This window comes from Podarcis cretensis (genome assembly GCF_951804945.1).
Source record: "Podarcis cretensis genome assembly, chromosome: 3".
Taxonomy (NCBI): Eukaryota; Metazoa; Chordata; class Lepidosauria; order Squamata; family Lacertidae; genus Podarcis; species Podarcis cretensis.
In genome coordinates this window covers 107810332-107882420 of record NC_137172.1, presented here as the reverse complement: position 1 = coordinate 107882420, position 72089 = coordinate 107810332, and the positions used below count along the sequence as shown (strand labels likewise).

Sequence of the window (72089 nt, the reverse complement as noted above, 5' to 3'; positions counted from 1 at the left end):
TTAGGTTTCCCCATTAAATAAATACAACTCTCCGTTCTTCTTTCCAGGAGACGGATTAGAATGTTCAGTCAGCCTTGAGTACAAATACCTGAGTGATCTCATGTGCTTTAGGAAACTTTTCATGTACCGTGGTACCTCGGGTTAAGAACTTAATTCATTCTGGAGGTCCATTCTTAACCTGAAATTGTTCTTAACCTGAAGCACCACTTTAGCTAATGGGGCCTCCTGCTGCCGCTGCGCCGCCGGAGCACAATTTCTGTTCTCATCCTGAAGCAAAGTTCTTAACCTGAAGCACTATTTCTGGGTTAGCGGAGTCTGTAACCTGAAGCATCTGTAACCCGAGGTACCACTGTATGCCTGATTTTGGACAGTTTTAATATCTTGGCCACTGTAATAAATTGTCCCTGCAAAAGTCTGCCACTCATAAACAGTCTGGAGATGATGATGATGATGATGATGATAATGATTGCTGTGGAAATAGTATTCTGCATGATCCTTCCTTCACACTAGTGAGGGGTGGGGGAAGGGTGATTAAAAGTGGGATCTGCAACACAATAACAGAAGTTCTCGATTTCAGGGATGCAGGCAGTCATCTATCCATTATCTCCTCTGGAATACTCTGATCTTAGGGGATCAAAAGATTTGTTGTGTATTCTTTCCCAACCGACGCTTGGTGTTCTGTGGCTCCTGGAGGCCACTGAGAACATGCAGTTGCCATCAATGAGTTGTTGGGGTCTTTCCTTTTTTTGGTCCCTTTGTGGTTTCTTTGCATATTTCAGAGTTCAGTTGGGCATGCTGATAGTGTCCCTCCAGCTTCCTCATGGTCAGATTTTGGATCCAGTTCTGTTGTCATGCCATGCCTGGGGCGGAACAACAAGTCCTTACTTATGCTAGCCTGCCCACGGATGTCCATTCATTGGTAACCTCAAGACTGGTCACCGCAGTGCACTCCCCCCCCCCCCCCATAATTTTTATTACGTTTTCTGTTTTACATTTTAGAGTATTCATTCAAACAACCTTAAAATATTAATGACTTCCCTTCTTCTCTTTCCATGGTTCATTTTGCAAAACATAAATCCCTACATATTTTATATAAACTAAACTATTCAGTATTCCATTATTACATCCATCAAAACTGATTTACACTGTTGAAATTATCTTAATGCTGCCCACATTTTCAAATAAAAACAATTTCCCTCCATATACTCAATAAAGATTTTCCAATCTTCTTTAAACGTATGTTCTACTTGTTCTCTTATTCTAAACCAGGTTTCCTAAACCTCGGCCCTACAGATGTTTTTGGCCTACAACTCCCATGATCCCTAGCTAGCAGGACCAGTGGTCAGGGGTGATGGGAATTGTAGTAGTAGTAGTAATAATAATAATAATAATGATAATAATTTATTATTTATACCCTGCCCATCTGGCTGGGTTTTCCCAGCCACTCTGGGCGGCTTAAACAAAGTATTAAAATACAGTGGTCTGTTAAACATTAAAAGCTTCCCTAAACAGGGCTGCCTTCAGATGTCTTCTAAAAGTCTGGTAGTTGTTGTTCTCTTTGACATCTGGTGGGAGGGCATTCCACAGGGCAGCTGCCACTACTGAGAAGGCCCTCTGCCTGGTTCCCTGTAACTTGGCTTCTCGCAGTGAGGGAACCACCAGAAGGCCCTCGGTGCTGGACCTCAGTGTCCAGGCAGAATGATGAGGGTGGAGACGCTCCTTCAGATACACCGGACCAAGGCCATTTAGGGCTTTAAAGGTCAGCACCAACACTTTGAATTGTGCTTGGAAACTTACTGGGAGCCAAAATATCTGGAGGGCCAAGGTTGAGGAAGCCTGTTCTATATGTTAAGTCCACAAGCTGTGCATATTCCATTAGTTTAAGTTGTCATTCTTCTTTAGTTCTATTTCCATTTTTTAGCTAAAAAAACACGGGCCGCAGTGGTAGCATACATAAATAACCTTTTTTGACACCTGGGAATTTCCATCTGAATTATGCCCAACAAAAAGGACTCTGGTGTGTGTGTGTTTTTTTTGGGGGGGGGGGGAAGCACTTTAAAACATTTTTCCCCAATTCATTATGGATTATTTCCCAATACTCTTTTACCCTTTTACAGGTACACCACATATGATAAAACGTACCCTCAGTCTCATTGCCCCGCAGTGCACTTTATATGAGATTACAGGTTTCCCATCCCTGGGCTAATATCAAGGAAATACACATGGCAGACAGTGAACTCTTTATTGTCAGAGCTGGCTCTTATAGTTGTGTCTACGGCTCCAAATACCTACAAACACCTTCCGATGTCTGCATGGTATGGACCAGTTGCAGCAACTGGGGACCACTCTCCCTCCACCAGTTTATGTGCAGGCTGCACACATGTAGCCGAAGACTATGTCTGCATGAAAGCTTCCTCTGCTCATCTTTTTGCAATCCTCTCCTGGTTCTGGGAATCAGTGATGCCAGAGAGATGTCAGGAGTGTAGATAATTAAAAAGGAGGATTTATTGCGAAAACAGATAGCTCAGCATGGCTCTAACAAAGCCGCCGGCATCATTACTCAAGATGACCCTTCTGAAGACTCCTTCCAGTGTCAAGAGAAGATATTGATCTTACAACCTTTACATCTCTTGTTTTGCTTCCTATCTAGCAGCTCTCCCATTCACCGACTCTTCAGACTTTTTTTTTAAAAAATAATCTTTATTGATTTAAATTAAAAAGATAAATACCTAACAAGGTTTAGTACAAGAACAGAAAAAGGAAAAAGAAGAAGAGTTTGGATTTGATATCCCGCTTTATCACTACCCGAAGAAGTCTCAAAGCGGCTAACATTCTCCTTTCCCTTCCTCCCCCACAACAAACACTCTGTGAGGTGAGTGGGGCTGAGAGACTTCAGAGAAGTGTGACTTGCCCAAGGTCACCCAGCAGCTGCATGTGGAGGAGTGGAGATGCGAACCCGGTTCACCAGATTACTAGTCTACCACTCTTAACCACTACACCACACTGGCTATATAAGGCATTATACATTTCTTCTACGTAAATACAATAACATATTAACACTTAAATTCATACAAACTCACAAAAAGAACAGAAAAGGTCTCTAGAAATAAACTAAAAAAGACTTCCAAATATTCTCATTTACCATATCTATTCTTTCCTTTGTACTGTCTCGTATTACGCTAGTTTATCTTCATTCGTCCACACAGAATGTCATTTACACTTTTTATTTTGCAAGAATCACTCTAATTCTGCCAGACTCTTTGGACTTAGTGGATCAGCTCCAACCTCTTCCCATTCTGAGAGGCTATCTCTGAGACTGTACCTTTTTGTGCTTCCTGTGAGCTTTGGCTGTGTTTTAGCCTGCTCTTTGCCTCTGCCTTATCAATCTGCCCATCAAGGTCAGGAAGAGCCGAAGTCTAGAGCTGCCGGCTCTCCCCTGCCTGACTAACATCTAAGCCTCTGTATTCCTGGCTGCTTTCTGCAGTTGGCTGCAAACCTTCGCTTGGAGCTGGCTCATTCCTGACAAGAGGGAGAGGAAGCACCTGGCCCTACGCTTGCCTGACTTGCCTTTTCTCCAGTCCTCCACCATCCAACTCTGAAACTTCCCCTGACTCCAACTCTTGTCTCCCAGCTGATACAGGTCACCACAAATCACTGGCCCCCGATTTTGGCCAATATACTGAAAAATCGCACGGTGCTAAAACAGACTGTGAAATTTGAGATATTACCATGCAGAAATGACAAAAATAGGGGTGGGAGTGGGGAGGGAGGCAAGGGATGAGACTGCATACCCCCTGGGTGTGCTCCCAGATCCCTAATCCCTGAACCACTGCTGTAGAAAGGAGCTACAGTACTATGAAGATAATGGAATCTGTATGCTGAGATGGCTAGACAGAATTAAAGAAGAAAATGAGGGGAAAAATATTGGAGAATGGAAATATTTTGTGGAATATTTGAAAAAAATATCATGGTTACATGGGCGTAGCCCCCCCCCCCCCGCTACGCCCATGCATGATTATGTTAAAATGTATGCAGGACTTGAAGTACAGCAACAGATTGGAATTGGTGGTTTAATAAGTTAGAATTAAGGTATATACAGTGGTACCTCGGGTAAAGAATATTGGTAAAACCTATTGGTGTTTCGCAACTTTCCGACTAGTTGCAGGACTTTAGCCAGACCTAGCAGAGTACACGCAGAATCCATGGAAGCAATTGGCGACTTGGATGCAGACAGGATAGATGAAGCAGGAACCAGGAACTTGTTGTTAGGTTTATTATATACAGTGGACTATTTACAGGAACAGAACACGGGTCTTTTGCTAGCTCTCTCTGACACGACTCACAACTCCTACACTGACACACAGAACTCTGAACCTCTGAACACTGAACTCCAGAACTAACACATTCCAGTTAGTAGGCCATTAATTCACTCCTTTGAGAGAGCTTGACCAATCAGGGAGCTGTCTCCATGTCTCTGTTATCACCAGGCAGACTTACTCCTTCACATGACCTTCTGGCTGTCTGCCAAACCTTAATTGACTATGTGTGAGTAGCTGCACGTACACAGTTATCCAACAAAGAACCTAATTCGTTCTGGAGGACCGTTCTTAACCTGAAACTGTTCTTAACCTGAGGTACCACTTTAGCTAATAGGGCCTCCTGGTGCTGCTGCGCTGCCAGAGCACGATTTCTGTTCTCATCCTGAAGCAAAGTTATTAACCCGAGGTACTATTTCTGGGTTAGCGGAGTCTGTAACCTGAAGCGTCTGTAACCTGAAGCATCTGTAACACGAGGTACCACTGTAATGGGTAAAGTATAAGTAATATAGCAGCTTTACACGGTAAGAAAAGAACACCATAGAAGGGTGGATATGAGAGATTTGTTCTAAGTGTTGCTTAAAAAAATTTGTAAAATCTGAAAATTCAATAAAAAGGTTATACGAGAAGAAGATGTTACCGGAAAAATCCGAGGGCTCCCTTGGACAAAACAAAGACACCAACCAGGATAACTTGGAGCAAAACAGCAGCCTGTAGGCTTGGCCTTTATTGAACTGTTGCAACAGGGTATTCCCCTCACGTGCAGGAGAGAGGAAAGACCCAGAAGAATAGTGTGCAAGGTCTTAAAAAACTTTTGAAATTCCCCTCCTCTAGGTCTAGCCCACCCCCAGAAACATCATGCATACATTACAGAAAGGAGGGGTTGAGGGAGGCATACATTACAGAAAGGAGGGGCTGATGGTAACCTGAGTGTCTTGTCACCTGGCTGGTTCCTCCTTTCCCCCTCCCCACAGTTTCCTGCCCCCTGAGGGAAGATCTGATCATTGTCCTTTGTTTCAGTCCATGTTGAATCCACTCCCATATGCAGGTTCTTTGTGATCTTGATTGTCTTCTGTCTGGGATCATCAGGGTTGGTATGGGCAGGGCTCCTGTGTATGTGCTGAGATAGTGAAGGGATTATGGCTGACCAGGACTAAGTCACCCCCCTTTGTTAGTTCTTGTCATATGGAGTAAAATAAAAATGGAACAGTGCAAATCCAATGTATGGTTGATTTTCTATGAATTTATAACAGAAATGTGGCGCATGTAGTGTAATGTGGCGCATGTAGTGTGTGAGTGTGAAGTTTATACAAACAGAATGATTGGGGTGGGGGGGTTCCTGCTACAAAGAAAAAGAAAAGAAAGGAACGATAGCAGCATCCTCTTCTGTGACAAGGGATTCTGCTTCAAAATTATAATGGTCCTTCCTCTCTGTGGGCAGTGTGTGACATAGACCCCCCCAGCTCCTTCACTCAATGACATACATTGGTGGCATATGTACATACAGCAGGGTACTCAACATACTAGGCTGTCTTACTGCTTATGCAATTCGATGTTTCTCACTCATTTTCACTTTCCAGCCTCACACAAAAGCCTCATCAAGAAGCAGCATCATTTATAAAGCAGATGGCCGAAACACTCCAATCTGCAAATTAGCTTTCAGAGAACGAAAGGGAAAAAACACTAACAAACAAAGGGCCCTTTTTTTTTTCCTCCTAGGGCTGCCGGGTTTTCTGCTGCCGCTTGGAGAGATCGATTGCAGCTTTGCTTCCTGTGTGCATGATGCTTGTGGAATAAATCTGCTCTTTCTAGTAGAAAGCTATCACTCTGGAATGGAGAAAGCAGTGCTCAGAATGTAACCCTGCTCTTAAAAAGACCTGACTGAAAAAACATAGGCTATCTGCTCCTTCCCCCTCAAATTATACACAGTTTTGGTTCATTTTCCTCAGCAAAGTGTCACCAGGATTTCTCTCTATCTCTCTCTGGACTCTATGTTATTTAATGACTTTACTAATAATCCCAGGCATATTTACTTGGGAGTAACTGTCACTGGAGTCAAAATGATTTGCTCCTGAAAGTCTAGGGTCAAGTGGTAGGAGTCTTCCTCTAGTTGTGTTTTCCAAAGGTTGTAAGTTTGATACTACAGTGGTACCTCGGGTTACAGACGCTTCAGGTTATGCTTTTTGGGTTGCGCACCGTGCCGAACCCGGAAGTACTGGAATGGGTTATTTCCAGGTTTCGGCTCTTGCGCATGCACAGAAGAACCAAATCGCACTTTGCGCATGCGCAGTAGCACCAAATCGCGCTTTGTGCATGCGCAGTAGCGCCAAATCATGACCTGCGCATGCGCAGACGTAGCGCTGCGGGTTGTGAACGTGCCTCCCGCATGGATCACATTCCTAACCCAAGCGTCCACTGTATTACCTGAGGGCAGTCAGCCCCAAATGAGGTAAGTAATAGTCCAGGCATGATAAATAATCAGAAGACATTCCCAAAAGACATTCAAAATACAGAGAAGTGAGATTTTTTTGGAGGAAAACAAGGAATGCAGTTAAGCAATGAAGCAAACCATTTAGACTGCGGAAGCTGCCTTACCGAGCCCACAACCTCCTCATATTGAGGTTTTATTACAGGAAATGGCCGCCAAAGACTCGATGACAATGTTGATTTGACAACAAGCTGCATTGATTTCTCGCCTCTGCTTAGACCTGTAGGAATCTATTGACTATAAAATTTCACTTCAAGTGACTGAGGCGTCTGTCAATGAAAAGCAAGCATGCTTTGGTGAAATCGTATGAGAGACTGAGGCTGAAAGTTTGGCGTGACACATACAATTTAAAACAAGCAGTTTGCTTCCAGGAGGAAAATAAAGACCTGGCTTTTAATTTTTGGCTGGGGTGGGGAGATGGAGTCTGTCCTGCATTAGATCACTGCAGCTTGAGGCAAATATATTAGACTTCTGAACAGCACCACAAATTAAGAAATGTTTGTTTTCAGCCACATTAGCCGCAGATCCACAGATCATTTCATGCTGATTTACTTGGGTTTAGCCGCATTCCTAAATCTCATTTCCTGGGAGTAAGCCCCGCTCTCCAGAGGAGTACAAGTGCTCATTGTTTTTGCTGCGGCAGATTTAAGAGTCTTGCCATACCTTGGATGGTTAAACTATGGAACTCATTGCCATAGGAGGCAGCGACGGCCCCCAACTAAAAGAGGGATAGACAAATCCACACAGTTCTCAATGGCTCCTCGCCATAATGTTTAGGCTGTGGCGCCACGTTCAGAGGCAGTAATGTTTCAGAATACCAGCTGCTGAAAATCACTGGAGGGGAAAGTGCTCTTTGTGTTCGAATTCTGCTTGCAGGTTTTCCACAGCCATCTGGTTGGCCATTGTGAGAACAGGATGCTGGACTAGGTAGGCCATTGGCCTGATCCACGAGGTTTTTCTTAAGCTCTTACATTAACAAATTTATCAAGGTGCAACCTTTCATGAACTACAGAAATTGATGCGGTAATAAATGTGTTTGTTTTCAAGGTGCTACATAAGACACTGTTGTTTTAATGAAAACAGTGAGCTGCCCTGTCCTACCCCCTCAACCCTCTGTTTTGGAGGGACATGTGCCATACCCTCCAACATTTCTCTGATGAAAATAGGGATATCCTGTTCAACAGCAGCAACAACAACAATTTTATTATTCATACCCTGTCCATCTGACTGGGTTGCCCCAGATACTCTGGATGGCTTGCAACATATGTAAAAACATAATAAAACATTAAACATTAAACAAAAACTCATAAGTACATTGCATATAAATCTCTTCCCCTCTTTCTGCCCACGTTCATCTCTCCCTCTGTGTCACAGACCACAAATACACAAACCACACATTCATATATACCCAGCTCTTTCTCTCACAAACACAGACCTGCTTCTCTCTCACATACCAGAGAGAGAGAGAGAGATCGAGATCACAGAGATAGATCTCCTTCTCTCCTCCATCTCTCCCTCTTTCTCACAAATGGGTTCCCCTAGGAATTTTTTTTTTACGGAGCAGAGGGCAAAGTAAACTACTGAAAGTGCTAACTGGGAAGAATTGTGACTGTACATTTTGCCCTCATGTCTCAGGTTCAAAAAATGCTGGGAATGTGCTTTCCGCCCTAATGAAAGATGGGAATCAGGAGATTATGGTTCTGCCCAGGGCACCAAGAAAGGCTTCTGTGGACACCAGGTAGGTGACCCCTAGCCAGGGCCGGATTTAGGTTTGATGAGGCCCAAAATATTGAAGGTACCAGGGCACTTTATATGTCCAGCTGTCCTTTGTCAACAGCAAATTGTCACTGGTTTTGGTGTTGAATATATGCTATATGGTAATTTATGGACATAATAGGTATCTAAAGCCATTTGCCCATGCAGAATGTAGGCAACCTATATATAGAAATGAGCAAACCAGTGGTATTTTAGGGAGCAGGCTAGCAGGCGGGGCCCATTACTTACATCATAGGAGCCCACACAACACAAAACACTGTTGCTGTATGTAGGCTTTATTTTATTTGTTTTTTATCTTATATTTTGGAAATGTACATCCAGGTTTTTTTCCTTAATATTTTTGCCCCCTCCCCCAAGTGTGGGGTCCTAAGCTATAGCTTGTTTAGCTTACAGTCATACCTCAGGTTACAGACGCTGCAGGTTGTGTGTCTTCGGGTTACAGACCCGCTGAAACCCGGAAGTACCGGAACGTGTTACTTCTGGGTTTCAACGCTCACGCATGCGTAGAAACAGTAAATCACACTTTGTGCATGCGCAGAAGCGCCAAATTGCGACCTGAGCATGTGCAGACGTGGCGGTGTGGGTTGCGAACATGCCTCCCGCACAGCTCACGTTCGCAACCCAAGCGTCCACTGTATATGTACCGGTAAATCAAGCAAAGCCTCTGGCTTAGAGATGGTAGAATATTAAGCAATTTGGAAATGCTAATAATAATAATAATAATAATAATAATAATAATAGGCCAAACTACGTGATTAACCTCAGGGGCTGGGGCAACCCAGTCAGATGGGTGGAGAATAATAATAATAATAATAATAATAATAATAATAATAATAATTAATTTATTGTCACACTAAGGGAGGGTTTTTTGGGGGGCGGGGAGGCAGGAAGTGAGAACTTTTCCAAATGTATGTTAATGTCTTCTAGGGTAGCCAGATGCAAAAGTTGAGCGGGTGCTCCTGCACCTTTGTTAGTTGTGTAGAACAAGGCATTTCATCAGACAAAGCAGACAATTTTCTCTGTCACACTACTATTAAAGGTACAGGAGCTCCCCCCCTTCCTTTGCATCTGGTGACCCCAGAAAGTGACCCCAGAAAGAAACTTTTTAGAAAAACAACAGCAGCCCACCACGACATTCTTTGCATTTTTCTGAGCCAGGCACATAATATGCCTCCAGAATAGAAAGGCACTCCATTATTCATTTGTGTTTCTTTGCCCTGCTTCTCCCAGAGCCCCAAGATGACTTGCAGGTTATGTAACAGTCTTTCCTTCTGTGTCATGCAAAAACATCGAGGTCGAGGGAACTCGGAAAGGACAGGTGGCAACACAGCCCGTGGAGTCTCTCGTTCAGTGAACGGTATTTTGTAATATATTTATTTACAAAAAACTTTCTATATGGCCTTTTCCAGCCCCAACGAGGACCTGCGAAACAATTTGCGCAAGAGAACAAAACCAAAGAACGTTCCGTTAAGTAACAAAAAATAAAAATAAGAACCTTAAAATCAAAGGAGAAATCAATAAAAGGAAAGAAGCTGAGGCAAAACTTCAACAATAGATGGGGAAACCACTAAGGTCACAGCTGTACCATACATTTAAAACACTCTTACACTGTGAACAACCCTGAGATCGTATGACGAAGGGCGGTATATAAATCTTAATCACAACAAAACATTAAAACTTTCACCTTAAGAATCTTGGAAACTGTAGTCATTTAAGGGTACAGAGAGTTGTTTTGAGACCCCCTTACAGACCTACAATTCCCAGCACCATTAACAAACTATACTTCCCGGGATTCTTTGGGGAAAGCTGTAACTGTTAAAAGTAGCATAAGGGGGCTTTGAAACATATGACTTAAATGTGACCTGAGGCTGCAATCCTATGGTCCCTGGGGAAGAGTCCCAAGTGTCAAAGGATTTACAGTGGCACCTCGGGTTACATACGCTTCAGGATAACATATGCTTCAGGTTACAGACTCCGCTAACCCAGAAATAGTACCTCAGTGTGGCGATCACACAGGGCCCCCGGACATTTCACCGTCTATTGACCCTGTGCCACCACTGCCATAACTTTCTTCGCTGCCACCACCCGGCCTCTCATGGTGACACACGGAGTCCAGACAGTTGTTAACATAAACAAATACAGTGGTGCCTCGCAAGACGAAATCAATCCGTTCCGTGAGGCTCTTCGTATAGCGGTTTTTTCGTCTTGCGAAGCAAGCCCATTGACAGCTTTGCAGATTAGCGCTATTAGCGGTTTAGCGGCTTTTAGCGATCAGCTGTTAAGCGGCTTAGGGCTTAGGAAAAAGGGGGGGGGGAGGGAAAAAACCCCGCAGGAACTCGCAAGACATTTTCGTCTTGCGAAGCAAGCCCATAGGGAAATTCGTTTTGCAAAGCGCCTCCAAAACGGAAAACCCTTTCGTCTAGCGGGTTTTCCGTCTTGCGAGGCGTTCGTCTTGCAGGGCACCACTGTAATCAAGTTTATTTGTACATGCAGGAATAAGCGTATGGTTTCAGTTTATTTTTCTCTTGTCAGTTTCTTACACTTAGTTCCTAACAACTCCAAACTGATTATTCCAACTAACTATCTGACTCAGCCTAACAATTCCTCTCACTTTCTCACAATAAAACTCGACCAACCCACTGCCTATTCTGCCCTCTTCCTTCTTCAACACCCAAACCTCAACTCCCAACTGACAACCCTCAACTGTCAACTCCCAAACCTCAACTGTCTTTCAAAACCTCCCACTCTATCTTTTACCCCCCCCTTGCATTCTCACTGGCCAATCACATCACACCCATTTTAACCCTTTCCTTGACCCATCCTAGGAGGCAAACGCCAACTCAGGTTAAGAACTTTGCTTCAGGATGAGAACAGAAATTGTGCTCTGGTGGCGCGGCAGCAGTGGGAGGCCCCATTAGCTAAAGTGGTGCTTCAGGTTAAGAACAGTTTCAGGTTAAGAACAGACCTCCGGAACGAATTAAGTTCTTAACCCAAAGTACCACTGTATTCAGATCTCTCTTTCTGAGAGTAGAGAGATAGATGTTCACCCTTTGAAAAGGAGACTTGACATTCAATGGCTTCTCTGTGGTCCCTCCAGTCAGTGGCGGAGGTAGGGGCTTTGGCACCCGGAGCGGGGTTGGAGCTGGTATGTTGCCTGTGTGAGCGTCCCAATGGGGGTGCCACCCACGGCGATGTCGCCCCCCGTCAGGGATGGAATACGGAGCTGCCTGCCCTGTCCCCCCTTCCAGCACCACTGCCTCCAGTGTCAGAGCTCTGAAAATGGAGGTGGCAAACAGGAGGCATTCTGGAAGACCTGCACCCAAACCAATGAGGACATGCAACTTGGGTGGAATCTAAAAGGTAAAGGGACTCCTGACCATTAAGTCCAGTCACGGACAACTCTGGGGTTGCGGTGCTCATCTCGCTTCACTGGCCGAGGGAGCCAGTAGAAGACAGCTTCTGGGTCATGTGGCCAGCATAAGCTGCTTCTGGCAAACCAGAGCAGTGCATGGAAATGCCATTTACCTTCCCGCCGGAGTGGTACCTATTTATCTACTCGCACTTTGACGTGCTTTCGAACTGCTAGGCTAGCAGGAGCAGGGACCGAGCAATGGGAGCTCACCCCGTCACGGGGATTCGAATCGCCGACCTTCTGATCGGCAAGCCCAAGAGGCTCAGTGGTTTAGACCAGAGCGCCACCCGCGTCCACACATATTAAAAACGTTCTGAAAATGCTTTTAAAAAATAGTGTTTTAAAAAATACATTGAATTTCCCATAAGGCTCACCATCACCATCTAGTGTCACATTGTATACTGCACTTAAAGACTTTTAACACTTTTAAAAACATTTGATTTGCAGCTGTATAGCTGAGTCCTAATATTTTTAAAGTTCTTTACTGGTGAAAAACTGGGTTATGTCAACTGCTCATGTGCAAGTGATCCACGACCATGCGGGGCAACTCCGAAGGGTCTTCGCCCCCCCCCATAAAATATTTGAGGGGGGTGGGCCATCCAAAGTTGATGGGCATTGCCATTCAAATTATGTGTGTGCACCGTGTCATGTGATCGATTATGCAGGGTGGGGCTTACCTGGGCTCCCCCCAATATTTTATTCAAGTTGGCACCCCTGTCTACAACAAAGCTCCTTTCTAAGTAGCTGTCTAATCAAACTGACACAGAAGATCTGTGCCAGTATCAGAGAACTGGAGCAACTGTGCATTCCCGCCAACCACCGCCCTTTGCCATGGTTGCAAAAGAGGGTCCTGTCTTCCATTGCCACCGACCCAACCTGTCATGCTTCAGGAAATCGGCTTCCTTCCCACTTTGGCAGTAGAAAAGCAGAACAAAGGGAAAGGAGCCTTCTTACCAGTTAGAAACGTTAATAATCACAGAGAGAACAAAGAACACATCTCCTAGAAATGGCGGTGCTCCCAGTTAAGGATTACACCCCCTTATGTCCCTATTAATCTACATCACTTCTACGTCTTGTAATCTGAGCTTGTACCCTCTGCACTTTCTGTTCTGCCACTTTCGGAGCTCTCCGTGACTTTGGAGAAGGGGGGTGGGTGCTATCCAGAGACTGTGACTCTGTTAACCCTCTCTCTCCCAGTGTTTCTAGCTGTTCCCCATCCAGTATTTCCCAGCTCCTGCCTTCTGAATTATGCCCCTCTGCAAACCACTGTTCCAAATCTATACTGTCCTCCTGCTCCTGGGAAGATTCAGGATCCGGAGCAGGGGGAGGGGGAGGCTTCCACCATTTCTCCTCAAGACGTTCCCTTACACAACCTCTGTGATGGCGGAGCATTTGACAGGGCTTGACAAAAGTGGGGTCAATTTGGGAGTTCTTCCCAAATCAGAACTTCCTGACAGAGCAAAGTGATTGCTTGCCCATGCTGATGCCTTTTCAACATCTCCATGAACGTAGACAATGTGTTATTGAAGTGTGGCGTGTGAGAAGCTGAGGGCAGCATAATTTTCGCTCGGCTTCATTTCTCACCTGCTCCTCTGAGGAATTCCTTCCCTTCAAATTATCTGAGGGAGGAGGGGTGGGGTGTCGGGGAAGGAGGAATCGATGCTTTACAAGTAATGGGAGCCATTGATTCAGTTACATAATTTATATACTGAATCAGCAACAGCTAAACAAAACTCCGCGGCCACAAAAAAAGCACAGATGGAATTATAACTCAGAGCGAGAGGGGTTGCACAACTGCATGGAACAACAGATTGCCTGGAGAGCTCTAGGAATCCACACATCAATTAAAACGTCATGTTCTTCATATAGTCCACTCATTGGGCAATAGCATGAGGTAGATCCCAGACAGTGCCCCCCCCCAACCCCAGGCAACATGCCCTTCAGTTTCTGATATTGCCCTCCAGTGAAGCTGAGAGACAGACACTGGGCAGAACTAGCATGGGAGTTTTATTGAAATAAGAAGACCTACCAGTGTGGCAAGATAGGGAACAACATAAACATCTTCCTTCCAAGCTGCCATGATTTCCCAGACGATTTTCTTAAAGGTTTCATTTTCAGCATCATCAATAATTTTAAAAATCATTTCTTTTATATATATTCATTCATCCATTCATACTGAAGATGATAGAATTCTTCCTGTTTACGTCACAGTCACACTAATATATATAATAAATTATATGTATATAATAAATTGTCACTGTGACATAAACAGGAAGAATTCTATTATCTTCAGTATGAATGGTCTGCCAATATAGTTGGTTGGCATCTGTCTGTCTCGGGAGATGATGGAGGCGTATGCCTTTGGAGGTGAGGTTAAGCTGTTGGAATAGGGGTCAGCAAACTTTTTCAGCCGTGGGCCAGTCCACTGTCCCTCAGACCTTGTGGGGGGCTGGACTGTATTTTGAAGAAGAAAAAATGAACGAAATCCTATGCCCCACAAATAATCCAGAGGTGCCCCAAACACGGCTCCATGGGTGATTCTGAGTCAACTCCCTGGGACAGTTTATTGTTGTACATTGTTGCTAAATTTAGTGTTGTACATTGTTTTAATTGTCTGTTTTAACCATATCTGCACAGCAGTTTCTAATGTTGTGAGTGTCCTCTATTTAAGAGGCTTCTACTCTGCAGCCTCTTATAATTGTTTTAACTGCGAGTCTTTTAGTTCTTATGCTCTTACTGTTGTTTTAACTGCATGTCCTTGTTTGTTTTTAGTTCTTATCTGTTTTAATTATCAGTTTTTTATCCATCCGTTATCTGTGTTTAATCTTGTATTTTATCCAGATGTTTTATCCTATGCCTGTTTCCTTGTCCTCATTTGCTCTAACAATTATCGGTTAAAAAAAATCCTAACTGCTATTTTATCTATATGCTTTTTAAATCCTGGTCTGAGACCGTAATAAAGTTCATTCATTCAGAGATGTATTTTAAATAAAAGCACACATTCTACTCATGTAAAAACACCAGGCAGGCCCCACAAATAACCCAGAGATACATTTTAAATAAAAGCACACATTCTACTCATATAAAAACACGCTGATTACTGGACTGTCCGCGGGCTGGATTTAGAAGGTGATTGGGCTGGATCTTTCCCCTGGGCCTTAGTTTGCCTACCCATGTGTTGGAAGGTTGCAGTGCCTGTTGTGACTGTAGAAACCGATGTGGGAGAGACAAGTTTTGTTGCAGCTCGGGCAGATGAATGTGTGTGTCTGTACAGCTACAGGTGCACCATGGCATTTCTTCTTTGGTCACTGCTATGGATACTCTTGAGAGTCCCATGGACTGCAAGAAGATCAAACCTCTCCATTCTTAAGGATATCAGCTCTGAGTGCTCACTGGAAGGACAGATCGTGAAGCTGAGGCTCCAATACTTTGGCTACCTCATGAGAAGAGAAGACTCCCTGGAAAAGACCCTGATGTTGGGAAAGATGGAGGGCACAAGGAGAAGGGGACGACAGAGGATGAGATGGCTGGATAGTGTTCTCGAAGCTACCAGCATGAGTTTGACCCAACTGCGGGAGGCAGTGGAAGACAGGAGTGTCTGGCGTGCTCTGGTCCATGGGGTCATGAAGAGTCGGACATGACTAAACGACTAGACAACAACAACATGGATACACGACTTGACAGCCTGTTTCTAGGCAGTGGCGGAGCAAGCTGATTGGGCACCTGGGGCGGTGCGTGTGCCCTGTACCCAGGGGTGGGGCCAGCAGCCTGAGGGGTTGGGTGAGCTGGGGCAGGAGTCTCCCTGGCTCCTCCCACTCAGCCACCCTACAGCTGAGGGGGAGGCAGCGGGCAGACGGTTTGGGGCAGGGCAGAGCCTGTGGGTGCCCAAGCCACTGCGTCACTCCCAGGCCCCGTGGTGAGTGCTGCCTGGCATTTTGTCACTCCCCTCAGTGGTGACACCTGGGGTGACCTGCCCTCACCGCCCCCTTCCTCCGCCCTTGTTTCCAGGCACTGCAGTCGTCTGCAAAAACGGTTCTATTCAACCAGGCCTTTGGCTGGTTAACATTCTGTGACCTTTTAAATGTATTTGTGGGAAGGGGCTATTGATTTGTTTTTATTCTTGCTTTAGTTTCATTATGTATTCTTGTGTTTTCATTTTGTATTTTTATGTAGTGAGTCACCCTCTTATTTTCGGATGAAGGATGGTATACAATTGTTAATAATAATAATAATAATAATAATAATAATAATAAATTAATTTTAAAAAAGGATGTTCCTACATATCCTCAGTAAATTGTAACCAGATTTAACTCACATTTGTTTCTGGTGCAGGGAAACAATTTGCAGAGTTATACTAGAAGAAGCAGCTACATTTCACTGCTCAAAATATTAAAAACACATTGTTAGTTTAATGCTGTACCAAAAGCTACAGTCTCTCGGACGTATGAGGAGGTTCCTTTCACTCTAGGTACATTGCTGATTTTTACAAGCATTTCTCTCTGTTAGAGGATTATAACTCAACAGAGAGAGAAAATCAAAGTTTACAAATTGGCCAAGTTATTCACTATAATACTCCAATAATAATTTGGAAAGTGTGCATTGATCAGCTTTCACCAGACCATAAAAAGGAGACCATTTATCAGTACTGGAATAATACCCCATAAAAACAAAACCAAGTCCATGCATTCCATGCACCCTTTAGAGATATTCCTACAAAAGGATTGTTTCTGTAAAAGGAATATTGCAGGCGCATGCATTTGAGCAATGAAAAAGCTCAACGTGGTGATCTCAGAGATTTTATTGTAACCAAACTGTAATGGAAATGGGTCACATCCACACCGCAAACTAAAATGATTTATATACATGTGATTAAACTGATCACGACAAAGAACAGTCGTCTTCTGTAAGACAAGCTGATAAAAATTAAGCAAAGAACTAGAAAATCATGATGGCATTTGCTGTGATGGGTTCTGCAAGCAAAGATGAAATCATCGACCACAAATGTTGGTCATGGGGGACAACCACAAATTTATACACTAAGCCCCTGTCCTCCCCTCTGCCCGAGGGATGGGGTCTTCTCCCCACGGCTAGCTCAACCATTAGGCAAAGTGAGGTAACAGTTACTAAGGGGGCAAGAAACAGTGGTGAGGTGTTGGAGACCCTTGGATTTCTCATGGTGGCCTGAGGGAATACTTGTCATGGCAAGCTTGTGAAAAGTGTAAAATGATGATCATAACTACTTTTGAGAATGAACGTGAGCGGGGATGTGTGGTTTGCGTTTGTGAATCAGCACTGTGGTTATTTTATTGTTTACCAGAATGCTCTTAGTAGATTGGGATTGTTCTGCTCATCAATCACATTAATTAACGGACAGAATTTTAATCCGGTAAACTTCTGTCCAGTCGCTTGATAAGAGGAAAGAGGACCAGGGAAAGGACTGGCTATTCCAGAAGGAAGATTTATTGGAGATTTTGAAAAGAGAGAAGAGAATCTGAAGGACACTCCATATAAATATATATTCTCCCTCTCTGCCTTGTTGTAATTCTACTTTCTCTAAAGACACCAGTAAAACCCTCAGTGCTTACTGGAAGTATATATCAAAGTTATGTACTTGGGAAAGGACTGCTGAATGCCTTAAAAAAAAAAGCAGCAGTAAAGCTACTGAAAGCATCGACTTGATCCAGAGCTACATATATGCAAATAGGCTGCTTTCTTTGTTTCAATGAAGGGGGGAGCTTGCTTAAAACTTCCATAAGAGCTGCATGGGTGATCTGAGTGAGAGCTGGGAAGAGTAGCTTCTGGTCGCCTCCCTCCTCCATCAGTGGGTCCTGGAGGGCTTACTTGCTAGTGAGGAACACCTGGGTTCAGCTGCCCTTTAAATGATCCACAATGCCTGAGAAATTAAAATGGTGGTCATCTCCTAGAGGCCAAGGTCCCTTCGGCCCATCAATAAAATAATTAAGGGGGTTGGCCCACCCCCAAAGTTGATGGGCATTGCCATTCAAATAGTGTGCATGTGATCGATTTTGTGGGGCGGGGACTACAAGGGCCGCCTCAATATTTTATGCAACTTGGCACCCCTGAGGGTGACTCGATCCAGCCTCTTGTCATCGCTCAGAGTGCCAGACCAGAAAGAAGCAGCTGGGGGAGCTAGGAGAGGAGGCAGTGGTGGGCTCTGCTGGGGCCATCACTGGGCAGCGACAGCAGTCCCGATTGCTACCACAATTAAAATCAAGAGGGAAGGAGCTGCAGGTGAAGGAGGCCCACATACTCGTTGGGTTCTCTGAACTGCAATAGATATCAGCTTGATTTGCAGAGCAATTTTATGCGGGTTCAGACAGAGGTAAGCTGTCAGGATTCAGGGAATAGGCTTCCTCCCTCGTGGCAGCAGATAAGCAGAACAAAGGAAAAGGAGCCTTCTTACCAGTTAGAAACTTTAATAATCACAGCGAGAGAACAAATAACACCTCTCTTGGAAATGGCGGTGCTCCCAATTAAGGATTACACTCCCTTCCGTCCATATTAATCTAAGTCACTCCTACATCTTGAAACCCTCTGTGCTTTCTGTTCTGACACTTTCTGAGCCTTTCTTGACCTTGGGGAGAGCAGAGGAATGCTGTCCAGAGACGGTGAAACTGTTAACCATCTTTGTTCCAGTGTTTCTTCTTCTAGCTGTTCCCCATCCAGTATTTCCCAACGTCTGTCTTCTGAACTGTGCCCCTCTGCAAACCACTGTTCCAAATCTATACTGTCCTCCTCAACACAGTATAGGAGGAGGGGGAGGCTCCTACCATTCCTCTTCAGTGCAGCCCTCCTCAGCACGGCCCCTGACATAAGCCCACCAAGCTAGCAGAACTTGCTCCCAGGCAAGAGTATGTAAAGAACTGTGGCCCTAGCTTTCTGAACAGAGTGATACTGGGGTTCAAGTCAGTTTGGAAGCCCATCCATACTACAAAATTCTACATGATCGTGGTTGGTTGATAGTGAATTGGTTGGCCATTGTAAGGATGCTGGACCAGAGAGGCCTTGGGTCTGATCCAGCAGGACTCTTCTCACAGAGTTGTAGAGTTGGACGGGGGACCCCAAGGATCATCCAGTCCAACCCCCTGCAATGCAGGGATCACAGCTGACAGATGGCCACCCAAGCTCTGCTTAAAGGTAAAGGTAAAGGGACCCCTGACCATTAGGTCCAGTTGTGGCTGACTCTGGGGTTGTGGCGCTCATTCGCTTTATTGGCCGAAGGAGCCGGCATACAGCTTCCGGGTCATGTGGCCAACATGAGTAAGCCGCTTCTGGCGAACCAGAGCAGCACATGGAAATGCCGTTTACCTTCCCACTGGAGTGGTACCTATTTATCTACTTACACTTTGACGTGCTTTCGAACTGCTAGGTTGGCAGGAGCAGGGACCGAGCAACGGGAGCTCACCCTGTCGTGGGGATTCAAACTGCCAACCTTCTGATCAGCAAGCCCTAGGCTCTGTGGTTTAACGCACAGCGCCACCTACATCCTTAAAAACCACAAATTTAAATATTTCGTTGGGAGAACAAGATTCTCACATACAAATGGGCCTCCTCGCGTTCTCAAGGGAACGTACCTGGCACATGTTCAAATAGACTATGAATCATTGTGGTGTCGGGTGCCGAAGATCCACACTGTCACTGGAAACATGTTTTTGGGGTTAGCCCTGTTTTGGTCTGGCTTGAATTGAGCTCTGATAATGCTTCAGTTGGGAACGCGGGTGGCGCTGTGGGTAAAAGCCTCAGTGCCTAGGGCTTGCCGATTGAAAGGTTGGCGGTTCGAATCCCCGCGGCGGGGTGCGCTCCCGCTGCTCGGTCCCAGCGCCTGCCAACCTAGCAGTTCGAAAGCACCCCCGGGTGCAAGTAGATAAATAGGGACCGCTTACCAGCGGGAAGGTAACGGCGTTTCCGTGTGCGGCTCTGGCTCGCCAGAGCAGCAATGTCACGCTGGCCACGTGACCCGGAAGTGTCTCCGGACAGCGCTGGCCCCCGGCCTCTTGAGTGAGATGGGCGCACAACCCCAGAGTCTGTCAAGACTGGCCTGTACGGGCAGGGGTACCTTTACCTTTACCTTTAATGCTTCAGTTACTTGGTCACAGGAGAGATTCACATTTTATAGCGAATATTCAGCTGCTGGCCATTTCCCTTCTATCCCGGCTGCACTGATATGTTTAGAAGGCACTGGCTTTCTTGACGCAAATAGATCCTGACTTGTATATTGGATTGAGCCCTCACGGATGCTAAGAATACCAATTTCTTGCTAATCTTTTTAAACACCCCCCGGCCAGGAATGATCATGAAGCTGTCATTTATTTATTTTCCCGTTTGGAAATACTTCTCTTAACTGCTTTCTCAACCATCATTTCCAATGAAGATGAGTTATGCAATCAAATATACATTACTTGCAGATACCCAGTTACACTGCAGTTGCTACAGCAGGTTGAATCTGCGGGTTAAGTGGTTCAGCAACAGCATTTTGCAGCCAATGATGGATGACTGTAGCACTGTTCATTCTTTTAACAGGATTTCTTTCGCTGAAGCATTAGGGATTGATGTGTGTTATGGTGCTTGCAGTCTTTGCCTGCAATGCAGTGCCAGTTATCTGTTTTCACACACAGACACACACTTTTATGGAGGCAATTTACTCTTTATGCTGTTTTCCTTATTCAATAATTGATTTCCATAGAGGTTATAATCTGCAATTACTTCTGTTCCTGAGGAAATGGATTCTGACTGAGGTCCAATTTAAACTTGCCCAATTTCATTCATTTATACATTTATATATAAATGAATGAATGTATAAATAATAATAAAAATATTATTATTATTACTGTGAGAAGCGAGGTTACAGAGAACCAGGCAGAGGGCCTTCTTGGTAGTGGTGCCCTCCCTGTGGAACCCCCACTTTAGATGTCAAGGAATAAACAACTATCTGGCTTATAGAAAACATCTGAAGTCAGCCCTGTATCGGGAAGTTTTCAATGTTTGATGTTTTAGTATGTTCTGATAAATGCTGTGAGCTGCCCAGAGTGGCAGGGGAAACCCAGCCAGATGGGCAGGGTATAAATACTAAAATTGTATTATTCTTATTCTTATTCTTATTCTTATTCTTATTCTTATTCTTATTCTTATTATTTGGAGCTTGGTTACCATTTGGCAAGACCTCTGAAACTTTGGCAGCCAAATTACATGTAAATGTGTGCTGTGCCTAGTACCTTGTTTCCACAAACATCTTGTGCAACTATATGAACCAATCTTTCCAAAAGCCGAACTTGTTTTTCAAAGGTCAAGCGGGAATCGAGCCACCCGTTTTCCCCAGTTGTTTATTTTCTTAACATCTGACGGGAGAGCATTCCACAGGACGGGTGCCACTACCAAGAGGGCCCTCTGCCTGGTTCCCTGCAACCTCACTTCTCGCAGGGAGGGAACCACCAGAAGGCCCTCGGTGCTGGACCATAGCTGTCAACTTTTCCCTTTTCTTGCGAGGAATCCTATTCGGAATAAGGGAATTTCCCTTTAAAAAAGGGAAACGTTGACAGCTATGCGCTGGACCTCAGTGTCCGGGCTGAATGATGGGGGTGGAGACTCTCCTTCAGGTACTCTTGGCCGAGGCCATTTAGTAATAATAATAATAATAATAATAATAATGTTGTTGTTGTTGTTTAGTCGTTTCGTTTAGTCGTGTCCAACTCTTCGTGACCCCATGGACCAGAGCACGCCAGGCACTTCTGTCTTCCACTGCCTCCCGCAGTTTGGTCAAACTCATGCTGGTAGCTTCGAGAACACTATCCAACCATAAATTAATAATAATAATAATAATAATAATAATAATAATAATAATAATAATATGTTATTTATACCCCGCCCATCTGGCTGGGTTTCCCCAGTCACTCTGGGCGGCTTCCAACAGAATATTAAAATACCATAACCTATTAAACATTAAAAGCTTCCCTAAACAGGGCTGCCTTAGGGCTTTCAAGGTCATCACCAACACTTTGAATTGTGTTCAGAAACGTACTGGGAGTCAGCGTAGGTCTTTCAGACCCAGTCACTAATCTGGCAGCCGCATTCTGGATTAGTTGTGTTATGTACTGAAGTTCTCACCCTGGGCCAGCAGGGGGATACTGTAGATAGTTATGCAAATGAAGGATCGAAAGTGACGTTCAGTGATTGGATAGTTTTAGAAAGTTGTTACAGTAACAAAGTACTGGAGCTCTATATAAGCAGGCTGACTGAGGCCTTCAGTTCAGTTCTGTTCCAGCTTACAAATAAAGAGCTGCTTTGGAAGAATCGCTGTGTCGTCTGATATGTTCACCCACAACTTAACAAGTTGTAGTTTGCGAGTCACCTTTAAAGGCAGCCCCACACAGAACACATTGCAGTAGTCCAAGCGGGAGATAACCAGGGCATGCACAGGCTAACAGAACCTTGGAGATGGGAGTGCAGAAGAAACCTAATGAGAAGGGCGTTCAGGGAGTGTGCACAAAAAGGAGGTTTCAGCTCTGCTGCATTGACAGTTGTCTAGCTTACAGTATTCATTCAGCCATCAATACTGCAGAGGTGATATGAGGAGCCTCTGCAGAGACGTGAGCCGAATGCATGTAGACACCTATGAAAGTTTTTTAAAAAAATAAATAAAAGGAGTAGTCAAAAGGTGACGGTATGAAAGTTGGAAGGCGAGGAGGTGTCCTTGTGGCAAGGTGAAGAAGCAAGGTGAGGGAAAGTTTAAAGCATAGGCTTCAGCCTAGGCATCTGTTGGGAATTTTAATCTTGGTTTACTTCAGAAATATGCACAAAACTGGAAGACTTTGGGACGAAGGCAAGATGAAAAACCAATGGAGCAAAATTGCAAATAGTTGTCTGCCAAGACACCATTAGAAATGGATTGTTTAATACATGATGACCCTCCTGATTAAACAATAAGACGGGTTCTAAGATATGACTGTTCATTAATAGTATATTAACTCACTGAATATTATAGTAATAGTATAATAGTATATTAATAGTATATTATTAGTATATTAGTAATAATAGTATATTAACTCACTGGGAAAGAAAGGGATTGAAATTAGGATGTTTATACCCACAAAGGCTGCATAACAGAGCATCCATTTAAAGCACTCCCCAACCATAGAATCTTGGAAATTGTAGTTTATTCTCTGCAGAGCTAGAATTCCCAGCACCCCTGACAACAACAACAACAACAACAACAACAATAATAATAAATTTTATTTATATCCCGCCCTCCCCAGCCGAAGCCGGGCTCAGAGCAGCTAACAGCAATGAAACAGTACAAAAGTACAACACAAACAACACTCTAAAATCATTCATTATAAAATTAATTCAAGCCACTGAATTCTTTTTTTTTGGGGGGGGGGTGGTGGTGCTTCCAACATGTTTTAAATATGTGGTGTGTATGCAGGCAAAGCCTGTAGCAGACTTTATAATTTAGTTATGAGTCCTTCCAACATTTGTAGTCACTGGCTGGGGGTTGCGGGAAAGGCTAAAGGTGACCCTCTCATAAGGCAGGATGAGGTAGCTGACTTGGCAGCAGATTTTGAATGCCATTGCAGGCAGTAAATGGTCCGTTGGATGTGATTTATGGTTTTTTATATATCTCCATGGTGGGGCTGCTCTTCAGATATTCTTCTTAATGCCCAGACATTTATTGGGCCATCCCTAGGCAGGGATTATACCACTTTCTCAAAAACGTTTGCCTTAAATTTGGCTGTGTTACCGCAAAATATTGTTTATCTCTCAATTTACAGTTCAGCTAACTAAAACAAAATGGATCAAACATGTGCATATGCATTAATGGTCACAATGTTCAATCTCTTATTGAAATTGGTGCTTGGAGAGTAGTTCATGAATAAGTCATTAAGAATCATAAAAATGAAACTTAGGTAATAATGAATCTTAAGACTGCAAACCTGTACCACTTGCCTGGAAATAAGTGACACTGAGTTTAACGAGCTGTACTTCTAAATAGGCACTACCTCCTTCCCTGGAGGTGAAAAGCTAAAAAATAAATAAATCAAAAATCTGGAATTTGGAATGTGGAATGTGGAAGAAATTTCCATTCCAGCATTCTTTTTTTTTTCTGCCTCTGAGGTAGCTCCCACACCATCAGCTTCCCCCTGAAATTATTCATCTAAGCTCCACTCCACTAAGAGAGCAACTTTAATCTGTACTGATACCAGGTGGGATACACCATAAAACTGTTGTAGGGGGACAAGGACCATAATAGGGTCTGCAAGGCCCACCTGACCTACACCCAACATCATATATGCAAAGTGCCCTGTGTGGCTCTTTGCAAATTCTGATTGCTGATTTGCGGTGCTTGAGAAGAGCCGCATGTGGCGCTTTGAAGCCCCAATAGCCAAGCTGATTGTCGGGCCTTCAAAGCACCGTGCACAGTCTAATTTTAAACTTTGGGTGAAAATGGGTCTCCTGAATTCAAAAGTGATGCCAAGTGATGGACAGGCGAGTATCCCTCCAAATCTTTCAAACCTGGCCCACAGAAGTGGGGGGAGATAAGGAATTAATTTGTTGGCAGGACCCAACCCCCTGCCCTATTTCAGATGCATGCCCATAGGTAAAGGTAAAGGGACCCCTGACCATTAGGTCCAATTGTGGCCGACTCTGGGGTTGCGGCGCTCATCTCGCTTTATTGGACGAGGGAGCCGGCTAGGTCATGTGGCCAGCATGACTAAGCGAACCAGAGCAGTGCACAGAAACGCTGTTTACCTTCCCACCGGAGTGGTACCTATTTATCTACTTGCACTTTGAGGTGCTTTCGAACTGCTAGGTTGGCAGGAGCAGGGACCGAGCAACGGGAGCTCACCCATCTCGGTCAGCTATTTCAGATGCATTCCTTTAGCCTTGTTTAATTGGACACACTTGGTATATAGAGCTAAGATTCAGTGTTGATTATTTGCCATTGTGTTTCTTTAATAAGCCTCCTGGAATAGGTGTATCAACTGTGAGCTGAAAGTCGGCACAACAAACGATAGGCTTGTGATTTAGTGGCTCTGAGCCTGTTTTATTTTGGTGGAGACCGTCAAGTTTAACAAGTAGAAAATCTATTCACTCTTCCTGAGGCCAGGAAGGAAGAGTAATGACTCCTTTACTATCTCAGAATTTAATTGGTGCTTTTAAACTAAAGCTTAATTCAACTCTTTCTATTAAAGGATGAATAACCTATGCAATTAATGGCTGCCCGTTCAACAAGCTGATGGTTATTTTTTGGCTCCTTATTTATTGTGGGTGAGTGTTTAGCTACTGACAGACGGCCTCCGACAGCTTAATTTCAGGATGCGGGCCAATTTGAAGATAGCAGATGAGAAGAGTTTTGCCATAAATTACGGAAAGCAAAAAATATTTCCCCTCTTTCATGGAGTAGGGGGGGAAAGGAATTGCCTGTATATCACATTTCCTGCTGATGCAGCTTTTTAATGGCTTAAGTTATTGACCTCTGGGAGGTGGGGGTGTGTAATGGAAATGCTGACAGACTGTAAACCAAATGCGTACGGCTTTGGTGGTGGGGACTGTAATTAGGGATACATAAATATGCTTCAGCTATTACTTGGCAAGAGCAAGAGCAAACAAACTGCCATGACTGTGTGGCCAGGGAACTGTCTACTGAGGAAGAGTGACCGACCCTTGAATCCTGCACAATGCCCCTCCTTTAGTCCTTGAATATTCTCCAAAAACATTTTAAAATAAATTCACCATTATTACAGAACTAGTAAAGGTAAAGGTAAAGGGATCCCTGACCATTAGGTCCAGTCATGACCGACTCTGGGGTTGCAGCACTCATTGCGCTTTATTGGCCAAGGGAGCCGGCATACAGCTTCCAGGTCATGTGGCCAGCATGACTAAGCCGCTTCTGGCGAACCAGAGCAGAGCACGGAAACACTGTTTACCTTCCTGCCGGAGCGGTACCTATTTATCTATTTGCACTTTGACGTGCTTTCGAACTGCTAGGTTGGCAGGAGCCGGGACCAAGCAACGGGACCTCACCCCATTGCGGGGATTCAAACCGCTGACCTTCTGATCGGCAAGTCCTAGGCTCTGTGGTTTAACCCACAGCACCACCCGCCACGCTACAGAACTACATGTTACCAAAGAGGATGATGGTGGTAGCATCAACAGCAAACAGAGGTGGAGCAATACAAATCCCTGATCCGCCATGCTGGAGAGGCAAGGTAAAAAGGTAAAGGACTCCTGGATGGTTAAGTCCAGTACAAGGCAATTATGGGGTTGTGGCGCTCATCTCACTTCAGGCTAAGGGAGCCAGCGTTTGTCCACAGACAGCTTTCCGGGTCATGTGGCCAGTATGACTAAGCTGCTTCTGGTGCAACAGGACACCGTGATGGAAACCAGAGCACATGGAAATGCCATTTACCTTCCCGCCACAGCAGTACCAATTTATCTACTTGCAATGGTGTGCTTTCGAACTGCTAGGTTGCCAGGAGCTGGGACAGAGCAATAGGAACTCATCCCATTGTGGGGATTCAAATTGCTGACCTTTTGATCGGCAAGCCCAATAGGCTCAGTGGTTTAGACCACAGCACCACCCTTTGCTCAGTCTTGACTGACAGTGGGGAAGATTTGCTGTTGGCAGAGAAATCACGCCTGCAACGAGTGTCCCAATACACTCAAATGTTGGTAGGCAGAAACTACTTGCAGGGGCACCCCCACTAGCAAAATGGCTACTGCTGGTGGCATGCATGGGGGGGGGGGGATAAGAAAATGGCATGAAAAAGTCATGCACAGGATAAAACAGCCATCAATCCCAGCAGCTATTGGGAGTGTTTGGGAGCAGAAGAGATGGAGGAGCTTGAAAGTTGGAGGAGGAGGCCAGAGAGACTTGCAGAGGAGTTTGAAGACAACTTTGGCTGAAGCTATGGTTTTCCCAGTAGTGATGTATGGAAGTGAGAGCTGGACCATAAAGAAGGCTGATCGCCGAAGAATTGATGCTTTTGAATTACGGTGCTGGAGGAGACTCTTGAGAGTCCCATGGACTGCAAGAAGATCAAACCTCTCCATTCTGAAGGAAATCAGCCCTGAGTGCTCACTGGAAGGACAGATCCTGAAGCTGAGGCTCCAATACTTTGGCCACCTCATGAGAAGAGAAGACTCCCTGGAAAAGACCCTGATGTTGGGAAAGATGGAGGGCACAAGGAGAAGGGGATGACAGAGGACAAGATGGTTGGACAGTGTTCTTGAAGCTACTAGCATCAGTTTGACTAAACTGCGGGAGGCAGTGGAAGACAGGAGTGCCTGGCGTGCTCTGGTCCATGGGGTCATGAAGTATCAGACACGACTAAATGACTAAACAACAACAACAAAACCTGACCACATGCTGGCAAAAAAGGCAACATGCTGCAGGAATATTAAAGAAATATAATAATTTATTTCCTTAAGAAACAAATAACCATATTGGCGTTATCCATAACCATTTTAGTCCACAAAGAAAGTGGTTCGCTAAATATTGTTAGAAAATAATACACGTTTTACAAACAACATACAGAAGCAGAATGCCAAAACTAACAGCTACAGCTGCATATAGTTAATTATATGTACAGGTAAATAAGTTTTTTATTGAACTCTAAAGTGATAAAGTCGGTCGGCGCACGTGGTTTCTTCTCGCTACATGTTTTGCCACTTCTGTATTGTCCATAGCTCTTTGCGACTGCCGCCGCTGGTGCTGCAGAAGGAATTGGTCCGGGAGGAATTGAGATTGCATTCCTATACTCAAAGATACACTTGCTGGAGAACGGCAGGATTCATTGTAAGCAGCGCTGAAACTTGAGGTGCAATATCATGTACATGCGGGTTGGGTGCAGTGGTGGATGGGGCCGTCAGTTTGTAGGGAAGGAACAGACAATGAGGTCTGATGATAACCTATCAGGTGAAAGGGGTGGGAATGTCACTACAGGCTGGCAGGGAGAAGGGTCTATGCAGCATTCTCTGATTGGCTCTCGCAAGCCTGCCTGGGTGCGTGGGAGATCACACGCTGTTTGAAACGGCAAAGGGTTGCACGCACAACCTGAGCTTTTCCACAGAACTAAGGTCCTCTCTCAAGCAATTGTGGTCCTGGCATATCGACTGAGTTTTAAGGTGCTGAGAGAGCGTATGATTTGACTAAGCTGTGCCAAGGCTGCAGTAGCATATGTTGTCTCTTGGCAAACACTGGATCACTGAATAGTTTTTTAGATGGACGCAGCCTACCAGTTGTTCTTTAACTGTTTAGATCCGTCATAGGCAAACACCGGCCCTCCAGATGTTTGGGACTACAATTCCAATCATCCCTAGCTAACAGGACCAGTGGACAGGGTTGATGGGAATTGTAGTCCCAAACATCTGGAGGGCCGGAGTTTGCCTACGCCTGGTTTAGATAACAAACTTTCGTAAGTTCATGGTGTAGGTCACAGCAATAATTGATCCATGTATGCTTCTTTGGATAAACATGATACCCATGTTTAAATCTCAGTAATCTTTTCAGCATTGTGCTTAGAAAGGGACATCTGTGAAATTATTTTATGTGAAATGTAATTGGACTAGGACATTTTTACCAAAGTGCGAAAGTCATGCCAGATTTTTGTTGTTATTGTCCTTGTCATAAAACCAAAGCAATTTTTACATTGGTTCCAATCACTAAATCCTTTCCTTTAAGACTTCACCTCCACTGACCCCCTACAAATCTTTTGGGAAACTATTCAGCTACACTAAAATAATAATTTAAAAATCCACTGTTTTCCCAGGCTGAGGCTGTTTTAAAGAAAGGATTTGGAATAGGATGGGCGAAATATTAGATAGCTTTTGTTTCTCTGTTTATTCACCCCGTAACAATCTCAACAGGGTTTCTAAGCATTTCATACCACATATATTTGCACTTGTTGTGCATACCGATAACAGCGCAGACATTTTCCTATGATTAATAGGCCACTGAGCTGTGGCAGAGAGGGCAGAAGTTGTAATTGCTGATTTCTTGAGCTTGTACGCAGTGCTTGCAAATATTGCACATCCAAAACTGATACTCTGTGATGGCCCTTCCTGTAGCAACACAGGTTGGGAGCTTCCCTTCTCCCCTGTTAAAAGAAACACAAAATGGATTTTTTTTTTTTTTGAAGGAAGACCATCTACAGCATGCCTCATATTGAACAGTGTTATTGCTAGTGAAAATATGATCAGTGCTATTCAAAGCTATGTTTGTTCACAGCACCAGTGTACAGCTATTTATTTTTTAATTTGGAAAAATTACAGTGTAAAACTTACTTGATTTGTAAAACATTGTAAATATCTTAAGCAAGCAATGATAAAGAATGAAAGAAGATGAAAAAGAAGAAAACAGAAGGGAAATAGATACAGAAAATATATAAGGGAATGAAAGAAAAAGAAAGTTTGTATCTACATCTACATCCTGGTGCATAGCTGATAAATCATAAATCATATGGCAACTATTAGCAGCTTTAGTCATAATATGTCAGAAAAATCTTATTAATGAGAACAACACAAAGGGCTGAGCATTGTCTTGAAATATCCAGTGATTTATGAATCAACTCCAATGCTCAGCGGTCAAATCTGAACATCCTTGAAGCTCATGCCTTGTTACTTTTATAGTAAGCAAACTAAGCTAAAAAGAGAGATTCCCAAATCAGTTGTAGTATTGCATTTTATCAGGTGGTTTAGCAAATTTCTGATTAATAGCAACCACATGTCCAGGTGCTACTAATGAAAAGGCAGGGAGTTCGCGTTTTAACCTCTATCAAAAATTAAACATGAATTGCAACTTACAGCATAGCTACTTTTAGCAACATTCGGCTCACAGAGAAAACATATATTATATTTTAGCCATAATGGGAATAAAAGCAGCAAGCTTACTCTTCAAGAAGACCCTCCAACTCTGACTTCTTGTTATCTTTAGGGAAGTGTTTTGTGAATATTTGCAGGGCAAGCTCTTCATACTGGTGCTTCTGGTCTGGGAGAGAGTTTTCCAAAGATTCCAGTTTAACAAAAGCTTTTGAGCAGATAGAAAAGGCTCTATTGGCACATGCGCAAAGAGCCAACAAGGAATAGATCTCTATTGCAGGAATGATGTCTTCGTAATCCCTCAGGTGAAGGGCTGCAAACAAGAGAACGAGATCTCAGCATACTTGCTTGCTACACTAAAATAGGCAGTAGTAGTAGTACATGAATCCTATTATTGTCATTCATTCACCCTGGTCCACACTCTTCGTACAGAAAGTTCCCTTTGCGCTAATGGGAATGGTTTGGTGCAAACAAAATGGAACTGCATGCATGGATAGGCTCCTCCAGTTAAACAGGAAAATCATTTAGTAGGAGGGAGCTTCTGTGAACATTGGAGCTCTCATACTGGCATTGAATTGCAAGTGCCTTAACTGTAAAAGTGACAAGGTTTCCTCAGATCTGCTCAGATCTTCATGCCAAAGAACCTGGGAGGAATGTAGGGGTTTCAATGGGCTTCCCACTGTGCAAGAGAATTATCTCCTGATTTACAGACGATAAAAGGGCAATTGAGAATGGTTGGGAAAACTCTGCGAGTACCTGGAGTTAGTCAAATTGACGGATTTAATAAGGAGAAAACCTAAAATTATGGTCAAGAAACAGTGGGATTGTCTAAATGAATATTTACAAAACCAGAGCTCAGTTGCCGAAATTTGGTTGTGTTTAGACCAATCTTGTGAAAAATATAAAGAATGTAAAGTGAAAAATTAAGGAAAACCTATAGGAAGGATATGAAGAACAGAGGTTATAGCGACTGAAGTATAAAAGACACGTGGCGTAAACGGTGGAAGTCTTCTTAAAACATTTTAATTAAGGTTGATAGCTTGCAAGATGGAAATATATAGCCATATGCAAGCATATATCTAGAACTGTTGTTTATGGCAAACACTTTTCTATTTTCTAAATTTCTGTTTTAAATCTTTCTTTCTTCTTTTACTCCTTTTTTGTTTATTCTTTTCCCCCTCCCCCTCTTTCTTTCTGAATATTGCTTTGTAGATGTATAAATAATTATGTTTATGTGTATATGTATTAAATTTGTTCTGTATTTCTTATTTGATTTTTTTGTATTAAATAATAATAATAATAATAATAATAATAATAATGGCAATTGAATACATTTGGTTAAGGAACACATGTCTAATCCATTTAAAAGGATGAGCATTTGGAATCCCACAAACTACCCAGCAGTTTCATAACAACAAGGAATCCTACCTGTCTTCATTGCTGTATCGACATAACCTTCATAAAGCTGCCTTTGGGCAAGTATAAAAAAATGGTAAGCCTCAGCTCCTCGCCAAGCATTATCGATCAGGCGACTATCTGAAGAGAGAACATCTTCCTCAAGCAGACCAGCTAAAGCTGAGGTAGCCTGGAAGCAAAGACAGAAGAGAGGGAAGAAAGCATGAAGGGAAAATAGTTGTCTGCGCTATTAATTTATAATGCCCATTTTCAGTTTTCACTAGTGAAGATGGCTGCTTCAAAATGAATTTCAAACACTGTATACGCAATACCATTGCCAATGTCTTTTGAATATAGCAGCAACACACACAGTGCTCTTGAATAACAATTAAGTTACCTTCTCCAAACTCACGCTCACAGAATAAGGTATGTATATCCTAAAACTAAACACATTTGTTTGGATGTGGAGCTCTGATGCAGAGATTGGCTTTCCCATATTCCACAGGTGAGAAACTGGATCTGGCCAGTGGATGGATCCTTTAATCCCCTCTGACCCCCAGTGGGCCAACTCTGAGTCTCTCAGCCCCACTCACCTTACAGAGTGTTTGTTGTGGGGGAGGAAGGGAAAGGAGAATGTTAGCCACTTTGAGACTCCTTAAAGGGAGTGAAAGGCGGGATATCAAATCCAAACTCTTCTTCTTCTTTGATAGGTGAGAGGAGCCTGTTTAACAGGAGGAGGAGGAGGGTGCTGTGCACAATGAAATAACAGCAAAGGGGTCAAGAAGCTGTTTTTACCCACAAGGTTGCCCTTTCTCCTGTTTGCTAAGTGAGATGTGTCGCTGGGATTATTTTTGGTGAGATCTTCTACACAGGACTTGTTAGCGGAGGAAATGACGGCATGAGGTTTCTGCGGCAATCCTGCCTGTAACCCTTTAAACCCTTTTCTGGATCTTTTACCTTTGTGAAACTACATATTGTTCTAAACAGCAATTTTTTTAAAAAATAAATGTGAGAAAGATCGATTTGTTGCCATCCGTTCTAGAGACATTTTTCAAAATGCTTGCTTTCATGTTTGGTGGGCGATCAGGCATTTAGGCACCGTACCTCTGAAATTTTCCCCTTGACTTTCCCCCTCTGCGCGTTTTTCATTTGTTCGTGATATTGTTCCACCAGTAAAGCTGACATCACGTAGAGCTTTTTTACACGCAAAGGCTTGGACCTCTTTTTAGCCTCTTCGTCTGCAATCTTTTTAAAGAGAAATTTCAAAAGAAATGAACCATTAAAAAACAAAAACAAAAAAGATGAAGTTTATTTTTGTTTTCTGTCTACAGCTTGAGAGTGAAAGCCTAAGGCTCATGAAATAGAAAGTATGAAACAATATGCAACTTTATACCTTATTTATAAACCCCAGCCAAACTTGCTACTAATCATCTTCCCCTCTACCCTGCAAGAGCAGCTGCATCACCACTTATGGAAGCAACCAATATGGTGGAACAGTAATGCTCTGTTGCCCATCCAACAATGGTGTCGCTGCTGCTACCTGGGGTGATGCAACTTCCTAGGGGTGAAGTTGGGTGTGTGCAAGTTGGGTGTGTGCAATCTATTGCTTCTGCTGGTGCTCCCTGGCAGCCCAGCCTCATTGCCCTGGTAAGTGGCAGCAGTGCCGCTGTCGGAAGCGATGCTGCTCCACCATGCCTGACCACTGCACTGTACTTCCCATGGCAGCTGGCTACCCCTCAAGAGGAGAAGAAACAGGACAGGATCTGTCAGGGGACTGCCATCGGAACGGGGGAGGAGGCAGGAGGATACAGAGAGCCTCCGGCGCTTCTGAGAAACAGCTCCTTTCCAGCAGGGGAAAGGGGGTAGCCGGGTGAAGGGAAGGCTCGAAGATGCTATGGAGAGCCCAAACGCCTCACCTAGCCATGCCGGCCAGGAGGCACACGCGCCGCTTCCGTCGCCCTGCTTACGCAGAGGGGTGAAATGTAAGGAGGGGAGGCGGAGCTTAGGGGTGTCTAAGTTCTTATGCTGGGGGAGAAACCGGAAGGGGGCCCTCCTGGAATTTGCAGTTGACTAAGACGGACATGAGCTTTGGGGTTCTGCACTGTAAATAAAGGTAAAGGGACCCCTGACCATTAGGTCCAGCCGTGGCCAACTCTGGGGTTGTGGTGCTTATCTCGCTTTATTGGCCAAGGGAGCCGGCGTACAGCTTCCGGGTCATGTGGCCAGCATGACTAAGCCGCTTCTGGCGAACCAGAGCAGCGCATGGAAATACCGTTTACCTTCCCGCAGCTGTGGTACCTATTTATCTACTTGCACTTTGAGGTGCTTTCAAACTGCTAGGTTGGCAGGAGCAGGGACGGAGCAACGGGAGCTCACCCCGTCACGGGGATTCGAACCGCCAACCTTCTGATCGCCAAGTCCTAGGCTCTGTGGTTTAACCCACAGCGCCACCCACGTCCCCTGCACTGTAAAGAGTTTGCACCAAATAAAAACCTTGAAAAGACAGGTCGGAGTCCTGCCTGGTTACTCGTGAGCAACCACTTCCAAACCTGACAGGATCAAAGTTCCTTCTGTCACTTTTGGTTGAGGAGGCTCTCAAGTCCAAGAGCATCTTTGACATTAAGTCAGCTGCAGTTCTTCCAAAGAACTGATGGAGCCCGCAAAGCACTTTTATAAAGCTGATTGACACTTTTCTGGCCTTTTCAAGGATGATTCCTCCTACTGGCCAATAGTGTCAAGGTAAGCTTCAGCTGGTTTAAAGATGTCAACCGATGGGTGGTACAGTGGTACCTCAGGTTACATACGCTTCAGGTTACAGACTCCGCTATCCCAGAAATAGTACCTCGGGTTAAGAACATTGCTTCAGAATGAGAACAGAAATCGCATGGCGGCAGCAGGAGGCCCCATTAGCTAAAGTGGTGCTTTAGGTTAAGAACAGTTTCAGGTTAAGAACGGACCTCCGGAACGAATTAAGTTCTTAACCCAAGGTACCACTGTATATCTTTTGCCATTTTCAAAGTGATAAGCTTTGGTCAAGGTTTAATTCTGGAAGGTGCCTTGCTGCTAATTTTGAGGAATCCAGCAGCCCTGAATGCCCCATCCTACTCTCTTATTGTGGGTCTGCTGGCATTCAATAGGAAGGAATACGGTAAAGAACTACCTAACCCTGACACTCACACTTGGTTGGAGGCAACCCATGTTTTCACCCCAAATGCAAAATACCACCCCCTTTTAAATATGAACAGAAAATAAACTCCATTTTTTACAACAGCAGCAACAACAACAAAACCTGAAACAAAAAAGTAACAAACATTTAGACACAAGCTGATAGTTCTGTGCAGCCTTCCTTCGGTAAGAGGCCAAAGTATTAATCTTCACTTGAAACTTAAATGTATTGAGCTACTGATGTATTGCTGAAAATACTGCAGCCTTAGTATACTGATTATGTGTTTGTAAGTTCTCACCTAGAGAAGTGTGTGGCTAAAGTCACACACACAGTGAGGAGCTGCTGTTCAGAAAATACATGCCATGCACACCTGTCTGCTTGAAAGCCTAGGTAAAAGGCTTCATTGGATAAAAACTACAGCATATGATTAGAAATGCATACATTTGTTCCCAGAAACAGAAGCAGCATCGTTGTGCAAAGTTAAACCAAAAGCTCCAATACAAAAAGTAAATCGTCTTAATTAATAAGCATTGCATATAATCAAAAAATGCACACATATATTGGACAGTTCATCCACAATAACCGTACCTTGAACATGAGCTTAGCAGCGTCAAAGAAATAGTTGGCTTTACGATACAACTCAACAGCATCAAGGGGCTTGTTCTTTTCTAATAATTGAGATGCGTATCTAGCTAGTAGAGAACCAATCTCTTTCATATTGTGTTGTTTAGCCAGTTCAACAGCTTTACTCCACTAGAAGCAAAGGTAACAAACATTAAGTCAATTAAATACAATTATCTATCTATCTATCTATCTATCTATCTATCTATCTATCTATCTCAAAGGTCCATTCTCTCAAGCAAAAGAGCTCTGCTGCTGGAGAAAATTGGTTCAGGCCTTAGGGCTTTGAAGCTACTGGTAAATCCTATTGTGGTGGAATATTGCAGTGTTTCCCAACCTTTTTTGGGCAAAGGCACACTTGTTTCATGAAAAAAATCTCGAGGCACACCACCATTAGAAAATGTTTAAAAAATTAACTCTGTGCCTATATTGACTATATATAAAGTAACTCTCTTTAATAGGAATCAAATAAACACAAAGAAAGTATTTTATAATTACTTTATTATGAAATAGTAAGTAAACAGAAATATGAAAAATTATAAAATACTTTATTCAGTGCGCAACCTGGGCCTTTTTGGCTGAACACAAAGCTGATATTCTGGCTGGAATCGAAGAAAGACACACACGTAGCTCTTCGTCAACAGCTCTCAGTCTCTCTCTGTATTTAGTTTTTATAGCAATCATGCTTGAAAAGCTCAACTCACAGAGATATGTAGTGGAAAATGGGAGCAATGTCAAAATAGCTTTATTTGCCAGAAGGGGGAACTCCTTGGCAGTTTCCAACCAAAAACTGTCCAAAGGTAGATCAGCAAATCTTAGCTTGAAACCACGATTTTGTCTCAGTTCAGTTAGTTCCTCCTGCTCCTGTAAAGTCATGTCCTTTCCACCAACTGATGCTGAGCTATAAGGGTCCCTAACCCAGTCAAGGCATTCAGTGGAGACTGAAGAGAAATAAAATGACAACTTCCCCTCGAGAGTTTTTAAATGTTTACCTATTATCTCACACAGTGCAGCAGTGTGAACACCTTGCCATTGCTTGGTGAGTGTGAACATTTCAAGATTGCCACTTTCCACGTGTTGATGCCAGAGTTGCACCTTTGAACGGAATCCATTTATTTTATCTGTACTTGTAAGCAGGTTTTCATTTCGGCCTTGCATTCGTGTGTTCAGTTCATTCAGATGATGAAATATATCTGCCAGGTATGCCAGCCTTGCACACCACTCATCACTTGCAAGCAGCTTTGCGTAATCTGACCTCTCATTTGTCAGAAACACTTTAAGTTCCTCCCGCAGCTCATACACACGAACCAAGACCTTGCCACGCGACAACCACCGGACCTCCGTATGAAACAGCAAGGTTTTATGCTTCGCTCCCATCTCCTCACACAAAGCTGCAAATATGCGACTTTTCACGGGTCGTGACTTTACAAAGTTTACCATGCGCACAACATCATCCAACACATGAACTAGGTCTGCTGGTAAAGTCTTGGCTACGAGGGCCTCACGGTGCAAAAAACAATGCGTAACAATCACATCTGGATTTCTTTCCTTCACTCTGCTTACAAAGCCTTTGGTGTGCCCGACCATGGCTGCAGCTCCATCGGTGCAGACACTTGTGCAGTTTTCCCACTTAAGTCCTCCTTGTTCAAGGTATTCTGATGTGACCCGAAAAATTTCTTCTCCTGTTGCTTTTTCTGGCAATGCCTTGCAGAAAAAGAAGTTTTCTCTAATTGCATCACCATCAACAAAACGCACATTGGCCAAGAGTTGAGCATGTCCACTGATATCAGTAGACTCGTCAAGTTGTAATGCAAATTTCTCACTGCTATGGATCTTTTCCAAAACCACACTTTCAATGTCTGCAGACATGTCATTAATACGTCTGGAAATTGTGTTGTTTGAGAGAGGGACTTTGGCTATTTCCTTAGCTGCTTCAGGTCCGAGCATCTCCTCTACAATAGCTTTGCAGGCGGGAAGTATTAATGTCTCTGCCACAGTGTGCGACTTTTTTGACTTGGCTATAAGTTCAGCAACGTGATAGCTAGCTTTAAGACCTCTTTCATTTACCTTTGAGGTTTGTCTCATGAAAGTTGCCTGTTTCTCCGTGTTTTCACGCAGGCGAACAAAATAGTCCGCATTCTTGTTTTGAAGCAAAGGGTGTTTCGTTTGGAGATGGCGTTTAAGTTTGCTTGGGACCATAGCACTGTTAGCTAGCTTTTCACCACACACCACGCACAGTGGAGTTGGTTGGTTTGCATCTCCGGTGAAAGTAAATCCAAATGAAATATAGCTTTCGTTATATTGCCTTGTGCCAGAGAATTTGCTTGAGCTAACCATCTTTGCTTTCTTTTCATGCCCACTCATACTTGGGCTCTCATCTGGCTCCAAATTTTGTTCAGAGTCCAGTTCTTTTCTTTTCAAAAACTTTTCCATCACTGCAGTATCCGGCCATCCAATTGCCACTGACAAACGGATACAGACCCCTTTTTTTTACAGCACAGCTCGCACAAATGTACACGGAACACCCTTTTCGAATTAAAACACACAGTCTCACGAGAGCAAGGAGCAGCGATTTTATATTTTACGAAAAGAAGCCGCTAGTCCTCATGGTGACAGGGTGGAAAATATTTAAAAGCAGAACCACCTTGAGGAAGGTGGAGCCATATCACATCCGGGCAGGAGGCCTAAATTGGTGGAACGCTCAGGCCCCGCTTATTCAAAGAGGACACCAGGCAACGTCTCAGGGTATTAAGAACCCTGAGCTAGATTAATGTCCCCAAACGTCATGGTTTGTGCCAACCTACTGACACTCCACAAAGCTTCTTAACCATGTTCGTATGAAAAAAAGATGGGGTGCTGCGGCTCTCCCAACCCACTAACTACCAGCACGCTTCAACACAATGCCGCGCGCGGCAAGAGCCCAGGCTTTCTGATCCAAGCCGCTTTCCGTAGCGCTTCTGGGCAAAGCCGAGCACATGCTACGAAGCGCCCACACGTGTAGGAAAAGTCCTGGCTCAGCCGCGAGTTGGCGCAGGCAGATGCCGTCCTGGAGGCAAAAGCCGTCACGTGGCGTAGAGACCGGCGCGTAGCCTTGCGTGGGTGGGGCGATAAAGCGGCCAATGGCGAAGGAGGATAACCTGTACCCGATGTGGCTGAGGGGATTTTCTTCCTCCCTCCTTTAAATTTGGAACGTACGGCGCGCGCTCCCTTCACGCCTAGGGGGATTCCCCCCTCCCCTTCCCGCTCTCTCTCTCTCCCTCCCTCCTTTTCTCCACCCACACGCCTCCCTTTAAGGCGCGCGCTCCCTTCACGCCTAGGGGGATTCCCCCCTCCCCTTCCCGCTCTCTCTCTCTCCCTCCCTCCTTTTCTCCACCCACACGCCTCCCTTTACGGCGCGCGCTCCCTTCACGCCTAGGGGGATTCCCCCCTCCCCTTCCCGCTCTCTCTCTCTCCCTCCCTCCTTTTCTCCACCCACACGCCTCCCTTTACGGCTGCTCTGCACGTGCGCGTTGCTGCGACGCTCTTCCAGTCTTTCCCTGCACCGTGGGAGGTAAGTGCTGGCTCCTGACGCGGGTGCGTGCGGCGCCCCCTCCCCCCCCCGACCGCCTTCCTCCCACGGCACACCAGGCAACGTCTCGCGGCACACTAGTGTGCCGCGGAACACCGGTTGGGAAACACTGGAATATTGGGACACAACTCAGTTACAGAATCAATGTAGCTTCTGCTGGTACTCTCAGCGGCAAAACACTACAGGTGTTGCACTGCCAAAGTTTTGGAAAGACTCTATGCATCAGGGTGAGGAACCACTTTTAGGCAGAGAGCCACATCTAGCGCTGGGCGATATCTGGTTTTTAACATTGTGATATATCACCAGCTAAACATCAGGATATACCAGGATATACCAATATATCATGATGTCTGAAATCAAGATGGAGCTACATAGAGGCATTGGCTGGTCTAATCCTTTCGCCTGTGCTAGATTCCAAGGCAGATAATAGCAGCTTGGGGAGTATGTGCATAAGGGAATTGGAACTGGCACAAGGGAAAGTAGAAACACCTTCCATCCCAACATCTCCATTGTTGTAGTCCTGATCTGAATTGTGTTTCTCCACTCTGCCAGCTGCTTTTAGGAAAATTAAAAGGCTGCTGGGAGTTCTGATTTCAGGTCTCTTATGCAATTTGTGGCTTGGCCCTCAGACACAGAGCATAGGAGGATGTACGCAGCTGGTCAGTACAAATCAGTTGATTATTAGAGGTTATTATGTAAAAGCAATCCTGGCTGTTGGGGGGAAATGATATTAGAATGAACCACTATTAGGTATTAGAATGAAATTAATGTGCAAACAACTTTCCAGTTCCGCAACTCCTGTGCTGGGCTTATATTGTTACCTGGTTGAGATTTACACAGATATCTACTGCATCCTTGGGTCTGTTGCACTTGAGAAAGGCTGCTACAGCTTGTTCGCACATACCCACAGTAACGAACTTGTGGGCTATGTCCTGCAGGAGACACCAAAAGCATAATTAAACTGCAGAAGGAGAGCATTATTAGAGTGATCGCCAATTCAGTTGTACTCAAGAGTATAGCCTGACTTTATTGGATCTGCTCTGAGTAGGACTAAATTGGCCCTATGTCTGTATTGTCTAAACTGCAGATACCAACTGCAGATACTTCAATACTAATAAATTCACCATGACATATGCTAACAAGGAGACTACTTTGTCAGATGCATCTGTTCATTTGATGGATGTAGAAGCACAATATCGTCACCATATGTAGTAACTAGCAGAAACTCTAACGTCCTTACCATCTTCTCCATATTTTAGGCACATCAATAAAATTTAATGTAGTGATCAACTGCGATATAATCCCCCCCCCCCCCCGCTTTATGATAAGCAATGTATCACTTTTCTTCCTGTGTCCCCTTTAAAAAAATTTTTTACAGCTGGCATTCTTTCTACCGGGGTTTGGTATTAGAAAATTTAGAGCTCTGAAGAGTGTTGAGAAAGAACACGCCCTAGGATATTTTTGTGTTAAATATCTCATTCACACACACACAAAAGGATACTCTATCAAAGATGTCTGTGTTGTCACTGTCTTCCAAAACTCAAAATGTGGCTTAGGATGAATAACATAAAGGATCTGATTTGTGTAAACCAGTGGTTATTTGCTGGATGAATATCAGGTGTTCTGACAAGCAGAACCATAGGCCCAGATTGAACTAACCTGGCATGCTAGCAGAAACCAGAACAAATGTTCCTGCTGGTACAACAGGGTTTTCCGCCCCTCTCTCTTCCCCCAAAATCCACCTTGGAGGGTTGGGGAGAACCCCCCGAACAGTATGAAGGGGGAGGAAAGATGGGGTTGTTCCATCTGGCTAGCAAAAATGCTTGTGCTGCTGGAACAAGCAGAAAAGCGTGATGCTGTAGCCCTCCCACAAAACGTCATCTTTTGCATGTTTACTCAGATGACTATGCTTTGCTTCCACAGCTGGAGGAAGCAGTGCTTCTGAACATCAGTTGCTGGAAGCCAGAGGAGAGATGGCTCTGTGAGGAGTCCCAGAGCTCACAGGGTTAATAGCTCAAGCGACATGAAGTCCTGTCCCCAGTGTGTGCTGCACATATGAAGGTGAAGTTGCTTTTACTTTCTGTTTTGGCTGCGAAGGAGAAGCAACGTGTCGCCACTCTCTCCTGGCTGTTTTGTTGTTTTTGCTACTGTACATTAAAGCTTTGTAGAATCGAAGAAGCTGTGTCTGAGAGCTTTAAAGGTAAAGGGACCCCTGACCATTAGGTCCAGTAGTGGTTGACTCTGGGGTTGCGGCGCTCATCTCACTTTATTGGCTGAGGGAGCCGGAGTACAGCTTCCGGGTCATGTGGCCAGCATGACTAAGCCACTTCTGGCGAACCAGAGCAGCGCATGGAAACGCCGTTTACCTTCCCGCCGGAGCGGTACCTATTTATCTACTTGCACTTTTGACGTGCTTTCGAACTGCTAGGTTGGCAGGAGCAGGGACCGAGCAACGGGAGCTCACCCCGTCGCAGGGATTAGAACCACCGACCTTCTGATCGGCAAGTCCTAGGCTCTGTGGTTTAACCTACAACGCCACCCGCGTCCCTTTCTGAGAGCTTTACTGCCAGGCTAATAAATCCTTACACACTGGCACACCGCTGCTTCTGAAACTCTGCTGTAGCCAGGAGAAGCAGAATAACTCAGTACCGTGCAGCAAGAGCGTGCTAGACACCATTGCACTTCCAAGGGAAGATGGGTCCGACAGTCAAAACAGACAAGTCAGTTCCCAGTTTCACTCAACAGATGAAAACACTGCACAGGCTCTTGTGCTCAATTCTGCTTGTGGGTTTCCGACAGGTGTCTGGCTGCCAACTGCAAGAACAGGATACTGGACTAGATGGGCCACTGGCCTGATCCAGCTGGCTCTTCGTATGTTCTTAAGTCCCAGGTAGTCATGTACAGGATTACAGCCTGAGGGTGAACATTCGCAATAAGCAGCTTTCCATACTTACAGGAAGCAATTTGTTGTTTTCTGGAAGCGAGTTAGCCAAATCTTCTAGTGCTTGATAGTCTTCCAGCATATAGTAACATTCAGCCAAACGTTCATGGTTTCTGCCTTGTACATAATATGGCACGGCATTTGTCCTATAAGAAGTTGGGCATGGGTGGGAGAGAAACCAGATCTCTGATTATCTGCTTGCTATTGTCAAATTGTCAATGTATTTAATTTCCTAGGGTCAGTGCTACGAAAGGATTGATAACTGCACCAGCAACGAAGTAGGGAAACCACGGAATATATCTTATGCTTAAGTTTTCAAAAGGGACGCGGGTGGCGCTGTGGGTAAAACCTCAGTACCTAGGGCTTGCCGATTGCATGGTCGGCGGTTCGAATCCCTGCGGCGGGGTGAGCTCCTGTCTTTCGGTCCCAGCTCCTGCTCACCTAGCAGTTCGAAAGCACCCTTAAGTGCAAGTAGATAAATAGGTACCGCTTTATAGCGGGAAGGTAAACGGCGTTTCCATGTGCTGCGCTGGTGCTGGCTCGCCAGAGCAGCTTCGTCACGCTGGCCACGTGACCCGGAAGTGTCTCCGGACAGCGCTGGCCCCCGGCCTCTTAAGTGAGGTGGGCACACAACCCTAGAGTCGGACACAACTGGCCCGTACGGGCAGGGGTACTTTTACCTTTACCTAAGTTTTCAAAATGGAACACTTTTTGTGTCTCTTTCAAATAAATTCACTATATATATATATATATATATATATATATATATATATATTCTAATTTACATTTCAAAACCTTAAATCAATGACTTCCCTTCTCTTTCCATGGTTCATTTTTCATACCACACATCCCTGCATATTTTACATGAACTAAACCATTCAGTAATCCATTGTTACATCGATCAGAACTTATTTACACTGTTGAATTTATCTTAATGCTACCAGCGTTTTTAAATAAACACAATTTTCACCCATACTTTCAGTAAACATTTTCCAGTCTTCTTTAAACGTCCATTCAAAACCATTTTTCCTGTCTGTTTTAAACATTTCCTATAACTCATGATATTGTACAATATCATCAAATAAATTCATTACTTAATGTAACTAATTCATCAATCCGAGAGTTACACGGAGGTTAAATGTTGTTCTATATCCAATCCCTGCAGAAGGCAATTAAAAAATCAACAACAACTAATTACCGGTAAGTCTCCCTCCAGTTTGGACAGGAGGCAGCAATAGTCACTTATAGTGTCAAGTTATGAACATACCATTTCTGTCTATCGGCAAAGTAGTCCCCAATTTCGTTGTGTGCCATTTCAAGGAGACTGTCATCTCCGTGTCCCGAGCCGGTTTGCAAAAGCTGCACTACTCGAAATCCGTTCCCTAGTTTCATTCGCAAATCAACGGCAAGGTCTCTGCAAATATATAACCCAAAAATGCAGCTTCACAAAATACAAAGAGAGCCAATTCTAAAATGCTTTATTCATTTAAAAGTACATTTAGATCACCTTTAAAAGGCAGAAGCCTCTCAAGGTGGCTTATGAAACAAAAATATTCAACAGAACACAGGCCTATGGTCCCTGCAAAGACGTTCTGTGGGCCGTAAGGTATCACAGAACTCCTTCTCCACAGGGGACAGCACTTTCTGCCACCATGGCGGGATGGTGACGAAGATTTCCACTGTCATGGTTGTCCTGCTGGTGGTCCTCCTTTGGCGGCAGGACCAAAGGTGAGGTGATTCAGGTCTGTGTCAAGGATGGCCAAGGATCTGCACCCTCTCAAACAGAGCCAGAAACTATGTCAGCCTGAGAGTTGGCATAGTTAATTCCCTCTCACTGCCTCCAAAAAGAAAAAAAAAGAACTCCTCTCACATTCTCTCACTCCACATTCACTCCATTATATTCACTCCCCTCACATTCTTTCTCCCTCCAGCCCTGCAGGTTTCTTAAAGTACAGAGCTGTGGACCAAAATGTTCAAATCGTATCTCAACCATGAAGTGACCGGGTAGCTTTTGGCAAGTTATTCTTGCTAAACCTCAGCCCGCACCTGGAACAATAACTGGCCTGCCTCATATCAGGTTGCTATAAGGATGATGAAGAGGACGTTTGGAATTGCTCTGAACGTTGTATGGTAAAGGTAAAGGGACCCCTGACCATTAGGTCCAGTCGTGACCGACTCTGGGGTTGCGGCGCTCATCTCGCTTTATTGGCCAAGGGAGCTGGCGTACAGCTTCCGGGTCATGTGGCATGACTAAGCCGCTTCTGGCGAACCAGAGCAGTGCACAGAAACGCCGTTTACCTTCCCGCCGGAGCGGTACCTATTTATCTACTTGTGCTTTGATGTGCTTTCAAACTGCTAGGTTGGCAGGAGCAGGGACCGAGCAACGGGAGCTCACCCTGTCGCGGGGATTTGAACCGCCAACCTTCTGATCGGCAAGTCCTAGGCTCTGTGGTTTAACCCACAGCGCCACCTGCGTCCCTGAACATTGTATAGCTTTACATAAATGCACAGTATCATCACCAAGGCAGCTTACTAGGCCTCAAACAGATGTTTTAGTCTATTTTCAGTTGGTTTGCCTGATCTTTCCCAGTTCTGTGCCCATGCCTGGTATTCTTTCTTTTTCATTGGTCTTCCCCCTTTTGAGTTATGCGGGCTTGAAATTTAGAAAGGCAAGTATGGTTTGTGAGGCGCTCACAATTCCTAAATTCACTCACTCAAGATAAACAGCTCTCCCACGATCAATTGTACTGTTGTGCACTCAGGGGATTCTCTTGTCAATTCAAATTTATCCTAGAAAATTACCTTCTGTCCATGTCCAAATACATCCTTTCAGCTTCTTCAAATTTGCCGAAGTAAACTGCCACTTCGGCTTGCCTCAGTAATTCACTCTGGAGGTTGAGAAGACGCTTGACAAACTTGATACCTTGGTAGTTTTTGTAGCGCACAAATGCTTGCTCAGCAGTGTCAAGATCCAATCTCTGGAGAGCCGTTTCAGCCAACAGTCGCCTGTATAAAGAACACAGATGTCTTACCTGGAAAAAACAGCTTCATAAGGAACAGACTTAACAAATATTCTTGGCCGAATTGCAGGAGGAGTCAAAGCAGCACATGGAAGAGCAGCGGAGGCCAAAAGATCTTATGGTTGGGGGGGGGGGAAGCTTTGGGTGTGCAGATAATAGTAGTAATAATAATAATAATAATAATAATAATAATAATAATAAATTTTATTTATAATCCACCCTCCCCAGCTCAGGGTGGCTAACACCAGTAAAATTATAGTGAAAACATAACAGGGGAAAAAAACACAATTTAAAATACAGGTTGAAATGAAATTTAAAATGCAGCCTCATTTTAAAAGTAGCCCATAGATCAAAACCATAAGGGGAGGGAAACATAAGGGTCAGACTGAGTCCAAACCAAAGGCCAGATGAATGGTCTCCACAACACTCAGAAACCTCCAAAGGTTTTGCATCATCCCTGATGGAAGAATCTAAGCTTATTTGAGAAGGACATTCAGGAAAAGATTGCCTCAGGTATCGCCTAGATGCGTTATTCCTTTCTGAAGGTTCCCCATCTGACCTCTGCACTGCTCTCTGTTTCTTTTCTCTCTCTCCCTTAAAATAGGCTACCTGGGCTTGCTGAAACAGCTTACCTACCCACGATGCAGGCCAAAAGCCGCCTAAGGATTGAGAAGGAAAATGTATCACATGGTCCTCAGTGTTCTTTTGCATGCACCAATTCTTACATGACCTATTTACACTTTTGACATATCATAGGGGGTCAAATTTAGCTAGCGGCTCTTATTACTATTGGATGTTTTCACATCAAACTGAGATTATTTTCCTATATAACAGATACCAGTCCAATTCCTCAGCTAATAAAACCTGTTTTATTAACCTAGATTTAACCCTGAAAAGCCATAAGAATATAATCCCTCTAAATAGGAAAGAAAATCCAGGGGGAAAAATGGAATTTTACCAAAGCCTTGGATGTGAATTTTCTTCAATGAACTGGGCAGACTCTGCAATGCCTGCGTTATTTACAATCGCTTGTGCATCTCGTAGTGATCTAATCTCAAAATTAAGTATGCAATCCTTATTAGGGTGTTCAGGATTCTGTAAAATACACACAAAAATAAGTTTAGTGGCTGCTCATTTCCATTGAAAACCACTGTTTTGTAAATTGTATAAATGGAATGTTTTTAGAAGGAGGGGGGAGAAATCTAAAATTTACCTTTAATATTTCATCCAGTAAAACAGATTTAATTTCTAAATCTTCAAAGTTGCAAATGTATCCAGACGTTTGAAGGGGCTCCTTAAAATACAAGTTACCATATAATCAGCAAATCCAAATTATCCTGCAGGATTTCAGACAACAATTTCAATGCCATTTAGGATGCAATCGTATGTACACTTCCTAGGAAACAAATCCCACTGAAATCAGAGAGACTTAATTGTGCCGTTACTCACATTTAAGTGTGCACAGGATTGCAGGCTTTGCCAATATTATCACCAGTTTTTCTGCCTACTCAATTTACTCATGCAACCTCATATCTGTGCTCCCTCTGTATTTGTGAAATGCAGAGGGAAGCCTATGGAGCTCCTTGCATCTTTCAGAAAGTGTCAACCTATTATTGCGGTCGTTTTTGCATTTGCAGTTAAAATTCTCAAGGGGCTGGAGCACCATTCCGACAGAGAGCAGCTACATCAATTTAAGCTTTTAGTCTTAACTGCAGGGACTATGGAGAGGCTTATAACATTCTCTAAACCAGTCTTTCTCAACCTGATGTTGAACTACAACTCCCATCACCCCTAGCTAGCAAGACCAGAGCTCAGGGATGATGGGAGTTGTAGTCCAACAACATCTGGGGACCCACAGGTTGAGAACCACTGGTAAACTCTAATTAACCAAGATGTGGTGACATCTTTTAAGGCTAAGCAACTATCAGACAAATTCATGGAAGATTTCTCAATTTTCAGAGAACTTTCAGGCAGTTCATCTGGTGGCAGCTAGACTGGTGACCATATAACACCGGTCCTAAAGGATCTACATTGGTTCACAGTATGTTTCCAAGCACAAAGTGCTGGTGGTGACCTTTAAAGCTCTAAATGGCCTCGGCCTTGTATACCTGAAGGAGCGTCTCCACCTCAGTTGTCTAGCCTGGACACTGAGGTCCAGCGCCAAGGGCCTTCTGCCAGTTCCCTCCCTGCAAAAAGTGAAGCTGCAGGGAACCAGGCAGAGGGTCTTCTCAGTAGCGGCACCTGCCCTGTGGAACACCCTCCCACCAGATGACAAAGAGATAAACAACTATACAACTTTCAGAAGACATCTGAAGGCAGTCATGTATAGGGAAATTCTTAATGTTTGGTGTTTTATTGTGTTCTTATATCTGCTGGAAGCTGCCCAGAGTGGCTGGGGAAAATCAGTCAGATGAGTAGGGTTCAAATAAAATAGTAACAATAACAACCACCTTTAAATACTAGGTGCTTGGGATTAGCAATAGAGATTGTCCATCACCTTCATTATGCGTGGTTTCCCCAGGGACCAGAAGCATAACATGGGTCAGTGAGAAGTCATGCCTTCAGTGTTGTGGGCCCAACTCTGCGGAACTCCCTCCCACTAGTAAGAAGCCGGATATTCACAGTCCGTGACGAGTTTCAGATGCCTGGCTAAAAACCATTTTATTTAAGGAAGTCTTCACATCATGAATGCTTCTTTGCTGTTTTAAAATTTTCTGATTTTCTTTCGTTTCCATTTCTGAGGTTTAATTTACGTTTCAAATTTTGTATGTTGCATTTCTTTTTTTTTATCCTTGTAAGCTGATTTGAGACCAGGATGGTGAGAAGTGGGATAATTTTGTATAAATGATGATAATTAAATAAGAATTAATATATAATACTCTGCTTGAAAGATTCCAGAGGATTCTGTCTAGCTACTTCTAGAGACAGAATGTTGGACTAGATGAAACTTTGGTGTGACCCAGTATTTTTACTATTACTTATGTAGTTGTTCCACCGTAATGATCCAACAGCTCCACAAGGAGCAAGGTGGTGTGGAAGGAAGAGGAAGAGGCATCCCACCCCAAAATTACTTTGTTCCCTTAATTCATGTTGAAATTCTACCTATTTTCACTTTGCTTCCAGCATTACAAAAACTCCTAGTCAGTCAACCAAGGAATATACAGTGGTACCTCAGGTTACATACGCTTCAGGTTACACACTCCACTAAGCCAGCAATAGTGCTTCAGGTTAAGAACTTTGCTTCAGGATAAGAACAGAAATCGGGCTCTGGGGGCACAGCGGCAGCAGGAGGCCCCATTAGCTAAAGTGGTGCTTCAGGTTAAGAACAGTTTCAGGTTAAGTATGGACCTCCAGAATGAATTAAGTACTTAACCTGAGGTACCACTGTATATGACAAACAATGTGCTAGAAGAACATATGATCTCCAGGTGGATCCGCAGAGAACCTCACCAACTGCCTTCCTCTTATTCCAGCCCCAAAAGATGCAATGGGAGATCATGGACTCCCAATTAAAATATTTGTATTTAATTATTGCTTATTGCTGTACCTCGGGATCCAAGTTTCTGAACACATACATTCTTGTTTTCTCCATCATGGCAAATAACTCTGGATTATCTCTGGCCCATTTCATATCCCAAACATCTTTGCGTTCCAGTTTGAGTTGTTCACCTACTGCTTGGCTTCCTGAACTGTCTGTTATTCGGGTGTCCAAGTCAAAGAAAATCAGCATTCCTAACATGTCTATGATAGCAAGACGGCTGAAAATGAAGGAAGAATGAATGAAAACAAAATAGTCCTTTATCAACGTTCTGTTTCAGATTTGAAATGGCTTACCGTGAAGGTACAATAGACCCTTGGGTTATGTTACTTTCGAGTAGCGTAAACTTCGGGTTGCGAAAGCGGCAAATCCGGAAGTATTTTTCTGGGTTTCGCTGCTCGCGCATGTGCAGAAGTGGCACCTCTGGATACAGATTTTTCGAGGGGTGCACTGACCCCTGAATTAAACTCATATCCAGAGGGTCCACTGTATTTCTTAAACCAGAATCTCAACCACAAATAGCATAGGTAGAACTACATATTAACAGGTAAACACTAAATTCCTAAATTGGCGTTTCTTTCAACATCATAGTAATAATGATAATTAAAATTTATAATACACCCTTCTCTAGCAGGTCCCAGAACAGGTCAGAGAAATTTAAAATTCAGAATTACAAACCAGTTATCAGCTATTATATTTACAAAAAGAGGATGAGCCCTGAAGACACACATCTCAGGTGTCAAAGGCCAGGGTAAAGAGGCAAATCTTCACCATTCTCTGAAAGCTGTAGAATAAAGAAGTCAGACAATTCCACAATTTAGGGGCTGCCACAGAAAATGCCCTCTCCCACCCCAGCCCACCTTTTGAGGGGGGTAGAACTACCCTTAACACCTGGGAGGATCTGTCAGGAATGAGGTGGTCTTTCAGATCTTTGCGTCCTAAGTCTTTAGGGCTTTGAATGCTAACATGAGCACTGTGAATTGGGCCTGGAAACAGACTGGTAGATCAGGCATCTGTTTTAGAATGGGCTGATATGAGTTCAAAAAGCAATCCCAGCCAATAATCTGGCTGCTGCATTTTGGACCACTTGGAAGTTTCCAAATCATCTTCAAGAGCAACATGGCATAGAACACACTGTAATAATCCAATCTGGAAGTTCCTAGAGCAGAATGCTAATACAGTGGAACCTCGGTTTCCGAACGTAATCCGTTCGGGAAGACCATTTGACTTTGGAAACGTTCCAAAACCGAGAAGCAATGGGTGGTCAGCAAAATCCATTGAGAAAATGGAAAAACACGCAGAGGTAGTTGTTCAACCTCCAAGGCGTGTTCGAAAACAGAAGCAATTACTTCCAAGTTTTCGGCGTTTGGCTTCTGAGACGCTCAAAAACCAATGTTCCACTGTATGAGGAAGGGAAGCCATTCTCTCAATATCATTTTCTGCCTGAACCTGCCCCACCTTCAGTTAATTCCCCCCCCTCCCCCCTGTCTATTAAAAGCCTTGGGTTGTATCCAACACAGTGTTCTGTGAACATTCCATCAGTGCAAGAATTTCTGCTTGTGCAATGCAATGTTCTCCCCCTTCCTCTCCCTGTTCACCCCCAAATCTATTCTAAGGGTTTTCCCCTAACCCTTTGGAGCAGATTTGGGAAGGCGAGGGGGGGGTGGCTCATTGCACAAGCAGAAATCCTTGCATTGATGGGATGGGATGGTTAAATACTACTCATTGTCTCCAATAAGGTAAAGTTGCTGTGGATTAAACCACAGAGCCTAGGACTTGCTGATCAGAAGGTTGGCAGTTCGAATCCCCGCGACGGGATGAGCGCCCATTGCTCAGTCCCAGCTCCTGCCAACCTGGCAGTTCAAAAGCATGTCAAAGTGCAAATAGATAAATAGGTACCGCTTCGGCGGGAAGGTAAACAGCGTTTCCGTGCGCTGCTCTGGTTCGCCAGAAGCGGCTTAGTCATGCTGGCCACATGACCCGGAAGCTGTACGCCGCCTCCCTTGGCCAATAAAGCGAGATGAGCGCCGCAACCCCAGAGTCGGTCACGACTGGACCTAATGGTCAGGGGACCCTTTAAGGTAAAGGTACTTGCACTTTGACGTGCTTTCGAACTGCTAGGTTGGCAGGAGCAGGGACCAAGCAATGGGAGCTCACTCCGTCGCGGGGATTCAAACTGCCAACCTTCTGATTGGCAAGTCCTAGGCTCTGTGGTTTAACCCACAGAGCCACCCGCATCCCATTGTCTCCAATATAATATGTAAAATTCAGCCTCCTAGAATAATGTTTAATATTTCAACTAACATGTGTCAGAATTGGTAAAGATTGCATCTCAAAAGCTGAGAATATATTTTACAACCAAACTTCTGTCTTACCTGGAGGTACAATTCAGAGACATTTGATAAGGCCGGCAGTTGAGGAGATACTTCCGAATCAAACCAACGTTAGGGAGCCTGTAACTCTGAATGGTGCCAGATTCTCGTCCCTAGACAAAAACAACTTTTGAGAAGCGAGGAAATATGAGCATAACACACCTTTCTTTATGTGCTGGACTAAGCCACAGCTAAGCAACCTGTATGTAGTCTTATCAAATGGATGAGCCGAAGGCTTGGGAGACTAATAAAGGCTTGGGAGACTAATAAAACTGTAGAGTTAGAAGGGACCATGAGGCTTCTCTAGTCCAAACCCCATTGCTGCTACTTCCTCTTCCCCTCAGTCCATTTGAAATTGCTGAGGCTTGGAAAACCCAAGAATTACCAACAATAGAAGAATGGCAGATGAAGATGATGGATTTTTCAGAGCTAGCCGACCTAAAAAAAATTATTTATACTTTTCAAATTTATACATTTCATTAAATTTACAATGACTTTAAAATTTCAAAGGTTGACTTCCTTCCCCCTTTCTGCGGTTCCTTAAATTTATTTTTTAATATCTTCTGCATATCCAAATTCATTTAATTTGCTCATTTAATTATCTACTTTAAATATATACTCTTATGAAACTGCGGGTTATTACAATAATCCTGCCAATCTTCTTATGCTTGCAATTTATCTGTAAATATTCAATAAGCCATTTCCATTCTTTTATAAAAATTTTGTTATCGTGATTTCTTATTCTTCCGGTAAGTTTTGCCATTTCTGCATATTCCATAAGTATTTGTATCCATTCTTCCTTTGCTGGGACTTCTGCTTCTTTCCATTTTTGGGTGAGGAGCATTCTTGTTGCTGTAGTCGCATACATAAATAAATTTCTATACAATTTAGGTAGTTCTGTCTCTATAATTCCCCAAAGAAAAGCTTCTGGATTTTTTTTTTTTTTTACAAAGGTTATTTTAAACATCCTTTTCAATTCATTATATATCATTTCCCAGTAAGCTTTAACCTTACTACAATACTAGGGATTGCTGTGGCTGGTGTTTGTATATAATCTTTTGTGCCTGAGACACGAATCAGCTTATCTCCTGTTTGGCACCTTCTCCTGTATGCCCTGAGGCATAGTCAGTAGTGGACACCGTAGTGGGGCAGCGACAGTACCTGACCTCCAGTAGGTCATATCACTGCTGTTTACCACCAGGTAGCAGAGAGGGATACATACAGTGGTACCTTGGTTTTCGAACAGAATGCATTCCGGGAAACTGTTCAACTCCCGGAACCATTCGAAATCCAAAGCTTGGCTTCTAAGTGGCTGCGAAAGCCACACTGGACGTTCTGAGAATTGTTCGAAAACCGGAACACACACTTACAGGTTTCGATCGTTCGGTAGCCGATTTGTTTGAGAGCCAAGGCATTTGGTTTCCAAGGTACGACTGTACAGTGGTACCTCGGGTTAAGTACTTAATTTGTTCCGGAGGTCCGTTCTTCACCTGAAACTGTTCTTAACCTGAAGCACCACTTAGCTAATGGGGCCTCCTGCTGCCGCCGCACCGCCAGAGCACGATTTCTGTTCTTATCCTGAAGCAAAGTTCTTAACCTGAAGCACTATTGCTGGGTTAGCAGAGCCTGTAACCTGAAGAGTATGTAACCCGAGGTACTACTGTATTGGAAACACATTGGTGCGAGCTCCAGATTGGCTCTGCTAGCGCACTTGTACCACAATGACGTCCCTGCTCCCTCTCTACCTCCCAGTGAACAGTAGCAGCAAGACTGGCCAGGGGTGTACTAGTGGGTATAGCCTTTTAGATTCAGCAGGGCAATATCATCCAGCTATAAATCTAAGGTTATTCTTGTGCAGTGTTAAGAGAACCATGTGTGCTTGGAAAAGAATATGCAAATATTGTTAATTAAATAAATGAATTAAAATAAACAGCACATTTGGTACTTACAATAATAAGTGTCTTATCAGATGCTGTTATTGCACAAATCGGATCCCTCGTTCCCTGAAACCGTATCAGATGTCAAGTTTAATCACCAAAAGCAGTTTTATTATTTGAAACATAGCTGTAGAGCGAAATTGCTAGCAAGAATATGGTAACATTTGGAAGGGAAAGTAGTTTTTTTTATTTACATGATAGAGCAATAAAAAAAAAATCAGAAGAAATCTAATGCACTTTCAGATTATAAACAACAACTCAAAACGGCTTTCCTCACAGACTGGCAAAACAAGATTCTGGTAAGAACTTACTTGTAAAGCTTTCGCATAATCAAGTACTCCATCACCTGCTCCAGAAGGGGTATCATCTACATGATAAATCCTGAAAGGAAAAATGGAAAAAGGAAATTAGTACCTTCTGAAGTACAGGGATATTTTTTAGGGCTTGCACTTTACATACTGCACATGATGTTTCGTTTCCCAAATGTGTGTGTGTTTTCCTGTGGTTGTTCTTAATGCAGGAGGGTTTTAAAAGTGTGGTTATAGGGTTGAGGAAGGCAGAAGGTTCTGAAGAACCTGTCTCTAAGAATAAAATCCAGAGTAGGGAGTCATTCTGTCTAGAGCACGTCCTCCAGTGCAATCTTGCAAGCAGGAAAATACTACACAGGAGGAAGGTTGGATTTTGGAGGTAGTGGGGTGCCAGACTGAAATGAAATATGGCAATTTGATTGGGAGAAATTCTCAAAGCAAAATAATCCAAACTTCCCATTATTATTCCAGGTATGACACAAAAATTTAGGCTTGGGTCCTAAGACAACTAGATGGGAAACTTTCCTTCTATGAACTTCATTAAGCTAACTTATCTTAGGATCCAATACACAGCATTGTAGAAACAGATAAAAAAGCTGGGCCATGAAAGATCTGAATAACATCAAAGAAGAGAATCCATTGGTGTTAAATAAGGGTCCCAGAAGCAGTTACAGTGAATGAGCTATGAAGAATATTTGGCATGCTGAATAAGAGATGTTAGTCCTTTCCTGCCTGGAATATAGGCAGATATTATTTACAAATTAATTATTCACAAAGCAACTATTTTATGAATTTGCTTGCAAATCAAATGTCACAGAGTTCATGCGAAGAGTTAAACAACATAGCACAGGAAAAGAAGCTGCAAAATCGAATAACAAACCTCTCTTTGCCCTCCTTTCTAGTTCGTGCCACCTGATTAATTTCCATTGCAGTGAGCTTCTTGTCCACGCGATACTGCCAGATATAAAACGCTTCTTTTGAAGCTGCAATCACCTGGGTTTTGGTCATGATAACGAACAGTGGTGCTATTATAAAATCCAAACAAGAAGCACAGATTGAATAGGTTCGTTGAATGGTGCAATCTTACTTAGACCAAGATAAGAAGCAGGTTGTGTACATGAGCAGCCAACATGCAGGTAGTCAACCTGAAGGTGTTGTTGTAGTAAAACTCCCATCAGCCTCAGCAAGCAGGGCCAATGGTCAGGGATGATGGGAGCTGTAGTCCGGAAACTATTGAAACTGGCTACCCTTGGGTGTCAGGTATAAGAAAAACAACACAAATCTCATGGCCTGGTTCAAAGATCTATATGTGCTGAACACAAAATGTGCAGGGAATTTCCAGAGAATAGGTGCTGGCACACTCAAGTATACATTTCTTATTTATTTCATAATACATGTGCTTCCTATAGTTGTCTTTAAAAACTTTGATTTTAGATAAAACAAAATAAAAAAATTCCTTCCAGTAGCACCTTAAAGACCAACTAAGTTAGTTCTTGGTATGAGCTTTCGTGTGCATGCACACTTCTTTGATTTTAGAGTTATCATTATATCCATTTCCATTCCCCTACTTGATTTGTATTCATTATGCTGTTAATTTTACAAAACAATGCATTCCTAATAATGGAAAGTTTTCTGCAGAAAATGGTAGCAGTGGAAGTCTCCACCCCACTTCATTGGATTTGGGGCACAAACGGAGAGTCTATGGTCTTCCTAGATGTTGTTGGACTGCAATTCCCAGAAACCCTGATCCCTGGCCATGCTAGCTGGGACTGATGGGAGTTGTAGTCAAATGGCATCTGGAGGGCCACATATCCCCCATTCCATTACAGTGTGTATACTTTTTGGGAGGAACAGTGGGCTATAAATTATCTAATAATAATAAATGACAGCGACAAAAACAAATGAAAGGTAAGATCAATAATACTACAGTAAGTAGCAAGGTACCCTGAAGTGTGATTCTTTCTATTGTGCTGCTCTAACATCTACCACCAACTATAAACAGTCCAATCAACAATCTCTATTGAGCTTTATCTATCAGTCGTTTTGATAGTTTAATATCCATGGCAGAAATAACCAATGAGCAAGAGAACACTGAAATTGAGAAACGTTAAGTGGGAGCTATGCTTCTACTCTGCCTACCAAGCTCTGTTGTTAGAAGCAGCTAGTATGGTAAATACATTTTAAAAGCCTCCCATTGAAAACTGTCAAATATTAGCCTTTGATGAACCTGCATGCAAATGCCTAATTAAAAATAATTGGAACTTGATAAGGAAAGGCAGTTGCAAATTGGACTCAAGCACTTGACTGAAACCTGGAAATTAAACAGTTTTTGAAGATTGGAATTGCATGAATAAAGTGTGCCTGCTTTAGTGACATTTGCAAAAGCCAGAACGATTCACAATATGCCTAATAAAACAGCAGATGTGTGGGTCCTTTGAAAAGTGAGCGTGATCGGCACTTTTGAAAAGAGCAAATATGTTTACATCACATGCACAGATGTTCTGATGTGCATGGGCAACCTATGTGTCAGGGAGGAGTTAGAAGTTTCCAGTTTCTTAGAGGGAGAAAGCATTCCCCAAGGGGGGGAGGGGAGCAGTGAATCTAATAGAAGAGAACAGGAGGAACAACAGGGAGGGACCGGCTGTTCCCAGGAAAGGCAAGGGTTAAGTTCTAGCTCAGATTCGGAGGAGGGGAGATACAAGCCAGCTCTAGAAAAAAGAGCAGGAAAGCGAAGGGAAGGGCGCCTTCCACATTTTGAGAGTGGCTGGTCATGGAGAAGCAGAGCTCAGAAGATATCTGAAATAAGTGACTCTGAGGAATAATTTTTAAGAACCGTTTATAAGATTGTTTTGTTAATACGCAATAAAAAGTTTTATAAAAGAACAAGAAGCGTTTGTGTGGTGATCTGAAGAGGACAACGACCAGGCCTGACACTGTGGCCTTGCAGATGTTGTTGGACTCCAACTCACATCAGCCTCAGACAGCATGACTATGAAGTTTCATGCATATCAGTTAATATCTTGATCCTGCTCCACTGAATTGAAATTTCAGCATTCATGACATAGGAAAACGGCCAAGTAAACAGCTATTTTCGTGGAGGAGGGTCAAGATATTAACTGATATTGTAATGGTTCTAGGGGTTGCTCGTGCGTAAGCAGGTACCTATCTCCCCGGCTGGGTGCAAACACCTGGCTGGGTTCCTGAGTGAACCTTTTCTGTCCGGACAGCCACTCACCTGTGGCTGACTCAATCGCTGGCAGTATCCGTCAGTGGGCGTTTCTTAAACTTTTTCCAGCAAAGAAGTTCTTTGACGCCTAGTCTCCGCCTACCCTCTCTGCGCGGAAGCCTTCTGCGCAGGGAGGGCGTGGGCAACGGAGGCCCCCTACTCTCTCTGTTGGTCCCAGGCAAGGAGTCATGAGACCGCCTCGCCACTTCCCCCAGCTGCCCCCCTTCTCCACTGGTGCTACACTGATTCTCTTCCCCAGAAGATGGGCTGCTCCTCCCAGTCCCTGGATGCTCTCTGGAATCCCTCTGGGTTTTGCTCTCCCCCTCCAGTACTGATGGCAGTTCCCTGACAGATATGCATGAAATTTCAGATATAGCTATATAAATCCCTAGTGTAGTAAGATCAAACTTTTGGAGCAGGCATTTTCAAAAAAAAGTTTTTTTATAAACCGCCCTACTAAACACCCAATGCTTTTCAGTGGAGCAGGGTCAAGATATTAACTCAGGGGTCAGCAAACTTTTTCAGCAGGGGGCCGGTCCACTGTCCCTCAGACCTTGTGGGGGGCCAGACTTTATTTGGGGGGGGGGGAAATGAACGAATTCCTATGTCCCACAAATAACCCAATGATGAATTTTAAATAAAAGCACACATTCTACTCATGTAGAAACACACTGATTCCCAGACCGTCTGCGGGCCGGATTTAGAAGGCGATTGGGCCGGATCCGGCCCCCAGGCCTTAGTTTGCCTACCCATGTATTAACTGATATGCATGAAATTTCAGATATAGCTATGTAATATCTAGTGTAGTAAGTTAAGACCTTTGGAGCAGGCTTTTTTTATGTTTTTTATGTACCGGCCAATTGGGCAACCTTTTGGAACAGCATGGAAGCTGGTGCTGGTGGAGGTGGGAATAACAAAATCACCTCTCTCCACGTTCTGGTAACAGAAGCCCTTCTGGATCAAATTGCCTTTGTCTGCACTGGACAGCACTGGCTACAAAACACTATGCTTTGTCCATAAAATAATATCAGTTTAAAATCCCATTCCTACCCGATGCAGCTGGCATTCTGAACAGAAATATCAATTAACAAGCAACTGGATCTAGACTAAACACGAGCACAGTTCCACTTATGGGATGCTCCCATGGGCAGAAGGTGGGACCCCCCCCGAAACCCCCCATAAAGGCTGAGGGATGCCCTATAACAGTGTGGGAGGTAGTGGAGGGGGGGGCTTCCTGGGGAATTTTTGTGTGTGAAAATCACCTCCCTCCCTTCTGCTGAATCAGAATCCCTTCTGCAATCAAAGGGGACAACATATGTCTGTATCCAGCCCACAGTCACTTTTGCAATTAGTTTCAAAAGAAGTGGACCTAGTAAGCCATACTAAAATGGCAGTACAGTGGTGCCCCGCAAGACGAATGCCTCACAAGACGAAAAACCCGCTAGATGAAAGGGTTTTCCGTTTTGGAGGTGCTTCGCAAGACGAATTTCCCTATGGGCTTGCTTCGCAAGACGAAAATGTCTTGCGAGTTTTTCCGACTTTCCCCCCCTTTCCCCCCCTTCTTCTAAGCCGCTAAGCCGCTTATCCACTAAGCCGCTAATAGCGCTAATCCGCTAAGCCGCTAATGGGCTTGCTTCGCAAGACGAAAAAACCGCTAGACGAAGAGACTCGCGGAACGGATTCTTTTCGTCTTGCGAGGCACCACTGTAGTAGGTAGACTTACTTCTGTTACAGTTTGCTAACATTTCAAGACACTAAACAGCAAAGAGTTTGCCAGCTCTGTCACATAAGTAGTAGTAGTTAGCCATTTTGGATTGCCATTGCATTGGATTGCCCCGAAATGATTTGGGGCAAAGGCTCAAGAAGGATAATGAATAAAACTCTGAACATCTGCTTACCAATGTCAATATATTTTGGATCCAGAGGAGTACCAATGGAATTGCAGAGAACAAGTACATACTATGGAAAATAAAAATAAAAACACATAACTGTCAAACCAAAACACAGAATCCACTATGTTCGGCAACTCAAATTATATTGAACCCAGCTTATATATTATTATTTAAATCTGTATCCTCCCAAAGGAGCCCATATAGATTAGGTAAGGAAATACATCCAAGATTTATGATGGCATAACAAGTTAATATAATATTTTTAAATCGTTTTTAATAGGAGAAGAAAGGAACAAGAACTCATGTTTCATTAGTATCAAGCTAAATTCCTTTCAACTAAAACCACCACCACAACAAGGAACCCATCCCTTTGCAACAAAATGCCACTGCTTATGAAAGGGCAAAGCACAAAATATGATGTTAGAAAGCACCACTGAATCCCTTTGACTAATCAGTGAGTTGAGTCTAGATTACTTGAACTTGGATCCCATTGAAATCAATATGAAAAGTTAGTCACAACTTAGTAAGATTCATGTCACCTGTTCAGTGAGGTTTCTGAAGCCAATATAGTATTTTGGGGGTTTATACGTCATTCGAAGAAGGTCAAATATACTATCACTCTCTGTAAAACAGCACGGATCTAAAGGGGGATGTCATGGAACTGCCATTGGCTCAGAGGTGAGAGGGGGAAGGGCAGATGGATTACAGAGAGCCTCCAAAAATTGTGGGAAGCAGCACTTCCTCAGCAGAGGAAGGAAGCCACACCTCTAGTGGGGAAGAGCTGCAGGGCTCGGAGGATGCAAGGCGGTGCCAGGACACCTTGCCTGAGCAAAGCGGGGAGCAGGGATGTCCCCCTTTACCCAGGCCTTCCTTGCGCAGTAGGCTTTCGTGTAGAGAGGGGAGGCGTCAGCTGGGGGTCAAGAGACTACTGTGCTGGGGAAAGTTTAAGGACCGCCCACTCTCAGATTCTGCTAGTGAGTGAGCAAGACATGGAATAGAGGCATTCTGCATTGTAAATGTTTTTGCACCAATAATAAAGCCTTTGAAAAGACCAGTGAGGGCTCTTGACTGATCACTCTCGAGCAACCACACCGATAGGCATAACAGGGCAGTTCCAGAAATTATAATTCAATGAAATGGGTGCTGATTACATATACCTAAATAGTAAATCATATCATACCCATACAAGCTACCCATTAAAGCAGCATATAAAAGAATTGTTTTACCATTGCACCAAGAGAGTCAGTTTCATGCTCCTCCTTTGTAAGCATTGTACAAGAGATATGGGAAATAATTAATTCTTTTGGCAAATAAAGAATACCAATTAAACTAAGTATATTGTATGTAACAGCAAAAAGAAAAAGCAAGGCTGTTGGATTTCTTCCATATAGATAGGCTTCCAAATTATTAACAGTGATGTAGAAAAATTTACTTGCACCTTAGCATTTTGCTCTATGTCCTTCCCAGTGCTTTTTTTCTGGAGGGACGCAGGAGTATGCATACCCCTAAACATTTTGTGAATCTTTGTACTTTTGTCCATTTGCTATATTTACCGGTATTTTCCCCGATTTGAACTATAAAATGGTGATTTTCTTGAGTCAAAATGAGAGTACCCCTAAACATTTTAAGAAAAAAGCACTGGTCCTTCCTAACTGCATCACATTTCAAAATACAAAGCCGTATTCTCAACATCAAAGGAGGACTGTTCCTTGGGTTTAGTAATGTTAGAGAGAGTTGAGCAGACTCAATGGAAAGCTAAAAAGCAGGTGTCCCAGAAGCACAGTATTCAGCATGACATTAAGGCTGCAAAATAAACTTAGGTACATACCCAAACTCCTGATTGTTCCTTTGCTGGAGCAAGGCACACTCCCAACTGCCCATCAGCAGAGAGGCTGCAGGATCATGGCTTGCTCAAGGAGTGGGGAGGCAATTTTCATATAATGGAAATTGCTTCTGCCCCCCAGCATAGCTTTGGAACCACCTAGGAGAAAGGAAGGCTTGCAAAGCCCTTTCCTGTGCTCTCTGTTCCAACCTATGATGTTGCAGGTTGAAAGGCTCATAGTGGGGAGAGCTTTGCAAGCCTTCCTCGTTCTTGAGAACTCTGTACAAGGGACTGTGACTGGTGGGTTGGCCAACGAATTGGGAGCCAAAAACATTCCCCACCTGTTTTGAATACAGTGGTACCTCGGGTTACATATGCTTCAAGTTACACACGCTTCAGGTTACAAACTCCACTAAGCCAGAAATAGTGCTTCAGGATAAGAACTTTGCTTCAGGATAAGAACAGAAATCAGGCTTTGGCGGTGCGGCGGCAGCAGGAGGCCCCATTAGCTAAAGTGGTGCTTCAGGTTAAGAACAGTTTCAGGTTAAGTACGGACCTCCAGAACGAATTAAGTACTTAACCCGAGGTACCACTGTATAAGCCTGCTGGCAGGGTTTTACTGTTGTTTATTTTATGTTCTAGGCAGAATTTCCTGATGTTGTTGATACTTTAGAAACAACAACAACAACAACAACAACAACAATTAATCAGTGCTTTGAAGATTTACAACTTGCAGCAGAGCTTTCAACTACAGCTTCTAACTCGTTCTTGCCACAAGGGTGATGTTAAGCTCCTTTGTCTTTGAAGGGAACTGAAATGGTAATGAGTGGACCTTCTATCAGGGCTCTGCAAACAAATTAACTGTTCCATTTTCTAATTCAAAGTGATTCAGCAAGAGTTATAAGGTAACTAGGGATACCTGAAGTTGATTTTCATCGGCTTTGGTTGCCAAAATGCAGAAGTCTCCACAGGTTGTAATGGAAATCAGACTCTTGACATATTTCAAATACTTTTCATTGTTTTTTATGTCCCAGAAGACCACACAGTACTCTGGACGATCAGGTCGGGTATATGCATAAACCACTGTATTAGTGCAGTAACCCCACTGTCAACAAAGAAAACATTATTCGTTATTCATAGTAGAGAGTAACATATAGCAACATCATTCATAGTGTAGAGCAGGGTTTCCCAAACTTGGGTTCCCAGACTTTTTTGAGGACTATAATTCCCATCATCCCTGACCACTGGTCCTGCTAACTAGGGATGGTGGGAGTTGTAGTCCAAAAACAGCTGGAGACCCAAGTTTGGGAAACCCTGGTATAGAGTAACATATAGAAAATATAACGTACAGACCTACCACTCATCATTACTATTCTCTAATGGACATGGTGAAAAGCTGCTATTAAAATTGTAAATATAATTATTTTTCTATAAAGTGGTACCTCGGGTTAAGTACTTAATTCGTTCCGGAGGTCCGTTCTTAACCAGAAACTGTTCTTAATCTGAAGCACCAATTTAGCTAATGGGGCTTCCTGCTGCCGCCGCAGCCCAATTTCTGTTCTCATCCTGAAGCAAAGTTTTTAACCTGAAGCACTATTTCTGGGTTAGCAGAGTGTGTAACCTGAAGCGTATGTAACCCAAGGTACCACTGTACCAATTTCTATACTGCCGTTCATTCAAAGTTCACTTGGCGGTTTACAGTACAAAACCACAAAAATACATACCACAATAACAAAAAACAACCAATTACACCCCACCCACCTAAGTTTAAAAGGCCATAGGTTGCTTAATTAGCCAAAGGCCTGAGAGAAGAGGAATGTTCTTGCCTGGCACCTAAAGATATGTAACGAGGGTGGCAGGCGAGCCTTTCTGGGGAGATCATTTCACAATTGTGGAGCCACTTCAGAAAAGGCTCATCCTCATGTTGTCACTCTCTGGACATCTCACGGAAGAGGCACATGAAGAAGGGCCTCAGACAGGGAGAGGCGGTCTCTGAGGTGTTGTGGTATCCCAAAGAGATTATTCATTTTAATATCATAATCTCAGGCATCTCTTTCTTTAGTGCTTGCAAATGGCACTATAAGCCTTCCAGTGAAAGAAGTGGCATTCTGCAGCTACTTACCTTATAGTCCGGCCGGATATTTGCAAAATAAATACATTGGTCAACGGCTAGTGATATTTTTAAGCCTCCTCCTTCCCAAGACAGAGCTGAAACTTGTTTGCCTGGAACCTTCAGGGTACGCAAATGCTGAAACAACACCATCCATTCACTGGTTACATGGTATCTGCAGGACTTCCAATTGGGGCATAACTGAATATACTGCACAATATATTTTTGCAGGTATGACTGGAAGAAAGGTGTACATGAACTCAAGAAGGCCTGGGCCTTCTTGCCAATCTAATAGGATGACTTGAGAGAGGTAATTTGTATGGAATATGGGTATAACTGTGATAAAGAGCTTGGCATTCCCCGCCCCCCTTTTCTTTCTCTTTTCTCTTTTTTCCTCTTCTTTTTTGGCTTCTATCTCTCTCTTGGCTTAGTTTGGCTTTTATTGTATATTATGTTGAAAACTTTCAATAAAAAAGTGATTGCGTAAAGAGAGAGGTAATTTCTGATACTGTATCTCCTGAAATTAAATTCTTAAAAAACAGGAACAAGCAACATTTATGGAGAGGGCTAATATTTAATTTTAGCCAACCAGAGTACACCGGATCAAATAGGAAAATGAAAGAAATGCTTTTACCTCACCAAATGGAGAGTAGAACTGTACCACGTTTATATCTTTATCTTGTCCAGCTATTTTCTGGAAGCCTGCAATAGCCAGGACATTTCCACAGTGGTTCCACTGGAGAGTCACGACATTCAGAGCAGCATCGATTAAGACAGGATCTGGTGGTTATAAGTTTGGAAAAGAAATGTTACAGACACGAGCTCTTACAAATAGCTTATCTGAAAAAGGATCTGAGTTACATCGCCCTCCAGCAAGACCTCCAAGCCTTAAATTCACAGTGCTTCTTTCAATGAGTAATAGGAAGTTGTGCTTACTTTGATCATTCTCATGTCTCATTATTTGGCATCGTCCATTGTCAAAACAAATAGCAAGGCAAGGGCAATCTGGCTCAATGTAGCCCTCTGTTCCAGGGTACCAGTGGATTCCAGCAATACTGAATGCTCCAGTTACATTCACCAAGCAGTTCATTTTCATTTTCATCTAAAGTGACCATTTAACATATGTAAGTAAGAATGAACTATCACTGGTGGCTTAAACAGATGTGCAGGTTGATGCTGTGCAAGTTTATTTGAAAGAAAGACCCACTGCATTGAATTAGTTTTACTCCCAAGTAAGTTTGCTGAATGGGAGAACCAATCTTAGCTTAAATGTAAACCAATGCAAACCAAGATATTTTTTTTCAAAAGTGAAGTACATAAACAAATGAAAGAATAAATAGGCAGCTAACTCTGGCTGCAATCCACATATCAATTAAGTCAAAGTGTTGGCATTCCGTCCAAGTTAATGGCACTGGCTTCAGTTAAATCACCTTCATTGGTTGCTGTAACCAGCTGCCTCTGTATTTGTGCTCTATTAAACACCATTACATGCTCCTGTTTTCAATTCCTGCGGTGATTGCAGAACAGTTTTTAAGCACGTCATTACAGAAGGATAAGCACTAGTGAGTTTATGCAGCACCAGTGTAGATCAGGCAGAAAAAAATCTTCCCAACTGCAAGATCAACCAGACAGTGAAGGCACCCAATAGATTATACTTCTTACACTTCTGAACTTACCATAAAAGTCCCATTCTTGTCATAAATGTGTATTTCACCATTTGCCATTCCAAAGAGTAGAGTCCTGCCATCTGGAGACCATGCCACATGATGGAGCTGTACTTTCAAATCCTTTCCCCAAATGCGATTCCCTTTTAAGAGAAAATACATTCAACATAGTAAAGGGGTAAAGGGGACCCCTGACCATTAGGTCCAGTCGTGGCCGAGGGAGCCGGCGTGCAGCTTCCGGGTCATGTGGCATGACTAAGCCACTTCTGGGGAACCAGAGCAGTGCACGGAAACGCCGTTTACCTTCCCGCCGGAGCGGTACCTATTTATCTACTTGCACTTCGTGCTTTCGAACTGCTAGGTTGGCAGGAGCAGGGACCGAGCAACGGGAGCTCACCCTGCTGCGGGGATTCGAACCTCCAACCTTCTGATCGTCAAGTCCTAGGCTCTGTGGTTTAACCCACAGCGCCACCCGCATCTCTACGTTCAACATAGCCTACAACTAAAAATAAAATTTATGCCACTTAAAATACTAAAGGATCGCTACTGCAAAAGTTCAAATGATGAATGTTAATTCATGCACACATACACAGCAAAAAAAGAGCAATGTATTCTGCTCTTTTTTCTACTGTTATATAAACAATCCATGAACACAGTTCTGTTCCATTCATGGAATCAAAATGAGAATCTAAACCATTGCAAACATGACAGTATGGCTTTACTATGCTTTTGACAACTATTAGCAGGCTATAGACACATGAGTCTAACTGCATATCATCATACATTCCAATAAATCTTGACATATTAAAAATATTATTCATGTATTAAATTTATTGGGTAAGCTGACATACAGGCATATCCTAATTTCAATTGCTGTTTATATATTATTCCCCAAACAAAGAATATGCTTTTATCTCAGGGAATTTAAGTCAATTTTTATTAGCTTTCATTTTCATATGTAAAAATGTAGAAATACAGAGCACAAAAACCTCATGGGTGAGTTCTAAAGTAGCACAAACAGGAATCCACTCTTGCAGTGGGGCTTCTCCTCCCTTTCCTCCCCCTGTGTCTGTTGAAAATCTGCTTCAAAATCCAGATTTGGGGGGCACATGGGGGAAGGAAGGAGGAGAGAGACCTAAAGTACAGATGTACAAGGGGGGAGACATCATTGGCTGTCACCCCCATATCTCTGTGGTCAGATATCATCAACATAGCAGTTGCAAATTGAAAAGGAGGACAATAAGATTTTGGCAAACAAAAACATTATTTTCAGGAGTCACAATTCTATTAAAGCAAATTTAGTCAAACGCAAATTCATCTGCAATGTTTGTGAATCATATTCACTGCAAACAATGCTATAAGAGTCTTTTATTTAGTACAGGAGATACTTTACCATCCACAGAACCAACAATTACAGCACCGTCTTCATATATAATGCAAATTTTTTGTCCATCAGCATTCCATCTCATACTTCGAACAACAGATTTATTTCTGTTGTTGATCATTTCCTCATACCAAGAACCTAAAGCCAAAGAATAAATGTTCAGCCACACCTTCAACACTGCTGTACTTCATCTGAACTATTTGTATTAGAAGTAAACCAGTTGGAATTATCTGCCAAAAACATTGTACATTATCTGGGTAGCATGTTAAATCATAGTAAGAAATATTTTAAAATAATTTACTAGTGAATAAAAAATAATGATGACTTAAATCTGTGGTCATCTCTTGATTGATAGCTTATTTGACTCTTAGAAGACATCTGAAGGCAACCCTGTACTGGGAAGTTTTTAATGTTTGATGTTTTATCATGTTTCTATCAATGTTTTATCATGTTTTTAATATTCTGTTGTGAGCCGCCCAGAGTGGCTGGGGCAGATGGGTGGCATACAAATAATAGAATTACCATTATTATTATTATTATTATTATTATTATTATTATTATTATCATCATCCCCCCCAGCCCCCCCCCATATTTATAGGGAAGAAGATAATAAATGATTGGTAGATTATTTTTAATTGGAGGGGAAAGAGCTAAGAATTTTCTATGGAAAAGATGGTTTTAGCGCTCTAAATTTCAAACTGACTTTATTAAAAATCACAAGCTTCCAATGAATTTAAGAAAGCTTAATCCATGAAACAATAAAATCTAAGCAAATCAGCTGCTGTGATTATACATAAAGCCAGCAAACAGCCCTACTACACATGACAACCTGTCAGAACAAAATACATGTAGGCTAAAAGGCAGATATGCTGTTGGTGAGAAGAGGGGCAAAAAGGCAAGAAGTAAACTTAAGAATAAATCCAGTAGCCCTGTGCACTTTATTGGTGGCTAAGTGACTGGCTTTACAGCACTGGAAGGAGTGGACAGCTCCCTCCAGGAGCTCATTGGCCGGAGGAACTTCCGTTCTTGCAGCATATGGAAGAGCTACTTTCTCTGTGAGGGACGCAGGTGGCGCTGTGGGTTAAAGCCTCAGCGCCTAGGGCTTGCCGATCGAAAGGTTGGCGGTTCGAATCCCTGCGGTGGGGTGCGCTCCCGCTGCTCGGTCCCAGTGCCTGCCAACCTAGCAGTTCGAAAGCACCTCCGGGTGCAAGTAGATAAATAGGGACCGCTTACCAGCGGGAAGGTAAACGGCGTTTCCGTGTGCGGCTCTGGCTCTGGCTCTGGCCAGAGCAGCGATGTCACGCTGGCCACGTGACCCGGAAGTGTCTCCGGACAGCGCTGGCCCCTGGCCTCTTAAGTGAGATGGGCGCACAACCCCAGAGTCTGTCAAGACTGGCCCGTACGGGCAGGGGTACCTTTACCTTTACCTTACTTTCTCTGTGGAGGGGCAAAGAGCACAACTATTCTGAGATCTGGGACCCCTTTTTAGAGTTATGGGCTCCACGCACAGGGTTTTCTCCATATGTGCCTGACTTTGCAAAATGGTATTGTGAATTGGCCTGCTTTCCTTCTTTGTGCTGTTATGGAAAAACTTACAACTTAATATTCTTTTTATTTTTTTAAAGAATAAATTGATTAAGGTAAGCATTTAGAACAATTTTTAAAATCATTAAATAATGCTACTCGCGGCTTTGTAACCAGCAATTAAAAACCTGGAGAAGCATTGTACAAATCTCAAAAGCATCTATTATTTGAGATTTCACAAAGGCACAATAAAGACTTGAGATACCACAGTGATATTATTGCCAATCTCCAACAAATCGTCTACCTTTATACAGCATCCACACAATAATAAGTCCATGCTCATCACTGCTAGTTAATTTCTGATACTGTTCATTCCAAGTCACTACTTGCACAGCACCTAGAAAATTATAGAGTATATTATTGGATCACAACAATATTGTTAATAACACACAATTAAAATGTTATTAATTCAAAAAAATACATTATCCAGAAACATCAGTCATAATAATATAACAGTATTTGTGAGCTCATAAATAACAAAGCAATATAGGGCATAATGAAAAAATAAAGTATAGCTTGGATCCAATGGAGTTATTCCATTCACAGAATATGCTTTTTTTTAATGTAAGGGCCTTTGATACAATAGGGGTTCCTAGAAATGGAAGAGAGAAAATATTTACCAATTTTCCCTCCCCACTAGAGCTCCAAGCACCTCTGCCTATATTGGTCCAAGGAGATATGTCATGTCTTTGAGCATATTTTTGGGGATGTATGGGAAATCTGGAATTCACCTTCTCCCACATCCACTCACAAGAGTCTTTGCTAGATTCAAGACCTTTACATGATGCTTTTCACTTATTTTTCTCTTTGCATAATTGTATTTTAACATGTTAATCTTCTATACCACTTTGGCATGCTGAAATGATAAGCAATTTATACGTACACCTAATAAATGTGAAATTGCAGGTGGAAAGGGGTCTATTGGAGGGACAAAGATTACAAACCTAGTGATATATTTAATGTAATATTTTGATAAAAATAAATCAATGTAGGCAATAACATCTTTTAAATCTTGAAGAACTGTGGCTGATATTTGCCTTTGCTTATCTAACAATGTACCCCATCTGAAACATTAATATGCTGTTGGATGGTTCAAGGAGAAAATAAACTGAAAACATGATGTCGAAGATGTACCGCACATATATTTTTTACTTCATTTGCAATAATTGCACATGCAGTAGCAGATCCCAAACAATGAACTCTAATGTTTGTTTTCTTGCATAAATGAATTAACAGAGAAAAAATATCAATGGAAAGTGCATCAGTTTCTGAACACCTTATTCAGCAGGCAATTTTAAACTAGTCTATAATGAATGCATATTAAATACAGGATCATAATGATTCTCACCAGTGTGACCTTCCAGTGTTTGATTCATTGAGAGATTGCTAGGTGCTGCAAGCCCCTTTGCTTTGGATTCATCTAAAAAGAAGTTTAAATACCATTTTAAAACAAAGGTTGGAATCCTAAATTGTTCTCCCTGTAGCACAAAGCCTCCATAGCTCTTAACAACATGTCCACATATACTCAGGGGTCCCCCATCATCAGAAAAAGGGATGCAGAACTCTGCAAAATGTGGGGAAAGGTGGACTAAAGTCTAATTCCTTAGAGCTCCTCCATGGCCTGCCCGGGCTGCCCACCCGTCTCCCTCTCGTTTCCCATCTCCCCACCCTCCACCCCATCAATACGTCCCCTTAGAGCATGGGGGCCGGATCCAGCCCAATCGCCTTCTAAATCCGGCCCACAGACGGTCCAGGAATCAGCGTGTTTTTACATGAGTAGAATGTGTGCTTTTATTTAAAACGAATCTCTGGGTTATTTGCGGGGCATAGGAATTCGTTCAATTCCCCCCCCCCAAAAAAATATAGTCTGACCCCCCCACAAGGTCTGAGGGACAGTGGACTGGCCCCCTGCTGAAAAAGTTTGCTGACTCCTGCCGTAGAGAGTCACAAAGCTTCCCCCATGGACCCACTTTCTGCATCTTTGTGTAGCATTCCCTGGTGTTCGCATCACAGGACCAGAAAAATGGTTGACTGCACTCATCTGTATGCCTTCCACACAATGAAAATGTCAGAACAGATTGAGTGCGTTGCACTGCGGCATCAAAACATCAAGGGCATTGCACTGCTACAATAACTCAGGATAGTGTGACAAATCTGGCACCAGTCATGTGGCCATAGAGGGAGCAAGTTGACAGACCAGCTACAGAGCTAAAGAGAGACAATCATATGCCACCACAGAATGGGAACCAGATTGTACTGATGCAATGCTAGATGTTGTTGTTTATTCGTTTAGTCATGTCCAACTCTTTGTGACCCCATGGACCAGAGCACGCCAGGCAATCCTGTCTCCCACTGCCTCCCGCAGTTGGGTCAAACTCATGCTGGTAGCTTCGAAAACACTGTCCAACCATCTCGTCCTCTGTTGTCCCCTTCTCTTTGTGCCCTCAATCTTTCCCAACATCAGGGTCTTTTCCAGGGAGTCTTCTCTTCTCATGAGGTGGCCAAAGTATTGGAGCCTCAGCTTCAGGATCTGTCCTTCCAGTGAGCACTCAGGGCTGATTTCCTTAAGAATGGATAGGTTTGATCTTCTTGCAGTCCATGGGACTCTCAAGAGTCTCCTCCAGCACCATAATTCAAAAGCATCAATTCTTCGGCGAGCAGCCTTCTTTATGGTCCAGCTCTCACTTCCATACAGGCAATGCCAGTAACTGTTTTCAAATATCTGATAGGCACAACAGAAGTGTCACTTACCTATTTTTGTCTCCAATTTTAAAACTTTCAGCAGACCATCTTCTCCCCCACATGCTATATAGCCCTGGTCCTTGCTCCAAGAAATAGATCTTAGCCGAACATTGCCAGGAATTGTGATCTGAAAGGAAGATGGTTTCATAATGGAAATGGAAACCAAGTTCAATATTGCTGACCTCAAAATATGGACCGGTTGCACATCATAAATTCAAAGCACATACACCCCACCCCTGGCAAGAATCCTGGGACAGTAGCTACCTTTTTGCAGTGCCACAATTTCCAGCAACCTTAACAAACTACAATTCCCATTCTTGGAGGGTGGTGTGCTTTAAATGTATGGCGTGACACACATCGCTTCTCCAGTGTACAAGGTAATACAGTCATACCTTGGATCTCAAATGCCTTGGCTCCCGAAAAAATCGGCTCCTGAACGATCGAAATCCGGAAGTGAGTGTTCCAGTTTTTGAATAATTTTCGGAAGCTGAACGTCCAACGCGGCTTCTGATTGGCTGCAGGAGCTTCCTGCAGCCAGTGGGAAGCCACACTTAGGTTTCCAAACATTTTGGAAGTCAGACAGACTTCCGGAATGGATTCCGTTCGATTTCCAAGGTGTATAAGCAAAAGACAGGCCCTTGCCTCAAGGAGCTTTATAAACTGTAAGAAGTTCTTTTCAGGCTATACAACTGAAATGAAAAGGTTTCTGGGGCAACATGGGGGTCAAACAGAGGAGAAAAGAACACCAAAAGCTGTAAAAAAAAACCTATTGAAAGCTTCAAAAGTTGCTCCAGTATCAGGAAGGGTTGCTGTATTAGTTAATGGACCAGAGGGAATAGCTGACAGTCTGAAGGAATTAAATGAGGTGGGGATTTATTGTTGTTTTTTACACAGCAGGCCCTCCAAGTGTCCCTATTTTCCAGGGACAGCCCTGAATTTACAGAAGCTGTCCCAGTTCCTGACTCGATCCTGGAATGTCCCACTTTTTCATAAGTGGTCCCTATTTTCACCAGAGAAATATTGGAGGGTATGGAGTTATGCATGCTTTCATCCGTCCCCTGAAGCCAAAGAGATAAGTACTGTAACTCTATTTTAGAAGACATCTGAAGGCTTTTTATTTTTATTTTTATTTTTATATGGGAACCACCTGGAGTGGCTGGGGCAAGCCACTCAGATGGGTGGGGTATAAATATTATTATTATTATTGAATAGGATGTCTTTATTTTCATCAGAGAAATGTTGGAGGTTATGACAGCGAGGTAACAATATTCACCATATAGATCAATGGCGCTGAGCACCTTTCATAAAAACAACAACAAACAACTTAACTGTGTAAAAAAAATAAGTGATCTTATCGCGGTTGTGTCCCGCTTTCCTCCTGGCCCGTGGTTCCCAGTGTGGGGCACATGCCCCACAGAGGGACAATTTGATTTTTTGCGGGGGGGGGGAGGGAGGCAATTTGAGAATGAGTTATTAACATTATATGTCACTGAGTGGAGGCATCAGGATTTTAAAGATGCTTAGGTGGGGCATGGCCCAAAAAAGGTTAGGCATCGATGGTCCTGGCGTGCACATTCAGACGTTCCCAACCAGGGTTTCCCAAACCTGGGTTCTCCAGCTGTTTTCGGGCTACAACTCCCATCATGCCTAGGATTGGGACTGCAGTCCGAAAACAAGTTTGGGGAGCGTCGCCCGCGACCTACGCGCAACTCGCGCCTAAACCCTCGGGCGACGAAAACGCGCGGCGGATGTCATGTGTGAAGCGCTTCGACACGTGTCCTCCACCACCAACAAACGAGCATCTCTTCTGGCTGCAATCCGAAAACAACAACACGCGCAGGCGAGGGAAAGCAGTGCTGGTGGCAAAGGGGAGGGTCGCTGTCGGGGGTAAAAAAAAGCACTTTTTAGGAGGAAAGTGAACTTTTGGAGCATGCGCCATGCGCCCCCCGAAGGTCCGGGGGCTGTTTGTGGGATTTCAAGGCAGCCCCGCTTTAACCCCCCCGCCCAAATTTAGCCGCCCCCCCAAAAAAAATATCACACGAAAGCCTTTACCTTCTTGCTCAGGTAGACAAACATCCTGCCGAGAGTCTTCCCCCTATCGATTCACACGCGCGCCGCCGCCGTCTCCATGGCAACAGAGGCCTAGCGCCTCCGGGCTCGCCTTAGCAACCCGCCGCCGCCGTCGTTGTCGCCGCCTGGGAAGAAAAGCTTCCGGGTCAGAAGAGAAATGAAAGGAAATAAAGTTTAAGAACGACAGCAACGAAAAGGAAAGGAAAGCCAAGTCTCCCGCGGCACTTCAAGCCTTGTCCACGCTTCGTCTTCGCCTATTCCGCGGCTTCGTACGCGCTGCGGCAAAACAACAACAACAAACCCCAGAAATCGTCATTGCTCCTCCATAACCCGCGACTGTTTTGCTCCCTGGTTTCCCTAATAATAATAATAACAATAACAACGATGCATTGTTTATATGCCGCCCATCTCACTGAGTTAACTCTTCTTTTTTAAATACACACACATACACACACACACACACACACACACATATATATATTCCATATAGCTATGGAATATATATATATTCCATAAAGCTATGGTGTGTGTGTGTGTATATATATATATATATGTATATATGTAATAATTTTGAGAGGTTGGATAGTTACAATGGAATGGTCCCAGTGGTAGGGTGCATATTTTTATTCCTACTTATCTGTGAAGTAAGAATAAAAATGTTCACCCCACCACCGGGACCATTCCATTGTAACTATCCAACCTCCCAAAATTTCAACACTTCTTGCGATAGTTTGACCCCATTTCCATTTGAGTACATGCCATAGAAAGGTATAGTTAATTTGCTTTCTTAGCCTATTTATATTAAATTATTCAATCGCTGATTGCTTGCTACAATCAAATATGAAATGCAGAAATCAGAGTCTATTAATAGCTCTACCAAAGCAACTTCAGTATTGGTTCCA

The 72089-nt window shown here is 43.5% G+C and overlaps 1 protein-coding gene across 2 annotated transcripts; it reads right to left on the bottom strand.

Annotated features, from left to right (window-relative positions):
- Positions 1 to 27408: 27408 nt before the first annotated feature.
- On the bottom strand, positions 27409 to 71581 carry WDR35 (WD repeat domain 35). Of its 2 annotated transcripts, XM_079969722.1 has the most exons (28): positions 71170 to 71581; positions 69127 to 69244; positions 67724 to 67795; positions 66620 to 66712; positions 64801 to 64929; positions 63420 to 63550; positions 62680 to 62845; positions 62378 to 62523; positions 61756 to 61881; positions 60553 to 60738; positions 59038 to 59070; positions 57818 to 57878; positions 53574 to 53718; positions 52697 to 52766; positions 52398 to 52451; positions 50452 to 50561; positions 48086 to 48296; positions 45752 to 45832; positions 45497 to 45633; positions 44321 to 44524; positions 42786 to 42932; positions 41532 to 41664; positions 39399 to 39509; positions 34977 to 35141; positions 32327 to 32467; positions 31256 to 31412; positions 29900 to 30140; positions 27409 to 29106 (listed from the first exon to the last, which is right to left on the bottom strand). In XM_079969722.1, the coding sequence occupies exons 1-28, from the start codon at positions 71191 to 71193 to the stop codon at positions 28953 to 28955; spliced, it is 3546 nt and encodes a 1181-aa protein (XP_079825848.1). In that variant the 5' UTR covers positions 71194 to 71581; the 3' UTR covers positions 27409 to 28952. The 2 variants fall into 2 exon arrangements, with proteins under 2 accessions (XP_079825848.1, XP_079825849.1); XM_079969723.1 differs by lacking the exon at positions 59038 to 59070 and having other exon boundaries at positions 71170 to 71580.
- Positions 71582 to 72089: the final 508 nt, after the last annotated feature.

Excerpts from the sequence above, each read along its gene's own strand:
- WDR35 (XM_079969722.1), bottom strand. The coding sequence starts at position 71,193 with ATGTTTGTCTACCTGAGCAAGAAG. Across the intron at positions 69,245-71,169 it reads TTGTCTACCTGAGCAAGAAG|ATCACAATTCCTGGCAATGT; the intron begins GTAAAGGCTTTC and ends TCTTCCTTTCAG. Across the intron at positions 30,141-31,255 it reads CGATACAGCAATGAAGACAG|CCCTTCACCTGAGGGATTAC; the intron begins GTAGGATTCCTT and ends TCTTGTTTGCAG.